At 41.1% G+C, this 72,089-nt stretch overlaps 1 long non-coding RNA gene across 1 annotated transcript; it reads right to left on the bottom strand.

The window, feature by feature from the left end:
- Positions 1-3,209: 3,209 nt before the first annotated feature.
- Positions 3,210-31,382, bottom strand: LOC120789254. Its single transcript, XR_005707363.1, has 3 exons — positions 31,008-31,382; positions 6,500-6,570; positions 3,210-3,574 (listed from the first exon to the last, which is right to left on the bottom strand). It is a non-coding gene; the product is annotated as an uncharacterized LOC120789254 (long non-coding RNA).
- Between the last annotated feature and the right edge of the window lie 40,707 nt (positions 31,383-72,089).

Here is a 72,089-nt window from a genome sequence, read left to right on the forward strand (position 1 = left end):
TTTTATTGTGAAACATTTGTATAAGAAGAATTTTGAACCTCATGGAGTAAGTACAATGCTAATGTATTAAACAAAAACCTGGAGTGTGGCATACAAGCCCTGTTGTGTAAATAATGTAGAACTAATAGTAAGGATTTAAAAATCCTTGAAATCCCAGTCTTGTATTCGAAGGCATAAGATATAACTATAAAGTAAATCTGCTTCTTTTTGGTCAGATTGCTCACAAATGGGTTTCATTTCTCGGAAGATTTAATGTAGTTTTACCCTGGAGCACAGCCTGTGTAAAATTTTTATTCCTTGCATTAATAGAACACATATAAACATATTTCAGAGCCTTGTCCAGATCTCATTTGTAATCTCCATTCCCAGTTCTTTTTTATACAGTCCACATTCACTTGCCCAATGTCTTTCAGTACATCATATATAAAGGAAACTGCATGTCTTTCTCATATACTTTCTCCTAGATACTAGTCCAGCTTGTCAGGTGTTGTGCTCTGAAAATTGATAGATAAATTCTCACAAAGTGCCTAATGTGGAGCTATGTAAAATAAGTCCCAAGTTCACAGTCCATTTTTCCTGAAAACACTGAAATGACATAAATTTACCATTAATATATAAATCCCCAACATTATATTTCCCTTCACTGATTGAAGGCTCCATCTATACTTGAAGATCAGTGAAAGAAGGACTTGCCGAAATCAGTAGTGTAAAGGATAGAACTCTAAGCTTAAATTGTTTCGCTGTTTGTCTCCAGATCTGTATAGTACAATGAATGTTGTGGTGTAATGAAGGTTGTAATTATAGGTTGATTTTTTGGAGTAGAATGGGAGCCATCACAACAGCACCAAGTGAATAAGATAGATAGTCCTCTCACTCCATGTCTAGCCAGCTGGCGCGTGCGATCATTTCATCTAGCCAATAGAAGACAGAGTGGATGTTTGCCATCCAATAATAGTGCATGAAATCCAGTAAAGCTAGCCCCTCACTTGTTTTACGCTTGCACAGATTTCCTTTCTTAATCCTATGGAATTTATAGTTCCAGATTAATTAAAGAAATAGGGAATCCATTTTTTTTTATAAAAAAGGTTTTTGTGAGTTATATAGGTAAATTTTGAAGGAGGTAAACTGCATTTACTCTACCTTTTAAGGAAATTGGGATTGTCTTCCAAAACTCTAATTTGGTTTTAAACTCATCTAATCCATAAGTATTTTGACAATGACACAGTTTTTGTAAATTTGCCTCTATACGCCACCATGATGGATTTGAAATGAAGCCATCAAGATGTGATTGAAGTGTAGATTTTCAGCTTTAATTTGAGGGGTTTAACAGAAATATTGCATTAACTGTTTAGGAATTACTGCCATTTTTGTACGTAGTCCGTCATTTTCAGAGTAATTGGACCATTGACTGACGGTCAGTTTCAAGGCCAGATGTAGCCTGTTCCTTTTTTAATTCATCAGAAATCAAGCAGATAAAAGGTCTCGAGAGGTGAAAAAACAAAAAAAACCTATCAGACAGATGGCAGAGACTTTAGGAGCGGCCAACTCAAAAATTTTGTACCTTCTTAAAAAGAAGGACTGCACTGGTGAGCTTAGCAACATCAAAAGGCCTGGAAGACCAAGGAAGACAACTGAAGTGGTTGAATGCAAGAGAGAAAAAACCCCTTCACAACATCTAGCCAGGTCAAGAAAAATTTCGAAAAGGCAGGTGTTTCATTGTCAAAGTCTACAATCAAGAGACACCTTCATGAATGAAAATACAGAGGATTTACCGCAAGGGGCAAACCTTGACTGATTTCTGATAGGTAGACATGAGTTCTTTCATGATTTGATACGAAATCACCAGACTGTCATTTTTCCATTTCTGCTCTGCTTGTCTGCATTTTCTCTTTATTTCTCTCGTGTTGTTATTTAGCATGCTGTGAGTTGATTTGACTTTCCGGATTTTTACAGGTGCTATGGTGTCAAGTACAGCTTTGTAGGTATTGTTGAAGTTGTTTAGTAATTCTTCTGTAGACATATCTGATTTTTGGTTATGCTGTGTGTAGATGCTGTGGTAAGGGCCTTATGAAATTTATCAGCAGAGATTGAATTGAGGACAAACATAAGGAGCCACTGTTGGAGCAGGAGGTGGAAGTAGGGCCTTAAAAAAATAATAGCTTTATGGTCAGACAACATAAGCAAGCCTCAAAGAGGTCTACACTATCAGGAATAACACCAGAGGTGAGATGTGAGTGGGTTATTCAACTGACTGAGTAAGATTTAAAAAATGCAAAATGTTTATAGAATCCCTAGTAAAAGAGGAATCAGAGGTGTAGCGGATATGAATGTTAAAATCACCTAAATTCAAGACTCAAAACAAGGCATTATTAAAGCTAAAAGATCAGAGAATTCCTGAATCGAACCAAATCGTACGTGAGGCAGCAAAGTCGACAGAGATCAGATAATTAACATTTACTGTATGGTTGCGTTTTCAGTGGGGGGCTCTGTTACTGGAAGTGACAGGAATAGTCCTCGCATGTGATACAGGCTGACATAAAAATTGGAGACAATTACTAATGTTTGTAGAAAGCATTTTGGAACCTAAACTACTTGGGTGCAAACCATCGGCGAAGTAGAAGGCATCCCACAGCCAGAAAAAAATCCAAGTTCTGAGCATATCCAAAGCTGTTTAGGTATGTCCATTTACACAGCCAAGAGTCCAGAGTGTACAAGCCGCTGACAATCTCTGAACCACGCCAGCAGACATACTGTTAAGGCTCTTATCAGAGAGGGAAAGGGGAAGAATGGGGGTGATTGTGTGTGTGTGTGTAAGATAGATAGAGAGAGCGAGAGACAGAGAGAGAGACCAACTGCTGATCATAATATGTTTTGTTTTGCAGTTTTGATATTTTTTTCCTTCTGAGCTATATTTCCTTTTGTAGAATAAAGTCTTTGTCTCTGTTTCATGGACACTTTATCTTGTCTTGCCCTCTTTCTGCGAGAGTTCATGTCCTGCAGTTAGTTCTATCATCAGATCAAAACTTTGGCCTCCCTGGGTTGGAGAAGGGTAGGGCCTGGCTTGGCCAATGTATATTATGAAACATTTATTGTAAGAGGTGAGAAGTTTTATTCAAATCCACCATGTTATCTCTTAGCAGAATTCAGACCTGTCTTCACTACTGTCACTACAAACCACGTGAAAAGGTTCACTCCGCTTATTGGTCAGATATGTATGGGGCGGGAGCAAAAAAGTAAATACAGGAAGAAGGTCCTGTGTTCTGGAGTAGTGCATATTTCTGTGAGAGAAACATTGCTATGCAATTTAACATGGAGCAATGGCAACTGCTACTACTACTACTACGCAAGCTGCTACAGTTTGTGTGCTCTGCCGCATCCCAGAATATAAAACACTCGTGGCTACAGGAGCCGTTTAGCTCAAACTTGCAGAGTCCACCTGGTATTGGATTGGTTCGAGGTTGGATCATGTTCCCACCACAAACAAACAGCTCCAGAGTTCATTTGGGACCAGACCAAGACCACCTGCTCTCCAGGGCCTTCGTGCGGTTGTTTTGGTCCACATCCGAGTCCACACCTGCCCAGACAAAAAGGGGAAAAATGAGCCGGAGTCCGATTTAACTAAAAAGTGCAAATGTTAAAAACCCCCTTAGTGAAGCCATTTGTGGCACCTTGTTTCACCCAGTTTGTGTACGAACCCACTCACTGCAGTAACTTGTTTCCCTTGACTTGATTCTATCAAGTGGGATAGCGGTTTATGCTCTGACTGTCTCTCCTGTCACATCCGTGGTGTCAGATCACTTTCTTATTGAATTTGAAGCAACACTAGCCTGTCCTTGTCATGTTGGCAATGATGCATTTACCACTTGTCACAATGGCCTGTCCCCTGTTAAAGGCTTTTCTTTGGTAACTTTTTCTTTTCCTGAATCGATAGAGGGTGTGATATGCTGTCCAGATAGTACAGCCCCTTTTGGCAATTTTGCGATTTGTGATATTGAGACATATGAATAAAACTGTCTTGACTTGACTTGTACCGATTATTTTTTGCATTTAATCCATACGGGGTCTACCCTGGTTCGTACTGTACTGGAAAACAGCCATATGCTTGCACTCTCAAAACACACTGACAAAGATGCTAACCTCCTGCCTACTTGGCTTTTATACGCTACCCAACTAGTGATCAGTGAGCAGTGATCAAAATGGAAGCATTACTGCCTTAAACTGTGTTTGAAAAGTCACTCAATTACTGGGTGTCAGATTTAGACCGACAGACATGTTTTCCCCCGGGGGCTTACGTTATCTGTTTGCCTTTTTTTGCTGAGACCATTCAGTAGAAACCAAACCCGTATACTCAACCTGATTCGACTGCTGCTGATACCTGCATAGGTTCACACACACACACACACACACACACACACACACACACACACACACACACACACACACACACACACACACACACACACACACACACATAAACAATATTTATGTAATGAGCCATCCTTTTTCCATAACTTTTTTCTCTACATTATGACTCAGCAAATATAATTGCTGGAGACAATACCGTTACCACACAATCAACTGTTCAACTACTTTTGATAGAAACTAGCACTCCACAAGATGAAATTAAAAACAAACAAACATGTACACAATACGTTTTATTCAGGAGGTTTAAACCTTTTATCAGTCATTATTTTGTACTAGTATTTTTGCAAGATCAATATCAATCAAGTTTACACTGGTATGTACTGCTTTCAGGAAAGAGCCATGTGCTCACACTTATGAGTCCAACACTGACAAAAGCTCTAACCTTCACCTATTTACTTGGTTTTTATATGTTGACAAATTAGCTACCAGCCATATAAATTAAAGAATTAAATAGTGTTAAAAACTCACTTGAGTACTTTGTGACAAAGTTTGGCTTGCTTAAGGAGTGCAAAACCCCCAAAACAACAGAGCATCCTGAATATGCAACAAGCATGTTACAATTGGCCTTGAATGCTAGCAAAGTCTTTCTCATCTCAGAAGTAGCTCAGACAACATTCTGGCTGCCCTCAGATAAACAGGTGGCAGGGTACAAACAGTATCCTGATTCAATGGAAATATTCTGAACTAAAAGGGGTTCTAACCTTTGGGAACCAACAAACATGCTGCAATTTCCCTTGATTGCTAGCAAAGCCCTTCTCATCTGATATATCACTCAATATTATTGATTACTCTCTTTAGTTAATTATTCTAATGAGCAGCTAAATAGCATGCACATGTTGAAAGAAAACCCCCAAAACAACTTCAAACCACTAGGGGAAAATACAGCTAAGACTGATTCAGCCCATACAATGGTGTCCAGTTATCACTTTAGGTTTTAGCAACAAGGCAAGCATGTGTCAGACAAACCCACAAGAAATTAGCTCAACTGCTACGTGAACTTCATTTGAATCATACCAATGCAAATAACTACTCATACAGTATGATGCACATTTCATCTCGAACAAATCTATTATATACTAAAATTTAGTATATAATATAGAATAGACTGTTTAGAATTCGTATATAGTATGAATTTGGGATACACCGACAGTCTATCGTACAGTAACACACCTTCAGCACCAGATATCCCTGCAGGAGGAGGGTTATCAGATGAGCTTACCGAGATAACCTTGACACAGTCGCGCCTTTCCAGAGTCAATAACTCATGCTGAGATAACAGTTGCTGTGGGGAGATGGGTAACAGTGGATAAAGTGCAATAGGTTTCTTTAGTTGGAGCTAGTTTGAGATGAAATTGGGTAAGAAAGATATATCAATCCACACTACAGATGGGAATCAAACCCCTGCAGCCAGCCAACACCACCTGGATACAAAGAACACACAGCATGCAGCTCAGGCCAGGAATGTAATTTAGATGTGTGGCTGGTAGACAGTGAGGGCTGCATCCGTTCTCCTGATCAGGAAAACCACTTATTGTGATGCTAAATGGTAACAGTTGGTAGCAAATCTATCTATGCAAACAGGAAAACTTAACTTTCATCAGGTCAGTGTTCACAAAGAATAAACCTACCGGTAAATCAGGGAATCGTCCAGATTCTAACTTGAGCCATTGATTTTGTGTAGCTATGTGTCACAATGTTTAACAAAATCTATTTCAAAAATTCTATCCATGGAATCACATTCACTAAAAATAACATACAACACAGAAACCCCAACAGTGTTTCACACGACAAATTTAATTGTACATCAGTAAGATAGGCTATCCAGATATCTCCCCTACTAAAATCATTACTGGGGATAAAAATATAAAATCACAGCATCTAAAGGAATAACAAGGAGTAAAATGGCAATACACCAAGTTAGATTAATGAAGTGCTGCCAGGGCTAAGGAATGGTTGATTGTTGCTTGGTATTTCAAATTTGTAACACATCAACAAACTGGTATCCCTGAATCTGAATACCCAAGAATATGACACGGAAATGGGTAGATCTCATGCAGCCAAAAACCTTACTCACTCTGGATTTGTCTGCAAGAAACCCCAAAAGTATTTTTTACGGCGGTGGGGGTTCACTCCTCACTGGCAAACCTGGGAACGTATGAGGGAGACAGAACAGCAGATCAATACAAACACAACATAGGAGGTTCATTTAACAAGTAAATACAAACTTGTCCATCTGTAGACCATAACAAAATGATTCCATGTCTCTAAACCAGAGTTAGAATTCTTAGGAGTCTGCCTTTGTACACAAGATAAAAGAATTCTGCTCATCCAATTTACAGGAAAAGATGCCTTTACATATTCCACATGATGTAATTCAACAACATTGCAGGCAATTTTAATAACAGGGCAGTGTATCCTTTGAGTCTTGGTTTGGAAATGTAAAACCTGTAATTCACAACTGCCCTGAGGGGCAGTAGCTAGCCTAGTCAGGTAGCAGAATGAGATGAAGATGTTGCCACATTAAAAAATTTCCTTGGACAAGCCGCACAAAAGTGAGATTTAACAAAACATTAACTTCCCCAGCACCAATATAAAACAGCAAACAGCTGCTTCTCTAAGCTTTTCATTGGGAGTCACCTGGGGTTCACAGCATGTATATGATAAATAAAACAGGACCCATAATAGATCGCTTGGGGACCCCACCAATAGAGGAGCGTGAGAAGAGGAGGTATCTCCAAACATAACAGTTGGACAGGCAAGTGTCAAAGGCTGAGCTGAGGTCAGGGAGATTTTAGTTGGAATACAGCAGGAAGCAGTAAGTCAGTTAGTTCTTGACCAGAGCAGTCTCAGTGCTGTGAAGAGAGCAGAACCCAGAAAATCTTTGAAATGTTTAGAGAGAGAAAGCAATTGTGTGGAGACATCTTTTTCAGAAATCACGTATAGAAATTGCAGGTTAGAGAGGGGCCAAATGACTTAAAATCAGAGGGACAGTGTCTTTAAGAGCAAACGATCAGACAGTTTTTGGGGTGAACACGGGTGAGTCTGTGATCTGTCTTTGTGCTATATCTGCTTCTCTGGTAGCCAGTTTATAGCACCTCCAGAGTCAGTAGCGGGAGCTGTAGCGTGTAAGAGCTGAAACTGGCAGCAATGATCTGTTCCTCTCTGAAAACCCAGGGGGACGCGTATCGCTCAGCAGTTTTAATTAGGACCCAAGTGACTGCCTTTTCTCAAGTTCTCTGTAAACTCTTAATGGGCAGGCTGACTGTGGGGAAGTGATTCAATTATGTTTTACTGTCAGGTTCAGACTTTGTTGATACATGGTTGGTGAGATTTGGTCAGAAAATCATTTGAGGAAAGTAAAAACTTTTGTCCAATTTTTTAACATTATGGGATATGGGACTTGAGAAGAGGCTGGTGAGTACAGCGAAGAGAAAAGTGTTTATATAACCTTCAGAGCAAGAGTCATGCAGCAAGTCATACAATATTCAGTCACAGCTTGTTTGGACTTTTTTCGCAGTTGCTTGGGATGGGATGGCCACGGAAGGTTACATAACCACTGGGAATCAAATAAAGATTTGATCAGGGGCCCATTTTTTAAAAGGGACTTTCAGACAGGAATCACAACACTGTCCTCCAGAGAAAAACAACGGCATGAGTCACTTGTTGAAATGCCCATAAATGATAGCCGGCAGAAGAAGCAGAAAGAACCAGTGGGAGTGTTGCTCTGTCATTAGCTTAGCTGGAAAAAAGTAGAACACAACAGAGGTTGATGCACGCACAATGTGCCAACACACACACACACACACACACACACACACACACACACACACACACACACACACACACACACACACACACACACACACACACACACACACACACACACTTCCATATAATCAGTATGCAAGCAGTAGTTTAATTTGGCCAACATGGTGAGAGACAGTGTGAAAATGTTCATTTTAAAAGTCAACACACAATGTTCACAAAGGTCAACGTCAGGTTAATGTTCCGTACGAACACAAAGAGTGGACGAGCAACTTCTGTCTCCAGCTAACTGATGGGAAGTTAAACTTGAATCTTGTACAAGAAGGCCTAGAAGACAGAGGAAACTAGAGAACATAAACAAACTGTTGTGGCTTTACAGAGGGCCTGAAAACCAGGACGACACGGTAGCTTTTAAAAAAGAAAACGGTGCAATCCAGTGATCCCACTTCAGGCGTGTGAGACCCAGTCAGGCACCTTCTGCAAGTGAGCCGTGGCTCTTTGCCACATGCGCACAGTCACACTGAAACAGTGGTGCACAAGCACAAGCTCCCTTACTGAATTCTTTTGCTCAATAGTTTGTATCATTAATTTGTATCTTTCCATTGTTTTAAAAAAAATATTCACTTGTCATATTTTAATTGACATCAGTACTTGAAGGTTACACTGCCACTTCACTTCTTTTACCTGTTATATTTGCACTACATTGTTACTCTGAACTTTACACATATTTACTTTATGTTACAAAAGTCAAGAGATTCAGGATTGAATTAGTTTTCATCATTTATCATGGTAACACATGGTATGCAACATATGAATAACACTGTTAATGCAGCGTATGCAGTTCATACGCAGTTCACGCGGTTTATGTCATGGTTTACGGTTTCATTACGTCACTGTAGTCAAAGCAAGGCGCACAGACAGTCGTGTCAAGGAAAATCATGTTTTCACCTTCGTATGGGAGTAACATGCTCACTGGAATGGTCTAACTTAGTATGGTGTACTCACCCTCGCCACTTTGTCTCCTCCACATCTTTTGCATCCAGTCTGGCAGCATCCTGTTATGATGCAGGGATTTTCTCTTCTGCACACATTAGTATGACCCTGTCCCTGATGTCAAATCCATGATCTGCCAACACCAGGTCTCCAGGCAATAGTTTATTAAGAAGGCCGCTGTTCTCAGTCACATGCCTGTCTCTGACACAACCTCCCCACCCTTTGGAAATGAAAGTGATAGCTCCCTGTGGTGTAATGCCGATGAGATACTTTAGGGTGTGCTTGTGTTTGTAGTGGGAAAATATCTGTGCTCTAGCTTTCAGATTTGATGGTCTCTCAATGTTTTTTCAAAGCCGTCCACAATAACCGCATCACTATTTCCAAAAGCCTCCACAAAATGATGAGGCATGCTGCCTTGCGGGTAATGTCTCTCTGGCCAGTGCAGCAAAGTCCTGAGGTGTGTAAACATTGTGCCTATGGTGTCTCTGAAAGTGGTGGAAACAGTTTTTCGGTCTATGCAGAAGAGGCGTGCAACGTGCTGGATTGGCAGATTCAGCCTCAGGCGCATCACAGCTAAGAGGAGCAGCTGAGAAAGTTTTTGTCGTGTCTATGGAGGCATGGAAGAAGCTGCACCAGCAACACCATCATAAAGGCAAGATATGGAAGCCCAGTGTAGTACTTGACTTTCACGTCATCATCTTTCAAGAAATGCTCCTCCATCTTCCTCTGGGAGAGCTCTTCCTTCAGTATCCTGTTCTCCTCCAACAAGCGGTTAATGTCTGCATGCTCGTGGCTACAAAAACTGCATTCCTGCTGTTCTCCAGAGTTGTTCTTTGGTGCAGCTTCTTCCACCTGGGACTTCTGTGCAGCTACATCTTGTGGTGCAGCTTCATCCATCTCTGATCTCAGGCCAGCTAAATCCGGTGGTGTTGCAAGTGCAATGGTCCCTGTGAGATCTTGCTGTCTCTTTGTCCTCGGGCTAAACCGCACAGTCTGCATTGCTTTGACGTCTGTGTGCCCGAGGTGTAACGATGGTACGCAGTCAGGATGACACTCAAACACATAACAGTTAAATGGATTTGATCAAAACTTTCCTTTGTGAAAATGCTGTGAATAGATGAACATGTATGGGGAAATGTAGCTGAAGGTGTTGTTCATCTTATAGCTGCTTCCGATGCCATCTTTGTTAAATTCACAACCTGATTTCCATTGTATTGCTTCAAAGCTGGAAAGCTGAAAGGTCGCACTCCATTTGCGATATGTTCTCCACGCCAGTCATGAGAACAGTTATGGCAGTTGATAACACAGCAAAAGTTCACCATTCACCATGTTTTTAATATAATATAGGGATAATAAAAACGTTACAGAGATGACTACCTCCACCACTACCGTAGCTGCTGTGTCCTAAAATCCCACAATGCCTTGCGTTGCTCACTTTGGCTGACATCATGATCCCATTCTCTATATGAACAAATGTGAGCCCCAAAGCTCCCAAGTGGTCTCTCTTTCTTCAGCATTCTTTCGAGTATGGGCTGCAGTGTGGCATGTTTTACAAGTGTCAAGGGCAGCAAGTACAGTATGTGCGAGAGCTGGTAGCAGCAGAAGCTGAGTCTGCAGGTTAAGTTACTAAAAACCCTGTTTGCGATTGGAATATCATCTATGTTGTATGTCCCGACTGTGTGGAAGACAGTATGATATAATTCCCAGGGTTTCTGACTCTCTGAGTTTGGTTTTCAGGCCCTGTCTCACTCTCACACTGCCCAAACAAATCTCACACTAAATAAGAGGAAGCCCCGAAACCCATCCTTGATGAAAAATATAGTTATGTACAAACTGTACAAACCGAATGCTACACTTTTCTCCTCAATTCGGCATTGATATTCGTCCATAAACATTAAAGAGCATAAAAGCCACAGTTTGAATGAGACACACGCGCACACGCGCTCACACGCACACACACACACACACACACACACACACACACAATTTCCTCTACAATTTTGCATCTATTACAGATTGAAATGCCCATAAATCATGTCACCACTTTAGTGTTGCTACCCTTCCATGGAGCAAGATAGCTTTGTAGAAAGACGACATCCCTTGTCTTAATCTGGTTTACAAAGCCCGGATTGGTCAACCATTTCTTCAACCAGGAAACCAAATTATTCCAGGAATATATGAACATACTGAAAAGTTTAAAACCAAAATTAAGATTAAGGTATTCCTTAACAATTTAAGGAGGTAATTCCATCAGCACTTAATTTACTGCCATGTTTCAATATAACAGAGGACTCCTATGCTAACTTTAGTCCCTCCTAAATTAACCATCTTGTTGATAGTGCTGGAGGCTCAATGAGAATGACACTTGACTCTAATGCCCCTCTAAAAAAGAAGATAATAGAACAAAGGAGGTTCGCTTCATGGTCTAACTCCCAAATCCGCATATTAAAGCAAATTACACGAAAACTTGAAAGGATATGGTGTTCTACCAAAATGGAAGAATCCTGCTTAGCCTGGCATGATAGTCTTAAAACATATAGGAAGGCCCTCTGTAATGCCAGAGCAGCCTATTACTCATCTTTATTAGAGGAAAAAAAAAACAACCCTAGGTTTCTTTTCAGCACTGTAGCCAGGCTGACAGAGAGTCATAGCTTCATTGATCCATGTGTTCCCATAGCTCTCGGTAGTGACGACTTCATGAGCTTCTTTAATGATGAAATTCTAACTATTAGAGACAAAATTCACCACCTCCTGCCCTCAACCGGCACCGACCTGTCTACAAACACAGGCACCTTAGAAACAGCTGTACAACCTGATGTATATATCGCCAACTAACTTCAACAATGTCTTCATCTAAACCATTAACCTGCCTCTTAGACCCCATCCGAACTAGGCTGCTTAAGGAAGTTTTATCCTTAGTTAGCACCTCTTTACTAGATATAATCAATCTGTCTTTATTAACGGGCTATGTACCGCAGTCCTTTAAAGTAGATGTCATTAAACCAATTCTTTAAAAAGCCTACTCTTGATCCAGATGTTTTAGCCAACTATAGACCCATATATAACCTTCCCTTTCTCCCTAAGATCCTTGACAAAGCTGTCGCCAAACAGTTGTGGGACTTTTTGCATGATAATAGTTTATTAGCATAGTTTATTTATCATAGCACAGAGACAGCACTGGTGAAAGTGACAAATTACCTTCTTACCTACATCGGACAAAGTACTTGTCTCTGTACTTGTCTTGTTAACTCTTGCATTTCGATACTACTGACCATCATATCCTATCATGCATCATATGTCCATGCTTTTGTTACCTCTAGGCTGGATTATTGTAATTTCTTACTATCAGGCTGTCCCAACAAATCTTTAAATACTCTCCTGCTGATACACAATGCTCCAGCCCCAGTACTGACAGGAACTAGGAAAAGAGAACATGTTTCACCTGTGTTAGCTTCCCTGCACTGGCTCCCTGGAAAATTCAGAATAGAATTTAAAATCCTCCTCCTCGCCCACAAAGCCCTTAATCAGGCACCATCATATCTTAAAGAGCTCATAGTACCTATTACCCCAGTAGAACACTGCGCTCCCAGAACTAAGGCTTACTTGTGGTTCTTAGAGTCTCCACAAGTAGAATGAGAGGCAGAGCCTTCAGTTATCAGGCTCCTCTCCTGTGGAACCATCTTCCAGTTTGGGTCTGGGAGGCAGACGCCCTCTCCACGTTTAGGAGTAGCCTTAAAACCTTCCTTTTTGATAAAGCTTACAGTTAGGGCTGGCTCAGGCTTGTCTTGAACCACCCCCTAGTTATGCTGCTATAGGCCTAGCCTGCTGGGGGACCTCCCATGATCCTCCTCTTCCTCTCCATCTGTACACATTCATAACCCATCAATGCTCATTACTAACTTGACTTCTTCTCTCTCTCTCTCTCGTAGTTTTCTGTTTTCTCGTCTCTCTCCTCTCTCCTCCTGTGGCCCTCTGCAGGTATTTCTGCCCCTGGTGCTGCAGAGTCTGGGTCTGTGACTGCAAACCACCTACTGCCCACATGATTCTGCTCAACACAACAACCACACAACAACCAGTGTTTCAATAGTTATTAGAAGTCTTCTTCTTCTTATTATTATTATTATATGTAGTCTCTTTATTATTATTATTCTTATTTGTTCTGTTATTTTTATACACCTTTATGTGGAACCCGCGTTGTACGGTGTTGTCTTTCCTCCTGCTCTCTCTCTCTTTATCTCTCTATCAACCCAGCCAATGGTAGCAGACAGCCGCCCACCATGATCCAGGTTCTGCTCAAGGTTTCTACCCGTTAAAAGGGAGTTTTTCCTTGCCACTGTCAAGTGCTTGCTCATGGGGGAATGTTGGGTCTCTGTAAATATAACTACAAAGGGTACAGTCTAGACCTTCTGGATATGAAAAGTCTCCTCTCCTATAGAGAGATAGGTATGACAGAGAGTTGAGTACCTTAATCTATTTACTGGAACTTGAGTTTGTGTTCAGCTTTCACCTCTTCACAGGCTAATCCCAGGCTGAATAGCTGTCTAAATCCCTCTAATTGCCATGGATGCTAAACAAAAAGGAAGTTTGTCCCAGTGGCACTTTTACTAAAACTTAGACTCAAGTCAACACATCCCATCTGATGCTGGGTATAAAATACATCTGATAAATCCCTAAACAGCTGTAAGCAAGCACTGCATCCACAGACTGCTCTCACCAGCATTAGATTTTGATTTGTCTTGTCAATAAATGGCTAGTTTGGAAAAAATAAATTTTGAAATGTGTATCTTATTAAGATAAGGATCAAGTGAAAAGAGCTGCAACTGTTGGCATTTCGTTTAGCACCCTCCAAGGTTGGTCCATCTTTCCATCCATCCAACTCTTTGGTCCACCGCCCTATATTTCAACCACTACATGGTCAAATCAGTAGGACATTTGCTGTTATCATGTCCCTACATGACGAATGCTTATGTTTTCTGACGAGGTGTCTAACACTCAATTCCCACGATGTTTGTTGTTGTTTTGTTGTGGTATTCATGCTGTCCTCCAGCACCACTATCAGGCCACTTGTTCCTCACATATACAGTACCTAAATCTGCTATTGACTTGAATTTCACCTGGTATCTGTGCTCTCAAGTGGATGAAGCCTTTCCATTTTTAACACTCCATGACATTTCCTCTCACGCCACGCTCAGTGGGGAATTTAGCCCCACTCTGTTTTCTTTTATTTTGTTTGTAATTAGGGGGAACCAACCCTTTAACAGTACAGTCTAGTTGCACATACAGACATGCACAATAAATGGACAAAGCAAAGTCTTATACCGAAACAGAGCTACATGATCTACAGTAGAATAGACAGTGCACTACTCTGTGCGTATTTAACATTCAGCACTTAGAAATATGCACCCTCAGTACAGCAGCCTATATTAAAATGAAATAATTAAATCCAGATGAAATTTCAAAACAAAAAGCCCATTTCGCATTTCATTTCATTATCATTATGGCAGTGTTATACTTTAAAGAACACCCACAAATACAAAACAGGTTGCAGCTGTTTGATTAGCTTATGAAAAGAACAGAAGTCTTCCAGTAGGAAACACCTCTCTTTGACGAGCTGTAGGTAGTGCTGGTAGGCAGGCCTCTGCATAACCTTGTGTAACCAGGTGGTGAGAGCAAAAATATTTTACTGTACTAATGGAAAATGAAACCACTGTAATGAAAATTCCCTGTGACAGTAGTCTGGTTGTAGGTGCTGATCTTGTGCAGCAGGGGGTGTAGTTTGAACCGTCTTGGAGAGGTAGCAGTAGTCTCACTGGGAGTTCAGAGGGCAGCGGGAAAATACAGGAAGTACAAGAGAACGCGCAGGGGGATGAAAATGATCCTATGCTATTTAAGAATAACTTAGCACAGTACAGTGACATGTTGGTTCAGTGTCGTCTGAGAGACTTAAAGAAATCTGTATTTTGTGTGATTACTGTGCTTAGGAGTACAAATGGTTGGGGAGTGAAGGCATTGCACGTGCGTGCGTAATGTACTGTTTTGTATTTTATTTGCCTGACATCCATTACAAGAGGGCACACTGTTTTCTCTGTAAAAGCGAGAAGCTCCCACGTTTGACAATTTGCACATTTACTGCAAAGAGGTTTGGCAGGGCAGTGTGGTGACTGTTTATCTGTTTTGTCCAGTAGGTGCCACTGCCGTACTTAGTGCCCTATTTTCCTTTTGTCATATTTTCTGCCGTGTTTTCTGCTCATGAAATAAAAAGAAGGGAACAAAGACCCCACATAAATAGCACTTGAAGTTGTGTGCATGTTTTATACTTTCTACGTGGCATCTTTGCAGTTTGATGTAGTGTACGAGGGTGACTGCAGCAGAGGTTGTGTTGGTGGAACAGTGCAGTATAGAGATTGGACGCATATCAATCAACCACAATATAAAAACAGTTACCGCTTTTAATGTTGTGGCTGAATGGTGTACATATATAGTATATGCATATACCATATACTGTCTCTCTCCCTCATTAAAAAGCCTCATACTATCAGATGCCTTGTGTGGCTGAATCCTTTTGTGACAGACCCAGAAAGCTTTGCACATGTTTTTGCTGCATAAATTGTAGGGTGTGCTCTGATACTGAAAAGAATTCAGGCTGCGCCGGATCAGTGTTTGACAATTTGTTTCATGGTTTGCCATTTGCGTTCTGTCTCAGTAAGCTATTCTGAAAGCACGGCGCATTGCTTTCCTTGCCTGCGACAGGAAAAGTATTTCATATTTAACCCAACAACAAGACAGCACTCTGGAGGAGGAGCAGAGCAAATGTATCAATAATGAGGAAGAAGCCTTTATTCTAATGTGATGGCTCTGTGTGAGTGTCTGTTCAATATTGATGACGAGAAATAAAGAGCGGCCCTGTTGCAGAAAGACATCTCATGAATGTTTCTCACTGTGTTAATACTGCACTGCTTATTTCTTCATGAGACACAGCAGCATGGTACATAGTGCAGAGTGATGAAATCCTGATGAAACCCAGGGGTGCACACAGCATGCCAGTTATCACTGCATCAAACAAGGACATCCAGAGGTACATTGGGAGGAAATAAAAAAGCTCATTTCTGGCCACTATATAGATACCTTTGGGCCTGTACCGGTGTGGACAGATTAACTGTGTATATGACAGCTCTTAACTGCCTCAGGTATAAATCACTTCACAACCACAACACTGACTGGTGCGGTAGGTCTAAGTCAAAGAAAAGTGCAAAGTGTTCAGCAGTGAGCCGGAGGTGGAAATGATCACTTTGGTGATACATTGTTCAGTTCAAAAAGTTGCAATCAGTCACTATATATTACAAGTTGATAGCCAGCTTTTTCTTTAGTTTTTGATTTGTTTTTTGTAGTATTAATGTTTTTAATTTGGCTCCTGCAGCTGGCTTTCTTTCCTTTCTTGCTTGCCTCACATTAATCTTGTTAGGGTTCCAAGAATCAAAGGTGCAGGAACCTCCTCTGGGTTGGTGTGTGTTATTATTGTATGAGAGCTGGCAACCTATCGTTGCTCTGTCCAGTCTTTTTGTCCTGTTTTTTTGTTGTTTTTTTTAGCATCTAATTAGTCCAACACATTTAGCGCATCAAACATTGAACTTTGCTGCTCATTCAGGACCTGCATGCCAGTACTTGTAGTGTTTCTTTCTTCTTTCTTTCTTTCTTGTTTCTCTAGTGGCTCTTGGAGTATCCTGGTAATAAGCTACTTATGAGCTAATATCATACTGCCTTTAGAGAATATTCTGCTATTATACTTTAAGAGCATGAGCATGAAGCCTGCAGTAAGGCACTGCTAATGGGCTGATATGAGCTGACATTTCCTGTGCTCGCCAGCTTCTGAAATTTTGCGGGCCTGGTACCCCGTCTAAATATTTTGCTATCCCAGACAGACCCTGATATCATTGTATTATCAGAGACATGGTTAAAGAAAGGTATTAAGGAATGTGAGGTGGCCATTGATGACTCTAATTGAATAGACAGAAGTAGTACGGGTGGCGGGGTAGCAGTTTATGGAAAATCACGCTTCCCAGTCACTATACTGAATGCTGCTTCTATTCCAAATGGTTTTGAATTTATTGGCTCGTATAATAACTGTAGGGTAAAATGACACCTTAACTCTGGTAGGAATTAATAGACTCCCCTCAGCCAATCCCTCTGCAATTAACAAGCTGTCAATATTGTAGTTCTGAGATTCTAGCTATGGGTGATTTTCATCCTTCCTGGCATGGACATGCGTCTCGGGTGATCCGATCACAAGTGGACAGCTCTAAGTACGTTAGCTCACACCTTGCGTCTCAACATGAATCCTGAGTGACCGCTTGTGATCGGATCTCACCTCCGTGCTCTATATGCAAATAAACACATACTTCATTTCCATTTGCAAAGACCAAATAAGTTGCTGTTTTTAACCATTTGGCGGCATTAATGCACTTCCTGTGCCTTGTCTACCTGAAATTAAAAGAAGAAGAAGAAGAAGAAATCGAAACAGTCTACACTAGATCTTTACCTTGGCGTGCTCCAGGCAAACCAAATCACCTAAGATGCTTGACCCATTTGTAATATATCTCTATGGGCTTTTTGAAATATTTAGACATTGTGGACAAAGCCAGTTTGCACACCTTGTACAACTTGTATTTGTTTGCGAATGAGTATATACATCCGCTCAAGCAGAGGAAGTCGGTTGAGTAGGCGGACCTTCAATGTGGCCCCGGACACATTTTCATACACACTGCTAAAAGAATGTGGCCATATGCAGCCCAGACCACCTCCGAATGTAGTCTGAGTGATTGGATCTCAATGCGTCCTCAGTGCGTCTTGGGTGCAGTCACATCTGTACTTAGAGCTGTCCACTTGTGATCGGATCCACCTCCGTGCTCTATATGCAAATAAACACATACATCATTTCTATTTGCAAAGACCAAATAAGTTGCTGTTTTTAACCATTTGGCGGCAGTAATGCACTTCCTGTGCCTTGTCTACCTGAAATTAAAAGAAGAAGAAGAAATCGAAACAGTCTACACTAGATCTTTACCTTGGCGTGCTCCAGGCAAACCAAATCACCTAAGATGCTTGACCCATTTGTAATATATCTCTATGGGCTTTTTGAAATATTTAGACATTGTGGACAAAGCCAGTTTGCACACCTTGTACAACTTGTATTTGTTTGCGAATGAGTATATACATCCGCTCAAGCAGAGGAAGTCGGTTGAGTAGGCGGACCTTCAATGTGGCCCCGGACACATTTTCATACACACTGCTAAAAGAATGTGGCCATATGCAGCCCAGACCACCTCCGAATGTAGTCTGAGTGATTGGATCTCAATGCGTCCTCAGTGCGTCTTGGGTGCAGTCACATGTGAACTTGAGATGACCGCTTGTGATCGGATCTCACCTCCGTGCTCTATATGCAAATAAACACATACTTCATTTCCATTTGCAAAGACCAAATAAGTTGCTGTTTTTAACCATTTGGCGGCATTAATGCACTTCCTGTGCCTTGTCTACCTGAAATTAAAAGAAGAAGAAGAAGAAATCGAAACAGTCTACACTAGATCTTTACCTTGGCGTGCTCCAGGCAAACCAAATCACCTAAGATGCTTGACCCATTTGTAATATATCTCTATGGGCTTTTTGAAATATTTAGACATTGTGGACAAAGCCAGTTTGCACACCTTGTACAACTTGTATTTGTTTGCGAATGAGTATATACATCCGCTCAAGCAGAGGAAGTCGGTTGAGTAGGCGGACCTTCAATGTGGCCCCGGACACATTTTCATACACACTGCTAAAAGAATGTGGCCATATGCAGCCCAGACCACCTCCGAATGTAGTCTGAGTGATTGGATCTCAATGCGTCCTCAGTGCGTCTTGGGTGCTGTCACATCTGTACTTAGAGCTGTCCACTTGTGATCGGATCACCCGGGACACCTTTTATTGGCAGGTATGAACACGGCCTGTGTTTGAAAGCTGAAATGGCCAAATCTGAATTCCTGCCAGTTACCAAGGGTGTGCCTCAGTGATCCATTGTGGGCCCTGTCCTGTTCACCATTTCTATAAATGAAATTGTTTCTTTGACACCTGATTGTAAAATTCATCTTTACGCAGACAATACTGTTTGAAACTGTGTTTCTGACTCTGTCCAATCTGCCATTTATTACAATTAAAACTCTCATTTAAAACCTTAAATTAGTTCTCAGAGAAAATAAAACAAAGTTCACATTGTTTTCCAGATCCAGAGCTACAGATTATAATAATTTCCATAATCCTTTTCAGTGGGAAGAGGATTGTTGAAGCAGTTTTCCTCTCAGTCCTATGTTATGGGGATGTCATATATCAACATGCTGCTGCCTCCACTCTGAGGCCCCTAGTCTCCATTTACCACTCTGCCCTCAGGTTTATGACTGGAGATAATTATAACACTCCCCATTGCATTCTTTATGAAGGAGATGGTTGGACTTCCCTGTCTGAGAGTCGTCAGAAACCTTGGCATCTACAGAGCCATTAGTGGAAAAGGGCCTTCTTATATCTCATCCCTGCTGCTTTGGCACTTTGACGATACTTAAAACAGTCCGGTGATTGGTTGATCCTTCAGGAACCCTGAACCAGAGCTGATCTAGGAAAGACTGCCTTTGCTGTTGTGCAGCAATTTCATGGAATAATCTGCAATGTCAGTTAAAAATCAAAACATTTGTACTTCTCAGTAACTCCAAGAACATTATCAATAATTGTTAGTCTTCCTGCTTGTGACTGTTTTCACTGAGACTGCATGTTTTATATTGTCTAATTTCTGTTTTCTGTTTGATTAATGTGTTTGTCCTTCTTAACTCCATGTAATTTCTTTGAACTGTTAACTGGGCATTGCTCAGCCAACCTACCCTGTATTAATAAATAAAGATGTTCTATTGAAAGTCTCCAGGGAGCACGTTTATATGAAGCTGAAGATACATTCAGACTGTAGGTACCTTAAATACAACACAAGGGTATTTTGAATTAAATTTTAAGTAGTACATCTAAATGGAAGCCATTTTAACACAACTAAGTACACTAAAATATATTGTGATTGGGTTAAAGTTTATCTTAAAATTGTAACAAAATAACATATTTAGTATGTTCTTAGTATAATACAATTAAAATGTGATGCATACTTTGAAAAAAAGCACAACTTAAGTACATTTATTTTTCCCCTGGTTGATGTTTCCCTAAATCCAACCAAACCTCAACCATAGAGCCATTTCTGTCATGGATTTAATTTTCAGCAATGATTTTAAAATGTTTTATAAAGGCAGTTAAATGGCATCAGATCAGAAACCAAGTAGTTTTACCTTAAACTAACACTTGGGGAAAAACACTTATTTGTTTCTTTCCAAGAGTGATTTGAGAACATGGATATCAGATTCTTGTCAGTGCATAAAGTATGGAGCTGATTGGTCTAGCTTAGCATATATACTGGAAGCAAGGGGAAACAGCTAGACTGGCTCTGTTCAAAGTTCAAAACTATACCCACCAACACCTCTAAAGCACAAACACAAACAGAAGTGTAAAAATTAAAATAAATTGTCCTTTTAGGCGGAGTTATATGCTAGGACTATTTCTTGATGAACAACACTTTATCCATCCGCTCAGCATTGCTTTCCATTGCTGGAGGCAGCTCTTGGTGAGTAAAAGGAGGAAGTTTGGTGCTGAACTTGAAACATTTCTACTAGACTGGTAAGTAAACAGCTGATAATGCTGACGGTGGCTATGTAGCAATAGCAAAAAAAACCCTTTTAAGTATGGGCTTTGGCTGGGCCACTCAAGGACAGTCAGAGACTTGTCCCGAACCCACCCCAGCATTGTCTTGGCTGGGTGCTGAAAGGTGAATCGTCACCCCAGTCTCACGCCCCACACACTCTGGAGCAAGTCTTCTTCAAGGACCTCTCTGCATTTGGCTGCATTAATCCTTCCCTCAATTCTGACTGCTGAAAGCAAATGGTTTTATATCCTTGCCTTGATCTACATCAATCAGTCGCACCAATAAAACCAGTTACCAGTTTGAATGTTGTGGCTGAATGTTGTATATACAGTGGGGTCCAAAAGTCTGAGACCACTTTCCCTTTCACTTGAATGGGTTAAAATGTGCGATTTATATTTTAGGAGCATGTGGTTAACACAGTAACCCATAACCAAACAATCAATCAATAAACAATAAAAAATGGGACAGTTAACTATATTGTACCCAGACAATGCAGCACTACCCTCATATTTCTCTGCCTTTCATGCACTTCTGTATTATTAAGCATCACGTCGGACATATCAGAGCTTTCAGAAATCTACAACTCGGATGTTGATGTGAACTCTATTTACAAGTCAGAAACTGGTAATTATTGTAAATCCCATATGACATGAACACAGCATTAATCAAGGCGTCTAGGCTCTATTTCTGTCTCATTTCTTAAAAATAAAAATTGTTTGTATTCTTCTCTGTCAGTATGCATACTTAAGAACCCTGTGATTAAGCTAAACAAATCATAGTGTTCTACACAGTGGTATTATCCCTTTTCTATATGTTTCTGTTTTAAAATGTGACTTTATCATTTTTCAGGTAAAGGCTACTTTAGCCTGAGGGCACAAGGGCAAGGGAGGTTTTAAATAAGTTCCGCGGATACAGTGTAGTTAAAGTGTGTCAGAATAGATTACTCAGTGTTCTTTAAATGTCAACCACATAATCCTCTGAGAATACCATAAATCTGTAACATCACAAATCTCACCTGGGGAAATACAGTGACGACAATCTGCATGTTGATGTACCAGTAGAATGGGAGAGATAATATGTTTTCTTTTGTTTGTTTTTTTTTTTTTTGTTGGTTTAGTTTGTGTGTGTGTGTGTGTGCGTGCGTGATTTGAGTGGCCTATCTCTATATCTGTATGATAAGTTGTATGTTTTTCTTTGAATAATTTGCATTTACATCTAAAACAAAGGGTTGTTCTAAAAGGTATAGTTCGCTCATGTTGGTGTTGAAGAGGCACAAGCAAGAAGAAAAATGGAAAAGGAAAATGTACGTAATGTCTTTGGGTAGGGCTCAACACATTCTAACGTTAAGACTAAAAGGGTGAATGTAAATTGGCCTGTTTGAAAATATGGAATCATTTGATGTGAAAAGTTTTAGTAAGGACTATATACAGTTCATGTATTTGGTTTGCCTAGAAGAATCCAGTTACAAAATACGTTTATTAGAATACTGAAATAAATGCTGAATGTTATATAATAATCAAATAATAACAGTAATCAGTTAAACCTATGAGGTTTTCATTGAAACTGACAGCAACCATGACCCCGTAAATAATACAGGTGACAGGTGTTTGTATTCAGCATTAAAACGTCTCAAAGTTTTTTCCCAAATCTGCCGTCAGTGGACACAAATTAACATTCTTTGTTTTAAAATCTTTTTTTGCATCTAATATTTGTGACTTAATTCCATCCTACAACCCCCTGAGGGGAGTACCCCTGTTGAAATGTTTTCATATTACCCCTTGTTGCTGTCCTTGATCTTCATCTCCTTTGTGTTCTCTCCTGCTGTAAAGACCCTTGTCAAGGTCCTATCTTTCAATAGCTAACTAAAGATAAACATGTTCTGTGTCTGTAAGTCCTTCGAGAAAAACGTCAGTGGTTGTGTAGAGTCCTGGTTGAAATTATTGGAACCCCTAAATTTTAATTACAGAGTTTAGAAAATCTTCAGAAATAAGGGCAAATAAAACAATTTTGTATAATCAGATTATTCAATAAAATGTCCAAGGTTACTGATCAAAAGAAAATTAAAAAACAAGACTTGCATAATAGTGAAATAATACAAACACAAAATGTACCCAGACATAATTATTGGCAGCCTTCATTACTATTTGGTTGCTGAACCTTTGGCAACAATGACAGCCTCTAAAAGTTGGCCAGTTTACAACAGTCCATCTTTTCCTTTTCAACTATTCTTTTGTGCTGCTGGATGTTTGCTTTGGGTCGTTGTCCTGATGAAAGACCCAAGACCTTCGCCTCAAACCTAGTTTTCTGACACATTTGACTCTAAAATGCCTCGGTAATCCTCTGATTTGACACATTCAATGCCTCCAGCAGCAGAGGCAGCAGAGCAGCCCCACAGCATCTAAAACCATCATTCACTGGTTAATTCAGGTCATGTGAACATGTGAATCTTATTTTTTTTATTTTGTTTGAGGAAATAATTTAAATCATCAAAAGGTGCCAATAATTGTGTCAAGCGTACATTTTACGTCTGTATTTTTTATTTTGGTACATTAGTTTTTTTTCAGGAACTTTGGACATTTTATTAAATAATCGGATTTTACAAAATTTGTTAATTTGCCTTTAATTCTGAACATATACTAAAGTCTGTACTTAAAATTCAGGGCTGCCAATAATTTCAACTAGGACTGTACTGAACTGCAATGGAAACATACATCGATCAGCCAAAACATTAAAACCAGTTACTGGTTAAGATCTTTATATGCAAAATAACAAGTAATTACAGTTGACAAATGTGTTTTGGAGTAAAAACTATAGTATTTTCCATGGAATTGTGGTGGAGTAGAAGTCTTAACTGCTGTAGCAGAAAATGAAAATACTCAAATTACTACCTCAAATTTGTAAGTAACTAAAGTACTTGAGTAACTGTACTTATGTTCCATGGCTGGGATTTTCACAAACCGAAACACAGAGGATAGCACCGTGCCTGTTAAGAGAGACTGAAATCAGTGATCAACAACACTGCAGTGCCACAGCTGCCGGTGTGGCGCCGTTAACTAACGTTGCGACTGTTCGCGTGCATGGTGAGGGAGCTTTTAGAGCTTTTCATCCATTTCATACTCGCCATGGAAGGGACAATTGTTCCCAGGGCAGTGCCCCAATTGCCTGGGAGGAGGCGCCGAATCTAAGACCAAAGCCAGAAACAGGAGTCTCCCTTACATTGCATGCAAGGCTGTAACATGACTGGCTGCAGTCTAGCTCTGCAGATGGACAGTAATACGTATCTGTGTGTTTCTTTAGGTAGTTATACCATAAATCTCTCTCTCCAGAGGTGGTTATACACCATATACATATGTATACATACCACCACACCTCTGGTTACCACCCAACAAGTCATTTTTACACTAAATATGTTTAGAAGGAAATGTAATTGTTGTGTTGATTATGTTCACTGGTCATGATCATTTGTAGTCAAAAAGCCATCGTTCCACACAGACACTGTGGTTCGGAGGTGGATGGGATGGCTGGCTGGACACACAAAGTGCCCGACCAGAGGTCACATCCTGCAGCCAGCGTGGTGTTAGGTTCAGACTACTAAAACAGTTGGTCACGGTTACTGATCTATGGTGGTTTTGGTAAAATAGAGAAAAAGGAAACACAATGTGTCTCATGCTTCAAGTCAGCATTGGTTTTAAAAAAAATATTTAACGAAGATTACCATTACCAGGCTTAAGTTTTCAAAACAAAACCTTAAACGGGGCGTCTGGTGACGTAATGGTTAAGGTGCACAGCACATAACCACGAGTTCCACGGATTGGGCCTTTGTTGCATGCCATAGCCCTCTTTCTCTACCCTTGCTTCAACTGTCAAATGAAGGCAAAAATGCCAAAAAAAAAAAGTAGCTATGAGTGGATTTTGTAGGGAAACAAATTAAATATTTTGACACTGAAGATTTTAAAGATATCCTGTGTGAACATTTTTGGACTTTGTAGATATATTTGCTGCTGCAATTTAGTAGTATATAAACACAATTTCTTGGAGACAGAGTTGCTATCAAAAAGGCAGGAAGTCATAGCTTGCTGGTGTCTTTCAAAACTGAAATGAATTAATCGTGTTTTCTAATCTGCCACCACTATAACAAAGGTTTGGTTAAGTTTAGACAACAAGAACTACTTGGTTAAGGTTGAGGAAACATCATGGTTTTGGTTAAAATTACCCTCGTGGTTCCAATAACACAGTAAATATGTAGTAAAGGTTAAGCAACAATCATGGTCATGCCTTTAAAAAAAACACCGTCATTGTTTGTTGGTTGGAGACGAACAGCGGTTACTCCCGTTAAAGGCCAAAGCTTTGCTGACCCGTCGACCCTGACCCTCTCCCTATGCAGACTTTAATTTGGAGGCCTTTTTTGCTTCACAGACACTGGAGTGCAAGCAAGCAAAACATTGCAGCAGCCAGAGTGTTGTGCCAGGGCTGCACATCGTGACCCAGGGGCTCTTCCAGGTCGTCTGCAGGCCAAATTGGACGTCCACGCAGCTTTTTTTTTCCAGTGCCAATTCAAATCTTCTGCCCTTTACTGTATACGGGTTGGCTGTACTACATCCAACAATGCACAGTATACCGTCAAAAAAAGTTCAACATCTGCAGTATAAAGACTGACCCTCACCATGTTATATTCGATTCCACCAGCAGGGTCAGAAGCACAGCTTTGTGAAAGCACCGACTTCACCTAATAGACATCCAGTTGTCAGTTTATTAACAGGGGGATTTATTGCAGGACCGTTGTGTTCGACTGCATTAGTTTTAGCCAGGTGTCCCTAATAAACTGACAACTGAGTGTATATTCCATACTGGATCTGCAGCTATTTGCAGATATCGAAGACATGTGCAGATCTCATTTCTAAAAGAACGTAGGTTTTCTCCTGACTTTTGTTTCACTTTGGGACATGTGAAAACGTGCTCCTGAGCTCCCTCCACCCCTGCCCTGCCCTGCCCTCCTCTCAGCTCTGATTGATGGTGTCTCGGACTCCACACATTGATTTTCAGCTGAGAGTACATTTACTGTCCATGATCTCTGAGAGGCAGTTTGAATCCAGTGTTCACAGAGGGAAACAGCTTGGCAGGGGATGTTCCACCATCTCATCAGCAGGTGGCAATACATGCCCACTGCTTAATGCCTCCACTGGAGACCTCCCCTCACAGCCTGGTGATTTATAGAGCAACTCCTTTTCACATGCTAAGCACCTCTGCACCTGCCGTTGTTTGATTCTACATCCCTTTTGACAAGCCTCTTCATCTGAAATAGCTTTTTATTTCATTTTTATTTATTTAGTTGAATATTCAAGAGAGAATACACAACAGATTGTGTTAAGTGAGTCCCATTTCTTTTCTTAAATGAATAGTTTGACGCTTTGGAAAACACCCTTTTCAGTCCATCTCAGGTCCGTCTGTTAAGTATGGAGCTGGGCGGAGGACGTTTCCTGTTAACCTCACGGTGACAAAAAGACTGCAGGAAGTCACAGCGCTGCTCACCAAGAAATAGTTGCAGCACATACTTCCTTGTAAAACCGCACCTTTTATTCACATATATTTCTGTTTGTTTACAGATTAAGCAAATGATGGGCAGTATAGTGTGTTAGTTAGTGAGCTCCTGAGGCGTTCGTGGGTGCATTTTTGAATTTTGAACAGCCCAGCTGCTTGCCGCTGAGCACACAGACATTGACACCAAGCTTCTCAGCAGGACGGCAAATAAGTATTTTCCTCAACATGTTGTGCTACTCTTTTAAAAGTCGTTTTTTTTAATGAAATGGCTCAATCATTTGCTTAATCAATTAATTGAGAAAAGGATTGAAAGATTTGTTTAAAATAGCCAGTGCTGCATTCTGGGTCTTGGTTATATTAGTGTGCGGTGTCTTGTGAGCTCATGTAGGCTGGCTATAGTTGTATGTGTGACGAGGATAAAAAATAACAACAATAATTAGCCACCACTTTTCAAATGAGTGTGTGTGCTTTAGAATCCGAGCAGACAGGCTGTTATTTCGTCTCCTTCTTATCATCTGCCGCACTGACAGCCTCTCGCTTATCTCTGTCTGCGATCTCCTCAGCTCAGCCACACACAAGCTGCTCTCCACGGCACCTCGGGCTCCAAAGCCCTACGGCAGCTGTGATACAGGGAGCCGTGCTGCAAGCCATTCTGGAACGGCTCGGCCTGGAGCTAGGCGGTGGCGTTCTTCTGCCGGCGAAACGCTGAGCGGCAGTGTGGCTCTCCCGCCGACTTCCCCCCTCCCCGAGTGACCGCGGGGCGATGGGGACTGAAGGAGCGCGCTGATGAGCCACAGTGAACAAACAGCAGGCAGTGAGGCATGCTGCGGCACTGTCTGACACGCAGCAGATGTACTCACTGTGGAAACAACATTCACATTCAATCTCAGGCTAAAGGACAGTCATGTTGGGGTCTGAGAACAGTCATCTCGCAATCTCTGCTCTGTTGTTGTACACATTACACCCAGCAGTAGCATATGTACTGTACGGATGATATGATAATGATACACTATATATGCTTTGGTTTCTATTCCCACGTTGCCCAATCAAACTGAAAATGGGAGCATTCATAGCACACCTTAAAACTGCGTAATTACACATGTAGCGATGAAGGGAAACATACTTTGTTTATCATTATCTCTATACCGCAGACTAAAAGGTAATTAGTGGCCTCCTCTGTGTGTTTCTGTGCCGACAAAGGTTTGGTAACAGGTGGCAAGGTCTGAATGCCGAAAACTACAGCTTCCTGGTTTTTAGCTGCTGCTGTCTGTTTGTAGAACTGCAGCATGTATTGTTGACCAAACAGCCTCAGCACAAGGTCCATGTAGTAGCCGTTTGGGACCTTTCAATCATATCTCAGCAGATGGACTTGTCCAGTTGTCTTAGAATTGTAGATGATCAAATTTCCATTTCTTAGAGCACTTCTTGTCCTATTGACTTGAAGCTGAGTATGAAAGATGTTGCTTTGAGGAGTCCATCTACTGATAAAGAACCTGTGATGCGATTGAAACGGCTACTAAAAGGGACCTTGTGCTGAGACTGTTTTGTCAGCTGCTGTTGCCAAGGAGCCTCAAATGTGTATGTACTGTATATTATATTCAGAGAACGTATGAAGAAATAAAATCTGAAACTCATATCTGATGTTGTCTTTTTTTTTTTTTTACATTTTAGAGTTTTTTGTATCAATGATTTCACAGAAAGAAATCCTTACTGATGTTGTTGAAAATAACTAGCAAAAGAAGACCCAGCAGGCCATTTAACAACATGAAGACGGTTCCCAAAGATCTGAATGGAGGATTCTGATTTATTCAGTTCAGTTATTTGGCAATGTTTTGAAGGTCTTTTATACTTTTATTTGGAAGGTCACCGCGGAGAGATGACGGGGGATGAGGGTAGATGGGAAATGACATGCAACAAACGCCCCTGGCTGGACACAGCTCACAGATGTGGAGGACCACGGTCTGTGGCTTAATCCCTAGGTCACCTGGAAGCCCCACTGGCCATCATTTCTACCGGTAATGATGGCATTGTACTGCCCATAGTCATTTCTGAGATCTGGGAAAACTGTAACATCACTTCACATCACATCAAAGAGCTACAATATGGTGTTGTCCCCAACATGAGCAGTCAGACCGTCAGACAGGGAGCACTGACACTCTCCTATTTATTTACAGACATTTATGGTGTGTTGACAATCAGCGGCTGTACAGACGGGACAACTCATAAAATCTGTCCTAAAACATGCCGGTTAATGACACCTCTGAGTAGCCTTCCTGAAATAAAGCTCTGTATAGTCTGCTTAAAACCGGACGTGACAGCTGGTGTGAAAAACCTAAACAGCAAAGGACAGGTTAAGGCTGACAATATTCCTGCCCTGCCAGAAGCACTCACTACAGCACCAAGTGTGGATTAATCTGCCGCTGAAAATAGTCCCCAACAAAGGCTCTATTTCCTCCTGTTTGAGTAACTTTATTAAAAGCTGAAACTACTGAGCAGCTGTTTTAGTAAATTACTCATTAAAGTCTATATTTGTGATCTGTTTTTTTCCCCCAAGGATTTGCATTTGTAGGAACCAGGGGGGTTGCAGCCGAGAGCCACAGGCAGGGGGGGGAGGTGAGAGAGTATCGAGAGACAGACTAACACATTCTTGGTTTTGGTCTTTTAATAGAAATTGTTGACAGTAACGAAAATATCGAACAACACTAATCCCTTATCCTTTAAAACCTCTCTGACTGACTGAGTGCAGGTCCCTCAGTGCAGGTACCACCAAGTGGCTGCTTGAAAATATTCAGTGTGAAAAAGACTCATTTCGGACTCAGCGCGGTGAGGACAGGAAAGGTGTGTACGTACATCATGATAATAGAGTCAGGCTATTTTGCCTTGCATGAATGAAATTACTGAAAAATTCCACATAATTAGGATTATGGAAAATCTTTTCTCCCCGCATGATCCCCTTTTCACGATGAACATTTGGTTGTTCGGTGTGAGGGTCAGTAGAGGTCACGTTTCATCTCTTCGGCCCGGGTAGTGATGAGGTGCTGGGCGGTAATGAAGTGGAGTTCCCTGATGTGACAGGGAGAGCCCAAAGATTGGATCTTGGAAGGTTTTTGACTGACAGGCCAGCGAGGAAGAGATCCTTCGGGCGGGCGTCCCTCCACCGTCCTGTGGTCTGCCGGTGGGTCCGGTCATGCCACCGTTGCCCTCATATGAGGTCATGACGGTGTGGAGTCACGTGGAGTTCCTGGCGAGGCAGCAACTGCTTCACAGGCTGATGGCTTTGGTGGACATTGTGGGGCGGAATCCAGATCAATATTTAACATCAACACATTAACATGCTGGACAGTGTTAGTATAGACCCTGCCTCATCTCCCTGTTGTAAATCTGTTGTCTTTCTGCCGGAACATAGAAGCTTTCTCACCCGCTTTAAAAGCGGTGAATTTCCTTTTCTCTTTTTTTTGTCATAGTCTTCTCCTCTTCACCATCCTCTCATTCCTCCTTTCCAGCTTACTGCAGCATTATTTGTTAGCATGTACTGGACATTTGGTTGATTATTGCTAGAATCACAGGTGGCATTACCCTCAGGCTTTTTCTTACGTTTCTGATTGATATTACTTAAAATGACTCTGTCTCTGTAACAAAACCACCTTTACTTTTCCTTTTCTTTCAACTTAGCTTTCACAGTGTCAATAAATTATTCACTTGGATCCTGTAGGTGTCTTTCTTCCTGTCTGTCTCCCCCCTCCTTTTTTTTCTGTTTTCCTCAGCTGAGCTCTGCCGCTAACAGCGCCTCAACAACAATCATTCTTAAAGAAGAAACAATTACAAACATCATTCAATATGGTTCTTCTCTGAAATATATCAATGCCAAATCAATCAATCCTCCAGCACATCTAAAACACACAACTGGCCAGCACCCAGTCAGAATAACAAGCAAAAGTTCAGACGGTTTTGGTCTCATTCACACAGAAACCTTCAGAAGCGGACACACACACAGCTCCAGAGCTGACATGTGGTTTGAGAAAAAAAAAAAAAAAAAAAATGCACGCACTCAAGCCTCCCAGGACCATTAAAAAGAGATTCGGGTCTTCATTTTAACTAAAGGAGGGAAACTGTTAAATACAGAGGCCAGGACCGGGATGGAGCCACGTCGGTCCCTCAGTGCTGTAGCCCCTTCGGCTCGTCTAGGGCGTCTCCTAGGGACGCATGCCTTCACATGCCCTCACCCTCTTGGTGGAATTATAGAAGAACAAAACTCTCCTCACCCATTGGTGGAACACAACAAATAAAACGCATTTAGTAGCGATTGTCTCTAATTTATAGCTATATAAGACAATACTTCCAGTTTGAAGCGCTCCAGCAATTTCAACACTGATCCCTAGTTGATGTATGATCGTATTTCCCACATCAATCCGTATACTGTCTCTGTCAGTGTCCAGGTTTGGCTCCGATAAAGGGCGGCACCCACAAAACTTACACCAATGGCACTGAACAAAAATTTGCAGAATTTAAAAAGGTTTCTTCTTACCTTGGTATGAATTTAGTCGCATCAGTGCTGCGATCTCCCCCATCGTCAGTGGCTGCAGGCGCTCCCGCTGGGATTGTCGCCCTCGTGGCTGGCTCGCCAGATACTGTCATGGACTTTCTTCCACCTTATTTAATTCTTCAACAGATGGTATCAAACATTCACTTCTAGGTTTGTCGGAACCAAATCAGAAACACAATTTAATAGGAAATCACGCAGTTTTATTCTTCAGATAACAGAGAGTACACATTTAAGAATCTGGTATGCGAAGGCTCTGCAGAATTTGTTTTAACCCTCTCACCCCTGCTCCTCCTGAGGGATGCAAGCTACACAGGATTGTCGGACTGGTGTGACTCCAAGACATTGTTTAGCCACCACTGTAGCGTTAGCTAGGAGAACAGCTGCACACTGGGACAATAGCGGACTTGTCCCTATTATCTATTAGCTAACCTTGAGAGATTCGCTTCCTCTGCTGGTCCAGATGGTCTCTCTCTTCTCCACCACTCTGTCCACACGTATGATTGAAGCTACCAATCCATCTGACTATAGTAAATTGGCTCTACTGAAAATATACTGTTAAATACGTAAATCAACAACGTTTCCTCATTACGTTAATAGAAAAGATGCTCTGGTCACAAGTGTGTTTCCTACAAAAGGTATTTGCTGTTTCAGTATCGTTTTGTAGAAGGGTGAATTTTAAGCTGAAGGATCGTTTCTTTCAAAACCAAGTAAAATTAGGCACCAAAGGAGAATAGAAGGGAGACTATCACGGGGAAGGCAGCTGAAAAAAAACAACGTGTGAAGGCAGAGTACCAGTGACAAATACGCCAACAACTGTCTTATTGTAAATTACAATTACTGTACAATATGATTTAGATTATTACAATTTTCAGATGCTCGTAATTAACAATGTTTCTCAAGTAATAAGTTCTGATTAGTTTACTATAGTCTTTTGATCAGTTTTACTGATCAAGATAAACTTTAAGCAGCATAATAAAAGTTGAATGACTTGGACTGAGTTTTATTTAACATTCATTTCTGTATTAAGGGCAGTCAATCAGTTTGAGCGTGATAGCAGGGTCTAATCCTGAGCTTTCATTTTTAATACTCACGCTACCTAAATCCTATATCTGTGGATTGTCACTTTAGCTGTCCAAAGCTTTATTATGTAACTTCTATGTTGCATCAGTCTGGACGAGCACTCGTTGTAAACTACTTTAACTTAATTCTGCAAAATAAACATTTTTCCAGGGAGATATTATTTGATTGTCTTTTATTATGAAATGCAGGACTACAGTAATCCATTCTCAGTATAGGGCCAGAGTAAGATGGCTTTCCGCCTTTGGTTCACGCTCTGGGTTTAATGAAGACCTGAAAAAATGTGACAGAAATGATGTTGTGAAGCCTCACATGGTAATTACTGTATGGTGAGAAGAGAGGCTGAAATACGCAAAGATTTTTGGGCTGTTATACGATCGGCCAATATTGATTATTGCAGATCATGTGTAAATAATAAAATATATTTAAATATATATTTAAATTTAAAATATAAAATATTCAAAATATTTATGTTCTGTATAAACTAACCCTAATACTGCCTGGTTGGTTTAAAATCTCCTCTCAGAACAACTGTAAGTATCTATTGGGCTCTAACTGGGATTAAAATGAATGAAAGAAACCAGTAAAGACAAAATGCTGCCCAAATGTGTCACAAAACAAACAATATAAAAAAACAAACTTAAATATCAGAGGATTTGAACATTACTTATTGGCACAATATTCAGAAAATATACAAACATTGCTATTATTGTGAATCAAACATGGCTGTAAAGTCCATCCACCGAGTGTAGCTACAATAGCCGAGGCAGTATGGAGAGGCCCGTTTATTGTTTCTTTGCCAGCCAGAGTCCACACAGCCAGTTCTCCGTCTGTGTGGTCCAGCAGTGCCCTGACCATATGGTGGAGCAGCAGAGGGATAATTAGCCCTCTTATGTGTTTTTCTTTCTGTCAGAGTGATCGTTCTGACTGATACTGTTTGACTGATTGTTGATGGTGGAATGTTTCCTGTTTCCGTGTTGCAGAGACAATAAGAGAAATGAAGAGAAGATTCTTCCCTTTCAACAAACATCAACGGCAGAGTGGTGATTGGGAGAACCGGGACTTTTCCCAGTGGGCAATCCCAGAAACTGGGCCAATGTGAGAAAAAAAAAAAAAAAAAAAACATCAGAGAGAGACAGAGAAAGAGAGCGAGAGCCAGACAGAGCCGGAGGGGGGGGGATAGACGTGGCTGTGTGGTGGTGATCAGCCCAGCCAAGCAGACTGCGTGGCCCACTGTGGCTCTGTGTGGCCGTCATCTCCCTCACGTCTGTCGCCTTCTCCAGCTGACTACAGTCAGTTCGTCCAGTCGCTTATGAATAACAAAGTCTGAAAAACCTGGAGCTGTGGCTGGAAAGCTCCGAGAAAAGAAGTTTAAATCCAGAAAAATCCAAATGCTCGAAATAGTTGGACTCTGTTGAATTCTCCAGGCAACATAGCGGCAGAGTGAACTCAGGAACACAGCTCCCAGTGAGTCCAGTACAAGCACCAGTCACGTTCCTTACAGCAGCAGTAGGCAGATGACAGCAGGAAGCTAGTCTGAGTTTATTTAACAGGATAGCGCTGTGTAGCTTTGTTTTCTGCTCTAGTTTAATCAGAAGTTCTAATACACTAATTAAAGTACTGTGTGATCACAGACCTACGGGACTTTACTACAGAAAAATCCAATGAAGGAAGAAAAACCACTCAGATTTAAATATGTCTGGGGCTGTTTTTACTGCTGTAGTGTCCAGTTCAAATTCTAACCTCACGCTCTCTAAAGCTACTCACTTGTAGCTACAGAGAGAGCAAAGTGAAAAATATTTTAATACAATGCACATCGGAGAGCAGTAAATAGCATCTGCCTCAATGTTGAGTTGTTGTTGATACTTGTTAGTGTGTCCACTCAGTTTTACTGCACGGTCACGTTTCAGACTGTAGCTACCGTGTTGTTGTAGTCATGGACTGTAACAAGAAAAGGTTTTCCCTCGCAAGATACAGTAATAAAATCATCATAGACGCTGTTAATGTACATCTGTACTCATGCTCAGTGTGAAGGGTTTCCCATACCCTTACAAATTTCTTTAATGAGCCACTATTTGAGTGGTTTCATTGAAAAAGCAGCTACTCGTGAGTCCGGTAGCACTGATAGGGAAAAAAAGGTGGTTGGGCGAGACCTAACATCCCATGTCCATCTTTGATAGAGGGCTTGGAAATAAATACTGGCCCATGCTGAGTTAGTGCTTGGGCACTGACTGGGCACAGGAGGCAGGGTTTTTTTCCCTCGCCACTGAATGTGTCCTTGGGATTTCTAATGTGGCGCGCAACTGGTAGAGGCATGGGTGGAGTTGAGCAGGAGGAACAAACACTTTTTCTCCTGCAGTGAGGAACTGAATCCTCTGTGACCTTGGGCCCTCTTGTTATGATGGGACATTGTTTAACATTTAGAACTTTCTTCCAACAGATGTTTGGTCTGCTTCGCAGAAAAACAGTATGAAAAGTATGAAAACATGAAAGTAGCAGCGTGCTACAATGAGCAGTGTCCATTCGTTTCTCGTGTGTCCCTGGCCTGGTGGTGTCTCCGACCCCATTACTGCCAGCTTGATTGTTGCTGCAATCCTCTACTGGCCAGTGCCAACCGTTGGCAGGACAGTGACCCAAGAGATGGTGAGCAGGCTTGACTCCTTGTTTTCAGGCAAACAGATACAGAGTGATATGATATGTTCCCACAGCTGTAGTCACCACGGCTCGTAGCCATGATCTGGGACCTGGCAGATGCGACCGCATCTACACTCCTTCACATTAGACATCTGGCATGCAGTATGTCACATACAAATACATTGGGAGGTTTTTGTAAACTTGCTATTTAGAATATACGCCACGATGTATTGTGTCTGCTTTATTGGATTTCTACTTTTATCAGAAATGAACTTCTTCGACAACACGTGCTAAAATGCATTGACAGTAACCAATATATGCAGTGGTACCACTTTCTAATGAGGTGCCTTCAATAAAGGGCTTTATGTAAATAAGTTACAGATCAGTTATAATTTGTTACTAAGAAACGTTTGGGTTAACATCGCGAAAAATGTCTGGCCGATTTAATAATGATTAAAAAAAAAGTTACCCAAAAAAATATAGCATCTGCAGGTTGAAGTGTTAGTAAGTAATATTTAATTCTGCGGTTCATTAGCTGTGGTAGGGAACACTGGGAGACACTTCCCCCCTCACTGCTCTTGAACGTAGCCCTTGCCGGTGCACTAGCTCCTCCTTTCCTATCAGTCAGGTCTAGGGATATTTAGACACCTGTAACCTTTTAAAAATACTGTTCAGCATTTCAACCCACTTTGTTCGTAGTTCCTTGTTCTTTTTATTTACTGGAGCTGAGTGCCGTCTACTGGGGAGGCTAGCCACACTGGGTGAGGTCCCTTCATGGTTTGCTGTGATCCACCTGTCTGCTGTGTGAGTGTGTTTAAGTTGCTGTGTCTTTAGGTTGCGGCCCTCAACAATCCTTAGCGTAGTATGCTGCCCCATTCATGGGCCTCAGCCCACTTAGGTTTAGTTTTGCTAGCTGGATGCAATACTGGCGGCCACTTTTAATGCGCTCAATCAGTGTGTTTTTGACGTCATCTGCCATGGCTGATGACGTTGGCTCCATGGATTCATTGCTAAGAACGACACCACACACCACACTCTGTGGCCTGGGCCCTTCCTTTTTCAGGCTACAGCTGAATCCAAATTTGATGGAACTCCAGTCATATTTCCTTACTGTTTTGCGTCGTTTGCTGCTAGCAGGTGCCTTGGAGAACTGGCACTGCTGAAGTAGCCTCCAGCGCTCAGTTCACTGTCGTCCACTTCAGTTTCTATCCGCACCTCCCTTCCTAATTAGTTGCTGTTTGGGGCCATGATTCAAACCATTCATCATTAGTGGGATTGCTTAATCATGGAATGCTGTGTTTCCATCCTTTTTTAGGTGCCGCTTCTCCTCCTACAGCTCTTTAAAACATATTTTCAAAGATTCCACATTAGGCCAGGCCTGATTGCTGGTGACCCTCTGCTGGCCATTGCCAAGAGACAATGAGCAGGCCTGATTTCATCTGGTTTATTTTACTGTATGTCTGTCATTGATATCTCAAAATTTCCAAAAGGACTTCCATTAAATGGGATGATATCCCCCCTTTGGCCAGGACACAGTTGATGAGGTTTTAGCAATGATGTGGATGCTGGATTTCTGCATTTGTTTTTATGAACGTAGAAGTGATAGAGAGCTAATTACTTACTCTGGGGACATGTTTGCAGGTCAAAGAATCTATTGAACTAAAAATGAAAATAACAGAAATGATGGCTTTAGGTGAACAGAAAGCTGGAAAATAATACAGCAATATTTTGCTACTACTTTTTTGTAAGTACTTTGTGGGTTTGTAGAAGCCACAAATCCATAATTTATTGGATTATAGATCAAAAAGGGGTATAGATACAAAATGTCCAATCCTTTGATCTGATGTATGTGGAAGAAAATGTTGTTTTCTAGCACATGAAGGACTGTGTTAATGGAATGAATGGAAACAGACAGTCTGACTACAGAGTTTTCGGAAACCCCAGCCTTTTAATGAGCAGTGATGTGGAGCAGCCAGTGGCTGAGAGGGTCTGAGCAGACCAACGCACCCGCCTGCTACAAGCCACCAGTGCACATTTTCACTGTGGACGGGGAGGGGAGGAGGGCAGACTAAAGACATCAAATAAATGTTTGATAAAGGTTTTACCAGCCTGCTGAAGCAAAGGAAAAATAGATCAAAAGTAGACTGGGAGGCAGAGCCTTCAGTTATCAGGCTCCTCTACTGTGGAACCTTCTTCCAGTCTGGGTCCAGGAGGCAGACTCCCTCTCTATGTTTAAGAGTAGGCTTAAAACCTTCCTTTTTGATAAAGCTTTTAGTTAGGGCTGGCTCAGGCTTGGCTTGAACCACCCCCTAGTTATGCTGATATAGGCCCAGACTGCCGGGTGACTCCTCTTCCTCTCCATCTGCACACATTCATATCCCATCAATGCTCGTTACTAACTTCTTCTCTCTCTCCGTAGTTTTGTCCTTTCTCATCTCTGTCCTCTCTCCTCCTGTCGCTTTCTGCAGGTAATTCTGCCCCTGGTTCTGCAGAGTCTGGATCTGTGACTGTAAACAACCTACTGCCCCACGATCCTGCTCAACACCCACTGCTTCAATTGTTATGATTATCATTACTATTATTATGTTTAGTTTTATTCACCCTGTTATTGTAATTATTAATTAGTTATTATTATAATTAATTAATTAATATGATTAATTTTATTATTAGTCTCATTATTGTTACACATCTTTATGATGTACCTGTACTGTGCTATGTTCTCTTTCCTCCCTCCTGCGCTCCCAACCTTCTCTCTCTCTCTCTCTCTTTCTCCCTCAACCCAGCCGGTCAGGGCAGACCCCCCACCCCACCCCCACCATGATCTGGGTTCTGTTCAAGGTTTCTACCTGTTAAAAGGGAGTTTTTCTTGCCATTGTCACCAAGTACTTGATCAAGGGGGAATGTTGTGTCTCTGTAAATATAACTTTAAATGACAATACATGATATCTCAAATCAAACATCTCGGCAATGTTCAAGGTCACCTAAACATGGTATGTCCCAAGTTTGGTTATGCTTGGATGAAAGATGTAGTATATCTAGCAAAATATTCAAAATGGCAGAAAATTTTGAGCGACGCAAATGGGCGCGGTCTATATTAATCTGTCAGATCATCCACTGAATCCATAGACACCAGAATTTTTCTTCTACACTTCACAGTTGCTGATTTATTAGCCAAGACATTGTGCAATATTTGTTAGCTCATTTCTCACTACATGGTGGCACTATGGCTACCACGTTTGAGTATGTAAAGCGCTGGAGTGGGGATACGCTGTTCCCGTCTCAGTCTTGCAGCCCCTATATTATATTTTTTAAAAATCATAAAAAATCATATCAAATCAATCGCTATAGATGGCTGCACCAAAAGTAAAAGCAGCTATCTCCTAATAGCATTGGCAGCAATCACACAATTATTTTCTGACCACTGCGTTGTTTGACAGAATGAACAAAAACACGGATTAATGAGAGCAGCTGTGCCGTGAGATCGGCTACACTGACATTTAAAAGGAGGGGTCACAGAGAATGTCAGAGGCGAGAGAATCCACAGGAATCAGTGAGGTTAGCTCTGACTGGAAGGGAGTCGAAGAACAGTTAGGAGTAGCCGCAGTGAGCGGAAGAGCTGCAAGTGACAGGCTGCACAGCCCCTTGGCAAGCTAACCGACTGTACTGCTGCCTGCTGTTGTGTGGTAAAACATGGGCACTGTGTGCAGAATGCCATGATGGAAAAACACAGATTAGTGCCTGGCTTTCATTAATAAAACAATGTGAGTTTGTTTGGCTTCACTGTAAACAGATACAGCAGCTGCTCAGTTGTTGTAGTTCTGACAAGTAGCTGCACAAAGAGTCTCTGCTGTGATATTAAACCACACTTACTATTACCACCAGAAACCATGATGTCCTTAAATCAAGTACGACTGACATCTTAAGGATTACACAAGTGGAACTACATCACTAAGGTTTGCTCGTGGTTCCTAGAGTCTCCAATAGAATGTAGAGTAGAAAGGGGGGCAGAGCCTTCAGTTTTCAGGCTCCTCTACTGTGGAACCTTCTTCCAGTCTGGGTCCAGGAGGCAGACACCCTCTCCACGTTTAGTAGTAGGCTAAAACCTTCCTTTCTGATAAAGCTTACAGTTAGGACTGGCTCTGCTGAGCCCTGGACCACCACCTGGCTATGCTGCTATAAACCAGGGGACTAACCATGATGCTCTGAGCACTTCACCTCCCTTCTTCTCTCACTCTCTCTCCTCATACATTTATATCACACTATTGCACGTCATTAACTTTGTCTTCTCTCTCTCCCTGTTCTCATTCTGCAGGTATCTCTGACTCTGGAGAGATACTCTTTATAATAATAATAATTATTATTATTATTATTATTGGTGCTGCTATCACATTGCTGTTATTAATAACACTATTACACCTGTAAGTATCAAAATGATTATTGCCATTATGACGACCAGTCTGACGGTACTTGAATACAACAGTATGCAAAGCTCTTCCTGGTCTCTCTCTCCCCCCCCCCCCCTCTTTCTCCTCCTCTCCTTCTTTTCTCTCCTCTCAACCCGACCGGTCCCACCCCGAGTCCAGTTTTTCCTCTCCACTGTCGCCAAATGTTTGCTCACGGCGGAGCGGTTGGGTTTCTTTCTGTAACGTTGCGAGGTCCTGACCTTAATCCCTAAAGAGCCTTGAGATAATGTATGTTATGGTTTGGCTCTATATAAATAAGACTGAATTGAACTGAACTGAATAACAGCAGCTGAAGTGGTGGTGAAATTACACTGACATTGGCCATAATTCTTGCTGTCAAGAACTGGCTTCTTCGATTGCAACGCATTGGGTCATACAGAGGGCTTAACGTGCTGTTCACCTGAACCATGACCTGTTCAACCTGTGGGTGAGAGAGCAGTGACTGGTATGGGTGAGGGAGTGACTTAGAGCCCCTGAAGAAGAAAAAACTTTTGTTTCACGTGTAGTCCGTCACATGTTTTTTGTTATTTTATGGACAGACGGTAGCTAGCTAGCTAGCTAAAGTGTTGTTTTAACTAGACAGTGGTGAGCATTTGAGTAAAAGTACTGGGCTACAAGTTGGAAAATAAAATTTTAATCAGATAAAATCATTTCCTTTTAATATTGGACTAAGACAGGAGCTATTCCCAGTGCACAGGGTTATCTGTGTTGCCGTCCTCTCTAGTACACGGAGATAAAGAGGAGTTGGAGTGTTCTGCTAGATCCAGGCCTGTGGACTCTTGCATAAGGATGGAGCTGGATGAGGGAGTCAACTTTATTTTTTAAACTCGTTAGATTTAATCTGCAGGGTTTCTCAAGCATCACCTCTGGCCGCCCTCTGTGCAGTCATATGCTTTCAGTCCGGAGCAGCCTTAGATCTCTAAAACACTTTAATTAGAAAACTAATTGGTGAATCTAACGGCTTTTTTCTTTCAGAAAAATATCACATTGGTCTTGGCTCAGATGATCACTGCGTAGCAATGGCAGCCACGAAAAAAGGAAAGGTTACAGCTCCTTGATGATGATATCTTAAGTTTAGTAGTGAGTTTTCTGTGAGCACGGCATCTGTAACTAATGTTGACAGTTTTGCCATGGGGAACTAAACATGCTTTCAGTGGTGAGTGCTTTGTTGCTGAGGCCTGACACCCCGTCTCGTTAATTCCGCAGCAGATGCAGGGATATGGCTGCACACTCTGAGCCAGGAAGAAGCTAGCAGCTCTCTGTCATTCCCTATGGTGATGCTGTGTTTGAGGATGCGCTTCCTTCAGCACACCTCCGCTGCACTGTCAGCCATCTCCTCCTGATAGCCCCACCGCATCTGACATTTTATTCATCTGCGGAACGTAGGGCGAGTCGGAGAAAAGCTGCTCGCAAACATGACGTGTTCTCCTCGGATTGCGTTAAGACCTGGTATTTGGCACTCATCAGCCCAGAAAGCTACACATCGGTATTATTACCACACTGACTATGCAGAGCTGCTTCCAGAGCTCATTCCTCACACGGGCTCGTCGTAACTATAGTAACTGATTCATATTCTGACATCCTTAGAGCCAGGCAGTTTGATCAAGAACCCAGCTCTGTAATGTGCTGATAGCGTCAGTCTTTCCACTCCCATTGTAATGTTTGTTTTTTGCATAGGAATAACACAAAAATATAGCTGCAAAAAAGAAGAAAAAGGAAAAAAAAGAGCTCTAAATTTGAGAAACACGTAATATTTGGAAATTCAAGCCGTACTTTGAATGGCCCTTACACAGTAGTGCCAGGAGCTATCTGGATCTGTAAACTTATCCAACTTGCGAGGATTGGATGTTGCATACCTTGCAGGACACAAGAGTAAAGGGCACACTAATTGAATTTGCAGGTATCGAGAGGAAGTAAAGCAATTTATCCTTCTCACGTCCTTCCAAATGATTAGCTGTAGGCCAAATAATTTATGAAATGAGGAAGCGTTTTACTTCATCTTGTGATAACTGTGTTAATGCGTGTGTATTATTTTTACAGTAGATAAAAAAAATCTACCAACTCTTGTGCCCTGTATGTTGCTTTTGTCCAAAGCGACTTACAAGTGAGGGACAACACTAAAGCGTCGGTACAGCAGGAGACCTTGAAGTAAGAGCTAAGTACTAAATCTGACCATTAAGTGCAAGGAGAACATTTAACGAAGTGCACGGAAAGTGCACAGTAAGTGCTAGTTCGGCGGGTCGGGGAGGAGGTGCCTCTGTCTTCAAGAGATTCTTGAAGACAGAGAGGGACGCCCCTGCTCTGATAACATTTGATAGCTCCTTCCACCATCGGGGAACCACAGATGAGAACAGCCTGGAGTAACACAGTGGCCGAGAAGGAGCATAAACCCGTATGACTGAGTTCAGGTATAGGGGGCAGACCCAGAAGTCACTCTGTGGTATGTACCACTGCAGACCCCGTATGAGTCAAACAAGACTTGGCCAGTCATCAGTAATTCACTAAGGTCAGTAAAGACTAAAAATGTGACAAATATGTACTTTCTGTATCATTTTATGTTTGAAAATTTCGCAGCTTGGGAAAGCATGAAAATCCATGCACTTTATGGATAAAGAATGATTATTTTATGATATATAGAAAACTGTTTCTCTATTAAGTAAGTCCCAAAAGTTTCCCAGACCATAATAGCTATTCTCACTGCATAAAGAGGGTAAAGTCCCTAAATGCCACTGATAAAACTGTGTTATTTGAGCTGATTAGACCTCTTCACAGGACTGTGTTGGCACTTACATACTGGGCTTGTGTTATGTTGTTGTAGTTTGGTAAAAGTTCTCAAAAATGTAACCGTGTGTAATACTCTTTGATGTGTGTGTGTGTGTGTGTGTCTTTTGAAATGGCTTTTGAATTGCCATTACAGTGAACAGATGAAAACGATTCCTTAAAGATGTTAAGAGTGGAGGATATGCACATGATGTCAATGTACATGTAGTCACCAAAGTCACCTCCACCTGAACGGCACTGAGGAAAGAACATCTGCAACCTTCCTTCATATGAAAAAGAAAGCATAGAAAACATGGCTGAGGTAGCAGCGACCATCGAAGACTGAAGAGAGAAGTAATGCGCAGGTGGATAACAGTAACGCAGGGTTTTCTCAGTGACACATCAATGTTTTTTTTCTCTTTTTAAAGCACCAGTGTGTAGGATTTGGGAAGATGTATTGGCAGAAATGAAACATAATATTCATAATTATGTTTTCAGAAGCGTATAATCACCTGAAACTAAGAATCGTTGCGTTTTCGAAAGCTTAGAATAAGCCCTTCATATCTACATAGCCAGCGGGTGCTCCTCCAAGGAGCCGCCATGTTGCACCACCATGTTTCTACAGTAGCCCAGACCACTGAATCCTACACACTGGAACTTTAACTGCCCACACAAAACCACAACATCCTTCGAGGTCCTTGTGATTTTGATTATATTGGTATCGCATTAGTATATAATAGCACTGTCATTATAAATGTCATTATAATGTTTTTTTTGTTTCTGGCTCCATTCTGGGTAAAACTCTAGAGACTGTTGTGTGTGAAAATCCCAGGAGATCAGCAGTTTGAGAAACACTCAAACCAGCCAATCTGGTACCAACAATCATGTCACAGTCGCACTGACTGAGATCATATTTTTTCTCCTCATTCTGACGTTTGATGTGAACATTAACTGAAGCTTCTGACCTGTATCCGCAGGATGTTATTCACTGCACTGCTGCCACATGATTGGCTGAATGGATAACTGCATGAATAAGCAGGTGTAATAAAACTTTAGAAACCTAAAGGCACGATCCATGTATGTAGAAAGGCAGGTAGTGCCAGAATTAGAACCTGCCAGGACTCTCACATCGACTGACTGGTACATACAGAAAAGTAATACATCCATAATATTAACATTATACATAAATAGGGGAAGTAATTTTACATAATGACTCAGACTAAGTTATTAAACCTTCTGATTCTGCTGAAGTTTTACTGCCATCAGTAATGTTTTTAAAGGGTTGTTAACATATTGGTGTACGACATGCAAACTATCAGTCATTTAGTTTTTATTTGTAAATTTTCAAAAAAGAAATAACAGTCTCAATTCTACAAATGAAAATTTAATACATAAGCAATAAAACACAACCCAGCTCAACTCAGCACACTCAGGAGTTTGGCTGCTACAGCTTCACTTGATCTGGTTTGACCAGTAGCTTATTATTAACTTTAATCAGGTAAGACCTCATTTCCAAGGGAGACCTGTGTATACGTAAAATATGACAAGATACGGAAGAACAATAATACCCGTTACAATATAAAACATGATGCAAAACAGATCATGAAATACAATAGAAAGCAAATAAAATAATGAGTAGGATAAAGTAGCTAAATAAATAAGTAAAAATAGACATAACTCAGCTAAAGCAAGTGTATTTTAAAACAGCGAGATTCAAAATCTTGTTTCTAACATGCACCAAGGGTACCTGCAATACTGTGGATTGTTAAAGTGTGTCGAAAATCTTTCCCGGAGGTAAGAGCAGGGAAACTGAGAGCAGTCTTTTCTCGTTTCCAGTTGACCTGGACCGTGCAGTGTGAGCAATTCCTGGGATTCTGGGGCTGCTAATGTCAGCTAATGATGTTAAGGTTCAAATGAGTTCAAGGTTCAAGGCAGAATTCATTGCCATTCTATCCATATACAATATTCGATTTACAGGGGAACGAAATTGCGTTCCCTCAGTGCTATTGTTCACACAGTAAGAACAGATGCAATAAAGAAAGTCAAAAAACAAGTACAAGACAGTAAAGCTCAAGTAGCATTAATCTGGGTAAATGGGTAAAGTGCACAAGTAAAGCTGTGCACCATTTCTTTGAAAAAAGAAGTAAAAAGTTCTAATAATGTAGGTGGGGTTCTGTGAGTTCTTAATGTGAGAGGGGTGGAGGGGGGTGTGGGTTTTTTGGTTTTTTAAAATCTTTATATGAGTCTGAAATGGTCGGCAAGGGGGACCGAAGACAGCCGGTGGGAAAAAGCTGTTAGACAGTCTAGTCATTCTGGCCCGGATGTTGCTCTACCTCCTTCCAGATGGCAGTGGGTTGAACAGTGCAGTGGAGGAGTGAGAGGAATCTTTGATAATGTTGATGGCCCTGCTGGTGCAGTCTTTGTTAATGTCTGTCAATGTCTTTGCAGTCAATGATGTCCTCTGCTGTTCTCACCACCTGCTGCAGGGTCTTAGAGTCAGAGGTGTTGCAGTTGCCACACCAAGCAGTAATGCAACTTGTCGGGACACTTTCTATAGTGCCCCATTAAAATGTGGTGATAGCAGGTGGGGGGAGCCGGATTTCCTCCTGCAGCGCAGACGGTGGAGATGCTGTTGAGCTTTCTAGGCGGAGGCGGTGGTGGTTAGTGACCAGCTCACACTAGGTCACTTGTGATATGAACTGCCAGAAATTTGGCGCTGTACTGTAGAGCCAGTGATAAGAAGGTGGCCATCAGGAATCAGGGAAGACAGACTGTGGCCACACTCTGATGTGTTTCCGAACTGGTTTGGTCCATCTGAAGAGGGGTGCGTATGCTTGTAATAACATCACAGAGATGTGGTCAGAATGTTCCTTTGTGTGGACAGGGTTCTGCTATGTAGCTGCCGATGTTGTTTGTGTAAACCAGCTCAAGTGTATTTGCTCCTCTGGTGGCAAAGTTAACATGTTAACCACTGGGAGGGGGTCACTCTGCCTCTTTCATACTAACACCAGGAGGAATATAGCTAGCCACAATGATCCTGGTGCTGAATTCCCTGGGTAGGTAGAGGGAGCAACAGTTAATTATCATAAACTCCACCAGTAAGGATGACAACATAAAACAACATAATGTTAGCAAACTTTCGATAGATATAGCTGTGTAGCTGACATTGTTGAGTCTGCTCACTGAGCTCAAGGAGTGTTACAAAGTGTAATTCTGTCTTTACGCAGGAGGTGTTACAGCTGCATTTTTCAATTGTCTGGCTCAGATGTGTCCGATGGAGCAGATACCCTTCTATTTTAATCAATACAGCTGTCTACACAGGCTGCGTAATGGCTCGTTTTTCACTTGTGTAACTTTTCTTTTTAATCTGAACCAATACACTTCTGTATAAGGACGATGACTGTGGCATGTCATTTATCAGTGAGCAGATGGGCCAGTTTGAGTGAAAAAAGTCCAGGGTCATTTGGAAGATGAATGCAGTTTTCGGATGTTTTTTTTATGGTGTCTGTCATGTAATATACAGTGTGTATGAAGATAACATACATACTCCCATAAACTCCATCCTACCACTCTCAGTCACATTTTCGGAACAGGTATAAAATAAAAAGCTGGACCAACTGATATGGGCTCCATATATTCAGTTAATGCACAAATTCCTCTTTAATGTAACTGTGCCAAATAATGATAGCAGCTTGAATTTAATATGGATGTCCATATGTTCTGTCCTGTGGCACCTGTTTTGCTGTAAAATCAGGTGTGTTTATCTGGAGATGTGTAATGGATGTGCTCAGGTAGCACTCATAGGGTAATCAAGCAATCAAAAGCTTCGTCCAGATCATTGGCATATTACTTTGAAATCCATTATCATTTGCCCAAACAGGTTGCACGGGTATGTTTGACTCATTTTTGCCTGTTTTGTTTTGTGCAGAACACAGGTGCTGAGTCTAACCAGCAGTTATGCAGCTGACTGATCCATCACTGAACCCCATGTAGGCCCCAGCCTTTTCTCAACATGGACTCTATTTCCCAATCTCATTTCTGCGTCGTTCCAACCAGCTTGTAAATGTTGGAAATTAACACAGTGCATCTTCTTATCTAACTGTGTCTCTCTTAAACACATCCATAAGACAAATGGAGAATCCAAAAGCCCCCAGCAGTACTGTAAATCTAACAACATACCCCAAACAAAATCACATTTTATTGTACTTTAAGAGGCTGTTGAAAGGTCAATACGGCACTGCAAGCAAATGTCAGTATACCCACTGAGACTGAAGGTGTGATATACTATCCAGGCCTGACGGAGGAGGTTGGGAGGCATGGTTGGAAAAAATATAGTTGGAAAACATGCAGCACACATACTAAGAAAGAGAACAGCAGCCCCTAGAGATTATCATGTTCATTGCAAAAGGCGTCAGAGCAAGAATATAATGAGGATGTATCTGTTCTTAGAGCCTTACTGGTCATGGGATTAAAAATGTGAAGTTGGTCCTCAGGGCGGCAGAAGATGAAATGTTTTGGGGTCATTAAAACCATCCCCTCTGAAGCATGAGTCCGCTCAGCAAATTCTAGAGTAAACCGTATAATGGACTCTGACATTGTGTACCAATAGAAAGTTGGAGTTAGACAAAATTTTACCATAAGTATTCCTCCCGTGAGGGCACTGAATATCAACAGCACATCTAACGGCAAGCTGGCACCAAAGTATTGGATGGATGGACAGAGCAAGAGACCAACACTCCCATTTTCAGGCCCCACCTCTAGTGGGGCCAAAATGCACTCCCTGCACCTCACTTACACTCACCACATCTGGCCCCACTGCAGTGAACTCATTGTTTTTGGTTATAATTGAAATCATACATTTGAAAACCACTAGAACTAAACAGCCTATCGCAATGTTGAAGGGTGTGTATTCCACGTCAGCTCGAGGGCTTCGGTCCAAAATCCCAAATATTTGCCTGGGACTGTAAATTCATGATTAAGTGTTTATAGTCTTCACTTGTCTTCATCCACAAACCTAATTAAAGGCACATTTTAGAGTCAGAGCACATCAACTCGATCCACATCAATTATGTGAGGCTGCAGTGAGCAGTGAAAAACAAGGTGCTGACTTGTTGTACACACAGAGAGTGTCAATGAAACACTGTTCCCCTCCTCAAAATAAGGCTTTATTGACTGGGGAGCAGTGAGTGCATTCAGACAAGGGACACAACATTTCTGTGGCTCTCAGCTGAACGAGCATGACAATACACAAACTTTACATGCAACGCTGGCACGTTCATACTGTTCACTCAGTCAATGGCATTCAGTTCAGCTGCTCTGTCCTTGTCACTCGCACTAGATGGTAGACATCAGTTCTTCGCTTGCACGGCAAAGTTTGTCTGCAGCACACTGAGTCCCTGCAAGTCAGAATGTAACAAGCGGCAGTGAGGGAACACTGGGGACGAGGGACTGAATGTTTGAGCAGTTCTCTGCATTTAATAACAGGGAGGAGCAGGCTGATAGCCTGTCTGTCTGTCTCTGTTTCCCTGTACATTGGATGTGGTAGATAATCAGTTGGTGTGAGCAGGCAGGCAGCTCAGCCGGCTCTCACTGTGAATCCTAATGTGCATCAGTGTCACTGTCTGCCAGGCCTGCCAACCACTTTACACTGCTATAGAGTTCAATAACACTGTCTGAATCTTCTATCAGTCCATTTGTTTTGTGGACTGCCCAGGCAGTCAGAAACTTCATCTGGTGTCCTTTGGGCTGGGAAATATTCATGAATGTATCTAGCTCCAGGGGGGGCCCTGAGGCAAAAGTGTCTGTTAACTTCCTGTTCCTACTTTTCTGTGTAATGTTTAGAAATGTCTGTGCTGGAATATTGCCTGCTCCTAGATTTGCTATGTGGTAATTTAATTAAACACATCAATTTAAGAATATGCAAAACGTAAGTTTTAAAGCTACATTTTAATGATGGGGTGCCCACCCCAGATTCATGCTGACTCATGTGGACTAATGTCTACAGGTTAATTTGTGGGGGGGCTGCATGGTGTGTTTGCGTGTCTGTGTGTGTGTGAGTGTGCCTTTGTGCCTTCTAATACTACGGAGTGCGTCATTCGGCTAGTGATACCCAAGAGTCTTTCTGTGTTAGGCTAGCATTTCTTTATGGGTCGTTTTTTATGTCATAAACCACGTGCTGCCCCCAATCCAACGGCTAGTACCGGCCTCCTCCCCCATGGTTCTTCTCATCTTGGCTCTCGTACACTGGTCTAAGTACAAGTCCCACTGCTGTTTGTGTTAGTTTGAACACAAAAACAGTGTCTAGCTCTAAAGCAAGATGTATGCTTTTGCTTCCCCTATTGAAAATGTGGGGACATCAATAACAAAGATATTGTATTGTAGTGAGTACACCCCTCCTTCTGTTGCATTCCACTGAGAGGTCCCCGGACCAACCAAATGGCCTTCTCCCCTCCTGATACTCTCAGGATCTGCCAGATGAACCTCTCATCTCTCAACAAATGTGTCAGAACCCAAATTAGCCAAGCTAGGCACCACCATTCTCCAACCCAGGCAGGCTGATGTTTTGACGTGCTGTCAAAATTAACAGGGGAGATGAACTCGCTTTACAACCTGGCTGTGCATTCCAGGCAGAAGACAGTCAAGATAAGTGTCCACAGAACAGAGAATTTATTCAACAAACTGAAATATACTTCTAAAAGAAAAATTATGAAAACTGAACAGGTAATTATATCAAAATATTTTATAATTACACACAGATACACAAACACCCCCATTCATCCCTTCTCCCTCTCTGATAAGAGCCTTAACAGACCCTGTCATCATTCCTAGATGCATACCACTGACATAACACTGGTATTTTCTCTTTGTTTAAGCACATGTCTGAATTAACATGACTATAGCTGTCCAACTATTTAGTATCCTAGTTAATATGACTCAGCAAATGTTTTCATTTGGGTTGTTTTTAATGTGATGTAAGTATGGAGCGGTGGATGAGTTATATTGTGTAATACCTAGAAAATGAGACACAGTCTACTATATTTAACCATGTTCGCCATCTTAGTAAGTTGTGCTTTTTCAGAATATTAAAATGATGGTATCCTTGTGGCTTCTTATCTAGAGTTTTTAATGTTTGTTTGTAGAGGGATTCTATTGGCTTTAGTGTGATTTTGTTGACATGTCCCCAACTTGTCAGAAAGTACTTGATGTATGGGAGGATCTTTGTATTTGTGAATGTTTTAGCTGCATTAGTGGTCATACAGTTTCTTGTGAATTTGAAATTGGCCAGATGAAATCTAACATTCCTCCAACTGTTTTTACATGTGATGTGTAAGACAGATTTGAATCCACAGTAATGCAAAGGTATTTAAACTTAGACACAATCTGTATTTCTTTTCCAGAGACTGTGATGTCTGGATCCAATTTTGAGGTTGGTCTTTTTTTTGAAGAACATGCTGACTGTTTTTGTAACGTTAGGATGAAAGCACGATTGAACATTCGATGGTAACTTGTACCATCACAGCAGATAGTCACAGCAGTTTCATTTTTGTTTTTGCCGTGTATGTAGACAACTATATCTTCAGCGTACATCTGGACATTAATGTCTGAGCAAAGTGATGGTATGTCATCTATGTACAGGCTAAACAAGAGTGGGCCTAGCACAGACCCATGTGAGACACTAGCGGGAGACTTGATAAAAGCTGTCGGTGGTATACATATACTCACACATTGGGTTCTGTCTGCCATGTATGATTTCATAAATTTAAGTGCATTACGGGAGTAGTTAAACCTGAACAGTTTAGCTATAAGGACGTTATTGCTAACAGTTTCAAAGGCTTTCTGTAGATCCAGAAATACAGCGCCAACAACACCATCCTTGTCTATCATTTATTTAACGTTTTCTACAAAGTGACAGTTGGCCATCTCTGTGGAGTGTTTTGCTCTAAAGCAATCTGTACAAGGTCTAGGGAGAAGGGGCTGTTGTTGAGATGGAAAACAAGCTGTTCAGATACCCATTTCTCAGGAATCTTAGAGCTAAAGGACAATATTGTGGAGTCAGTCCGGGGTTCAGATGAACATCTCCCGGCAGCAGCAGCAGAAGGAGTGACCTGCCCAGATCCAGGGGCAAAGTCTGTGCCATCTTTCAGCAGGAAGGAGAAAATAACAATGTAACTATGTCCACAAAAATTGATACTTGATTTTTTTGGATAGTGGGTCTATTAGATCTTCAATGTAGCATTGGGCATTGCAGCCGGGTTTTATGCTCGGGCCCTCCGCAGCGTTGCAGGTGGATACCACGGGAATAAACAAGGATAGGCCACAGAGGAAGTATGTACAAACTTTGCGCCTTTGTGTTTGTTTTTGCTGTATTGTTTTGTTTGTGGATTAAAAGTTTGTTTAAAAGAGATATATTCGATTAATTCGTAGATTGGAATTAACATAGTTGAGAGGCTAAATTTTGGTGTTAAGTCGAGCCTGTCAAAACACTCACTCCTCCTGTTGTCATCTTGTTTTTGCAGATAGGCAGATTTGCAGTTCGGGCGTGAAAGGCCGATTTTCCGCCCAGAATACGTGGTTGATAAAAAGCTCTGTCCTTTTGTTCTGCCCAGTGGTGGATCCAGAATGTGGGTAATGATTGGACCTGGAAAAATCTGGCTGAGCCCAATTTTTTTCAAACTTAGATACTTACTACTAAAAATTATATGTGTTGAAAAACCGGCAGACCACTAGTGAATTTTAGTACGCCTTGTAATCATGTCAGAATACCATATAGACATATCAATGAGCCAGTAGCCTTGTTTCCATCAATGTAAGTAGCAAACATTTACTCATATGACTGATCAGCTGTTTCCACTGTAACACTGTTTTTTGTTTTGTTTTCTCAATGTTACATCTTTATGAGCATGATTCTGATGTTTTCTTTTGACATCAACCCTGGACAAGTTACAGTCTAAATGGTTTTAACTTCCAGATCTGGCTATTAGGTCTTCCCTACTGTTGCGATTGTTTTGTGTCACCTTAAAAAATGTTCTATTGGAACAGAGATGGTGCCTGCAAGATCCCCCTCAGCTGCAACAGCACTCATGATGGTGCTAAACAGTTGTCCCCCTCCCCCATAATGGTTTTGGCATCAAGCACCTGCTTTTCCTATCTTGATTTTCATTTTGACAGACCTTGTACTGGACTTGGACTTGTTTTGCCATAGTTAGGTTACTGTTGGTCCACCAGGCCACTCGTTTTTAAGCTAATATCATTAGCTAGCACTAACTCGCTGCTGTTCGTTTCCGGTAAAAACAACCAATTTGGTGCACTCTCGGCACACTCTGGTAGATTTCAGTTGGCAACACTATTCAAACAGTTCAAACACCCAATCTCAGCACACAAAGAATTTTTATTGGTAAATAACGAGAGACAGATTGTTGCCTCCAATCAGTACAAAAATGATACCCCTTGCCCTCAATTATGTATTACAACAGTATGAAATGAAAGTGAGTATGAAATCAGCAGGAATATCACACAAATTGACAGAGATAAAGAGATAAGGAATGCAAACTAAGTCATTTTAGTAACAGCAGGTTTATTGCAAAAAAAAAAGAAAAAAAAAGAAGCTATTTGTTTGGCTGGGCCTGGGCAAGAAGCCCACTAAAGTGATTGCAGTTCATCCTGAGGGGAACATTAATGTCTGAACCACATTAATAATAACCACGGCAATAGTTGTTAAGGTATTTCAATCTGGATCAAAGTTGGACTGATCAACCCACATTGCCATCCATAGAGCGTGGCTGAAAATTGCAACTATATACACAGTTTATACACTGATCAGTCACAACATTAAAACCAGTTACGGATGTTAATGTTGTGGCTGAATGGAGTATGAGATAGATGAATACTCCATAGGCTTTTTTTTCCGGGCCAACATGCTGTCACACCGATTTGTTTAAAAGCTAGCTTGTGGTTCAGTGTAAATGTCAAATATTGCTATTTCTATGCACTGCTGTGCCATGTACCCACAGCATGACACTACAGAAACACCCCTCCACCTCCTATTTCAAGTCCATGTTTTAAATAATGGAGCAGTGACAGATATTGTACAGGTGGAGTATGTTATATGATGGTAAAGCCCATGAAACAGCAGGTGGACGGAAGATATCAGGATTTTGGTTCAACAGCAGTGATTAGCAGACTACCAATATATTGTGTCTCACATGCATTCACAGCATGAATGACTCTGCAGTATCTAGTAATCAGTGAGGGATTGCGTGGCAGTGCCAGTGGCCTGCTCTATACAGCCAGCCTATATTGTGCTTCATAGGGTTCCTGTAGCATGCAGCAGGATGTGGAGATGTGCAATGTTGTAACCACATCAGTGCAATCAATTACAAACTGATATATTCTTTCACTGTTGCGACCCCAGGGTAAAGTCTCTGCTTCAATTAGTGTTCTTGCTCTCTGTGTGTTTCTCTTCCTTACCAGTGGGAGGATTCAGCTTGGGTAATTATTTCCCACTGGGATGCCTGTTTATCATTTATAACAACAGCTTACATTCTCACACAGAGAGACATAATTTTTCTCACCACAAAGCCCAAAGCCTGTTCCACCAGGTAGATAATTAACATTTGATTTGTAAGGGTTGATGGTGCCCTATTTATCTTAAATGCTATTTTGTTCTGGCTAAGAATACAAGATGAACTGCCCTGTCAGTTTGGTGGCTGACACTGCTTAAGTGCTCTGAGAAATACAAAGTATGCATTGATCATCCACAACATTAGAACCAGTAGCTTCCCGCTCCAGCAAAAGACATCTAAAGACATGTAATGAGCAGACAGCTCATGGGCACTGTAGACAACAGTTGACTAATTATTTTAGAAGTTAGAAGTTGATGTGAAAAATGTCAGTGCTTGTATTTAAATGAAACATTCTTACACATTGTGGGCTAAATATGCGCATGCGCCGGCTTTTGCGTCTCCCTGTCGGAGGCTCTGTTTTGATTTGAATGTTTATCCAGTTTGAGGCCTTATCTCTTTGATTTACTTTAAGATCTGTTTTAACCATATCTTTTAACTGGATAAAGGATTTTAGTCATCGGACGAACATTTTAAGTTGTTTTAAGGACATATCTTCAGCAGTCGCGGAAGCGCGAGAGCACACGTCTCAGAACGCCACTCTTAGTGATCATGGGGTTACTTTTACCTGGTTTTAAGTTTTCCATTTTAACAATCGTGTCGTTGTGTGATTTATTCTTGAATTGAATTCAGGTATAATGGCTGTGTGTATGGACTGCAAACTTCGATACTCAATTAAGGGAGAATTCCTACCTCCTGAAGTCAGAACTTGGAAAAAGGGATCACTTGATCGACAGCTTTGTCTCCATAGCTGCTGCCCAGGCTAAGCACATTTCCTACATTCAGTCCTCCAGCCTTGCTGCCCCAGTGGCCCTCCACCCTGGTCTCACCGCTGGTCCTAGCCTCTGAAGCCACCCTTCCCTGGCTGGCCTCAATGCACACCGACAGTGGGCCGGCTCGCCCAGAGGTTCCTGCAGCTGAAGTGAGTGGCCATCCCTCCGAATGAGAGCTTGATGCGGGTGTACCCGGCACTACCACCACCGTTGCTGCACTGGACCTGGGTGTGAAAACGATGAGGCCGCCAGATGATGCAGAAGTCGGCACGGGAACTAGGCTCATGGCCCTGGTCAATAGCTCCACTCTGAAGCCGTTCCAGGCGTCCGGTCTGAGGTGATACATTGTGTCTTATTGACACAGTTACATGCTGTTTACCTGGTGCCACTGTCCCCGTCATTTTGGACAAACTTCTGAATTTACTGCCCATTACAAGAATAATATTGTAATACACCAATAATGATTTTCATTTTCCTTTTTAATGTTTTAAAGGACTGTGGAAAGTCTGTTTTAATTTTTGTGGCAGAGCTGGTGCGTGTAATTCTCACAAAATGGATTTTATTGTCAATTTGAACTTGTTCTGGGATCATGCTTTGCTCTTCAAAGAGAGACGGGATTCAGTCATACATGCGGGCTAGCTGAATGCTGTCAGCTAATATTCAGCACGTGGTCCAGTCCTCTCACCATGTATGACTGTTTGCAATCACGAACACTTGTGTCCCTGCTCACGTCACTTGCATGTCAACAAGCCCCTGTCTATTTTATTCCTCTGAGTCTACCGCCCCCCACAACCTAAGGGCATTTTTATCTCTGAATTCTCTGACCTGCTCTCTCTGCTTCTACCTAATTATGACCGAGTCTGTATTATTGATGATTTTAATATTCATAAATGTTGCGCTGGTGATGCTCTCGCCGGAGGCCTTTTTAACCTTTTAGAATCTTCTAATTTGTTTTACACTCCACAGGTCCTACCCATGATAAAGGCCACACTCTCGATCTTGTTCTATCATATGGTCTGAAGATCGATAGTGTAGAACTTATTAATTTCTACTCTCCTCTGCCTCCCAAAATTACATTGGCCCCCATTCACTCTCGCATCATTAACTCAACAACAGCTTGTAAATATTCATATGCATTTTCGAACCTCTCATCTGATTCGGCTCTCCTCCCTGATACTGACTTTCTGGTGAACTCCTTTAATGACCTCTGCCTGGCAACACTTCCCTAAAGAGAGAGGTACGCAAAGTGGAAACGTAAACGGAAGGCTCGTAACGAAGTCAATGTTCATTATGAGCATATGAAGGATTCAGTTAATGAATACAATGCTGCAGTTAATGAAGCACGAGCTACTTACTTTTCCACCTTGATATCTAACAATGCCCGAAATTCAAAAGTTCTGTTTAACACACTTGACCGGATTTTTGACTTGCATTCATCGCCTGAACTCTGAGCAGTTTAAATTATTTTTTAATGACAAAATTGAAAACGTCACAAGATCACAATTTACTTTTCTAAGAACCGTTAACTCACAGATCATTTCATGCTTGATCCTTCAGCTCTTTTACCCCAGTGTCTCTATCTGCACTCAGTGACACAGTTAACACATGAAGTCTTCGTGGTCCCTACACGACTACTGAAGGAGACTACTACTTGTGTAGTCAAACCTACTGCTCTAGTCAAACCTCTCCTTAAAATACCAACTCGGATCCCGCCACTCTGGAGAACTGCAGACCAGTCTCTAACAGAGGTTATATCAAGGCACGAGAGCGTACTCTGTATAGTAACGTACTCACTGACAGACTGGCGAAGTGGACAAGAATCACTGCTGTGGCCTTAAATTGGTTCTAGTCATACTTTACCTGATAGATGTTTCTCTGTGTCGATCGCTGGCTCAGTTTATTCTTCCACAACCTTTTTTCTATGGTGGGTTCAATTCTGGGTCCCATTTTATTTTCTATCCATATGCTCCCTCTTGTTGTCATCATCCGCAAATATAACGTCCAGTTTCACCATTACACCAATGACACACAGCTCTATCTCGCGCTATCTCCGACCCGTTGACCGGTCGAACAGAGCAAACCTCCACAATTGTCTTAATGAAGTGAAATACTGGATGTCAGACAACTTCCTCTAGCTAAATCATACAAAATCTAGGGTCCATTGTACTTGGCCCCCCTTAAAAAAAAACCTCAAATCATGGCAAACCTAGGTGAACTGGCAAACTATGTTAAGCCCACTGCCAAAAATTGTGGTGTAATTTTTGATCAAGACATGTGTTTAGAACCCCAGGTAAAGAAAGTTTTTCAGTCAAGTTTTTATCATTTGAGAAGTACAGCAAAGGTGAAGTCTTTTAATTCAGCCACAGACTCATCCATGCTTTTATTTCCTCCCGACTTCACTACTGCAACTCTCTATATACCTGACTCAGTCAGAAGTCAATCCTCTGCCTACAGTTAGTTTAAAATGCTGCAGCTCGACTCCTAATTCATTCCAAAAAATGTGTTCATATCACCCCTGTTTTAGCATCCTTTACCAGGCTGCCCATTTATTTTAGGGCTGATTTTAAAATTCTCTTAATGACTTTTAAGGCCAGACATGGGCTGGCCCCTCCCTATATTTCGGAACGTTTATCCCCCCATTGAGCCAGGACGCAGTCTGAGATCCTCTGGCAGTGCGTTGCTAGTCATTTCAAGGTCTAGGATGAAAACCAAAGGAGACAGGTCCTTTGCTGTCAGGGCCCCTAGACTTTGGAGCAACCTGCCAGAGGAGATCAGACTTGCAGAGTCAGTTCCCTGTTTTATTTCACTTCTTAAAAGACATTTTTATAAAAAAGCTTTATTGTGTGATGTTAATTTTTGATTTAATTTTTGTTTTACTTTGAATGTTGTGAAGCACTTTGTTACCTGTATTGAAAAGTGCTATACAAATAAAGTATGATTATTATTATCATTATTATTATTATTATTATTACTGTTATAAATAGTATCAATAGCATAGTTGAATTGCATCCATCAATTCATTTTCTGCCGCTTATCCAGAGTCGGGTTGCGGAGGCAGCAGGTAGTCCTGTAGGTAGTCTAAAAAGGTGAGCCCAGCCACCTTATGGAGGAAACTTATTTTGGCTGCTTGTATTCACAATCACAATGGTCTGGTCCTGCTAATGAGTATCTCGGAGCCTTGTCGAATTCACATGATCTCTAATATACACCGATCAGCAACTACATTAAAACGCGTAACTGGTTTCAATGATGTGGCTGATTGGTGTACAGTACCATATCGATGAGAGGAAAGAAAAATGTAATGTCCCCCTCCACTCAAAAATGTCTTTTACTCATTGCTCTACCACTTGGATGTTTGAGCCTCACCGTGTAGAATGATGTATGTGCTGAGTTTGACACAAGAAGGCTGTTTTCACATTCATCTGTCAGAGCAGAAAAGTTTCTCTGTGCTCATCTTGTATTGTAAGCTTCTGTTTGGTTACTTTATTTGGTTTGTTTTTAGTATAAATTCTTTTGGTTTCTAAAAGATACATCTTTTGGTAAGTAGGTGAAATTTAACCTTAAAGGACCATACCAGTGGTTTTGTCACCCCAGTAAATGCTATGTGCTTACAACTTAAAATACTGACAACCTTTTTTCAGTTCAAGCAAGTGGCGCAGTATTTTCTCAGGGCATTTACCTACCTACCTATCTTCCAGGGACCGAATCATCTCAGTTGATTTTAGTACGACATCAAAATCAACTGGCAGAGACTTGAATATTACTCAGCATATGTCTGCAATTGTATTTGTTAAACTTTTTTAATACTTTTAAAATTTCAGAGTGATCTGTGAATCTTTCCTGGTGTTGCATTCACATCCTGAAGTGAAGTCTCAGCAGAGCTTCAGATTCAGCTGCCACATAAAATTGCATTCATAAGAGGTTACACACATAAACAAACCCTTCCTCTACGTCCAGGTCAGATGTATGCTATCATTGGATGATCAGGACTGGAAGACCTGCATACTATTTAGTGAACAAAAAGTAGTTAGCAAAGAAACATCTCTGAAAACTAAGAAATGAAAATATTAGACAGCGAATATATTGATGAGGACCTCAGATGAGAAGATGGTGACATTTCAGGCCTGCAAACTCCAGTGGGATGAAAAAGACAGTTGGCAGTTCTGAGAATAGGGCTGAGCTTTGCACCGCTTTCAGTGTGTTGCTGCTGTCACTGGGTCAAACAAATTTCCTATTTAACTACTTAATTATATCTAGTAGTTTCATCGGACTGTGTCTTAGAGTGGGCAAAAAGCTGAAGAGACAGCTTCACTCAGAGGCACGGGTTACAGTGTAACCAGACATTCTCTATTGTATCGACGCTATCTCTCAACTCCATTACATATTCCATATTTGCAGGGTAACTCTTTAAGACACCCCATAGGGAGATAGTGCAGCTCACAAGCCCAGTTCGCATACAAAGAAGTCACATCAGACTATTTATAAATGTACACTAGGTAAATAAAGTAGCAACCAGATCAAAGTCTCGCCAGATTGAAGGGCCAAGCCTTGGAAACTTGGTAACATAGTGCCTTGCAGGGCTGGTTGGCTAGTTGGTGGCTGCATAACAGGGATTTTCTGGACCAAATGATTAACAGTGAATAATTTTCTCTGGAACTTGTTCACGACTGACGATAAAATGGAGCGTGACTCTTAAATACAGTAACTCTCACATGACATAATGGTGGATTAGCCACTACCTGCAGGAGCCTTAACAAAAGAACTTGATGAAAGTCAAGGAGAACCTGTAATGATTTAAACACCCTATAAACTCATGGAATTAAGCCATTTTTATCCTTCCCCTGGCTTCCCAGATTCTTTTACTTTGGTTGCTCTTCTTCTCTTTGAATGACTTTAGTTTATTCTCTTGTATTTTATTAAAATAAACCAACATTATTTTATAACAGGTTACCTTGTCCACCCTTGGGCTGGATTGTGACTGTAGCCAACACACTTTTTCATACCAATGTGACAAAAAGCATACAAAGTGAACTCATCAAACATGACATCTGTAGCAACAAGATTAACCCCACTCTTTAGCTTAGCTCAACTTTAGTAAAAGGTGCTCTCCGCAGCTTTAGAAGCAGGTCACGAGATTTCCATGAAATTTCCTTCAGGGAACCCAGATGTCCACTCCCAATGTCCCGCCTGTCAGACACTGCGTTGACTGTTGCTGATAAGTCTGTGAGGCTTTAGTGTTGTGCCACTCCCTAGTGGATTTTTCAAACTCCGAGGTCTAATGTCTATATGTCTATATTCCTGCTGACTTTACTGGGTGAATAGCCCATGGTTTATAGGATTATTACATTTAAACTGGGGATCTCAATAGAAACCTATTCCATACAAAACAAGCAAAGTCAATATGGAAGCCTCTAGTAAGCACAGGGTGTAGCTGTTCTAGGATGACATAAAAACTCATGCCATCTGATTTACTCCAGCAGCATTACTGCGTGTAGATCACAGCAAAACCTTAAACAAATGGAGTTTTACGGTTTAATGCTAAACTTACTGGCCACAGAAATCCCTCAGCCCTAGTTGTCATAAAATGATGTCACCCACTCATTTAATATTTGTAGCCTTTACACCCTTTTACAGTCATGTATTGATTGTATGCTGGTACTTACGATGTGTATTAAACCATCTCTGTTTTCCTGTAATTAGTGCCAGATACATTATTCTGTGCAGGAAATCCTCTCAGAAATTCATAGAATCATAAAATCCATAGAACTTTTTCTGTGTAAAAATGTATCCCAGAGTTTAACCAAATGCAATATGAGGCTTCAACAGTTGCGATTAGTCAAATCAAGTAGGTACCTTCCTAAGATAGTCTTTTTACTACAAAATTCATTCAACAGGAAAAGGGAATTTTGCACAAAAATGACCAAAACTTTGGAAGATACCCACTTGATTTGACCAAGTAAAGCTAAAGCCTTATTTTATTTTTAGTGGCTAATACCTATCTTGAACACTGGGGCCTGCATAGACGGACTAGTAACTGATGCGTCCACCGTAATACAGCATATATACACAGTCAAAACTTTCCCTCTTCTAGCTTTATGTGGTATATTTAATCCTCACTGGAGAAAGACCTTCAGATTTTCATGTAGGAATCCATTACAGCAGTCGGTAATTTTCTCCATGACACCAACAGTTTTGCCACTACAGCGTGACGGTCAAAACCTGTTTGCCCTTTCCATCTCACAACTCCTGACTGAAAGTTCTTGAATTGAGCTCAACACAAAGGTGACACCCCCTGTACAAATCGGTGAACTACAGTACATCACAGCGACCTCTGTTCAGGAAATTTCTCTTACAATTGTCTTCAGCTGAAATTTTATGGAAACAAAATAGGGTCAAAAGTATTGTAGCTGTGTGTCACCATATCTGAATGAGTGAAAACACAAAACACAAGTTCACACAGAACTCAATTGTATGTGTGAATCCCAAGTTTACAACCACAAATTAAATCTTCAAGTACAAATCGAATGTATGGGTACGAGTACTTTTGTCCCACATTTGACTACTTCTCCAGAATAGCCAATGGAGATGTTCCAATTAATGTATCACTTCACTATCCATTCTGAAATATCATGTTCGGCCTACAAGTAAAGCGTACAGTTCAACGTCTATTATCAACACTCAGCTTGAATGCAGTGTGGAGATAGTGTGACACACTCAGGTTAATTAGTGATACATTTGTGTCTGACACTGATCATATTTCATATTAAAGGCTAGAGATATGCACAGTATCTGTATATATCTAGACACTGGACCTCTGTCATCGCAACAACATTTTACACTATTAAGAGAACTCCAATAAACTTTATTTATATAGCAGTTTTCTTAAAAAGAGTTACAACATGCTTTACAGAAAAGAGAATTTAGACAGCAGGTAAATGCAATGAAACTGGAATAAAAACAACCACAGGGAATAAATGAATTTAGAAAGGATAAAATGGAAAGATGGATCAGTGACACGTTGAGGTGGGGAGAGTTACAATCAGGCCACAGAGGGAGACTATTTATTCTCAGTGTGTTTTTAAATGAACTTATTTTACTGATGATTATTGTTGTATTTCTTTAAAACATATAACAGTTTTGGGTAAGTGGCTGCTGTTATAGCATGTCACACAACTTAAATTGCCTTCTTAAATTTAAACTAAATCTAAACTTAAATTTGGTCACTGTTCAGGTCATTTTTGCACGAGTGGTGACTTCTGAACTTTAATATATCTTTAGACCTTAGCCGGTGTCTTGCTCATACTATCTTGTACATGGAAAAATAACAGCAGCGCTCAAATGGAGATGTTGTTTAATGACACAACACTCCTAGTTGCTGAGGTTGAAAATTTGCACTGCACTAGTCCACTCTGTTAATTATTTCAATGATGTTTTCAACATCAGTGCATTAAAAAAAAATGTAATAACCACAGTTAACATGGATCCCTGAGAACGATTTTTCATTTGGTTTATGACCCATCTCTCCGTTATATGTTAAGTTCAAGAAAATTGTTCAATACTGATATTTGATCATTGATATTTAACAAAACTATATCACTATTTTAAAAATAACTTTGTAACCTGGCACGTAACATCGAAAATAAGTTATTTGAGCTCTTACTGAGCAGGGTTTCCATAATTGACTCAAAGAACTAGAAAAGAACCTCCTAAAACATAGGCCCAATAATGGGCATGAATCCAGAAATCAAAGAATGATTCCTTTATTTGTGAGAGTATGACAAATGGTTTCTTTCCACACTGACAGGTGACGTTGGGCAGAGACCTTCTAAAATGACTCCAGACACGACTGGAGCAGACCCTGCAACGGCAGCCCCCTGGAACCTGATGATTTGGAGATTATCGGTGACAATGAGATGACCTCAATGAGTTCACCGGGTGGTCAGATACCCTTTCCCTAGAAGTCTGGCTACATTGTGCTCTTTTTTGGACTAGAGATTATGAGTCATAACTAAAATTAAAGCTGCTATGACTGACATTATTTTTCAGATTTTCAAAACTCATCAAAACTATTTCAAATGATCAACTTTGGCAAAACAAGACGAAACTTTAATTTGGGGAGACAGGTTTTGTTTATGGCAGTTTTATGACTAGAACTTCCCATTTTCAGATGATCTGTTCCACTCTCTGTGGCATCTTTTTTGTGTACTTGTTTTTTATTTGCTTCTTCAAGCACCTGGAGACTTGTATTATTATACAGCTTACAAACAATAAAGCTTACAACACACTACTAAATAGGTAAAGTCCCTGCCCAGACACAAGCCTCTTACTTCTAGCTGTTTCAGAAATCAGGTGAAGTGTGGGTAGGTTCATCCGGTGTGGCTTCTGCGCAGTGCATGGCTGAACACCAGCGGGGCTGTTCGTCTCGCTCTTAAGGGGGTCACGGCAAGCTGGTTTCCGGGGCAGCAGGAAAACAGCAGACTTGACTCAGTTTGGAAAAATAGGAGTGTAACCCGTTTTCTCCAGGATGAAATCTTTTTGTCCCACTGCAGGCAGTATGTGAAATCAGCTGATGCTGTGCAGCTGTCTCCTTCGGATCCGGAAATGTGTTTAGTGAATATACAAGTCTTTGTGAAAGGCATTATTATAGCGAAAGGCAGACAATCATAAAACTGTCCAGGCAACAGAGAAAGTCATCTCTAAATCACCTTAAGGCATTCCTCTTCCTCAAGTGGATTTATGATGTCCTGAATTTTCACCCCCAAATAGATGTTTGACTTTTAACCTTAGTGCAAATCTTCCCCCTGCACTCACACAATGGAAATTATTTGTGCAACTTCTTTTTCATTTGTTCACAAAATGTCATGCATGGCTACAGATCTCCTTAGTGTTTTGAAAATGTAATCTATTTGTTCAGATATACACATTCAAACATTTGAATTCATTTGATCAAAATGTTTTTGCACTTTCACACATTTGAATGTATTCATACAATGTGTTTTCACTCATTCAGATATGGTGACACACAGCTACAATACTTTTGACCCTATTTTGTTTCCATAAACTTTGGAATATATTTTTAAACAGAACAAGGACGGTGGATTTTGTCCTCCATCACTGTAGTTCAACTGGTGAGTCACAAGATGGCGCCTACCCAGCTGGATGCCTTTGTTTGTGCTCGTAACCCACTAGTCAGGTTTTTACATTTTACTTCTTCATGTTTTTCTTCACTCATGCACAGCCATCTTACGGCATCCTAAAATACAATGGAGGTAGTTCATTTAATGTCGTTAGAAAACATAACCTGTGCTTGGAGGGATTCAAGCCATGGCCTGTATTTCTAGTGGCTGAAATGGCTGGAGTGGAGCAAATGCCTGGTCCTCCCAGCGTGCCAAAAGCAACACTGGGGGACGAGAGCCTGAGTGAGGAATAGGACGAGAGCCAAGACTCGCGCCACACCAGCAAATTACTGGCACATGTCCTATCCATCGATTCATCCAGCAGGAGGCTTTCAGAGCCAGGATCAGATTCCAAACATACATCAGGAACAAAAATGCTGTCTGCCTCACTGAAGTGTGGCTCAAACCCACCGTCCAGGACCGTGCTGTGCAGCTGCCTGGATTCTCCATTTATGACATGGACAGAACAGCGAAAGAGCGGTGGCGGGGGTGTGTGTATGTCATGGTTAATGATAAAAAGTACAGTGCAGTCAGCACCCATCGGCTTATGGAGTTATGCACAACAGATCTGGAATACATTGTCATCAAATGTCGCCTGTTTTATTTACCAAGGGAATTTACCTCTGTTAACTTTTTGTCCAATTACATTCCTGTGCAGACTCTGCGTTGTCATCGTTACACGGGGACATTAACTCTACACTGTCAGGAAACCTGGACACAGCACTGGTGATTAATAGTGACTTCAGCAAGGCCAGATTGAGAAAGATCCTGCCAGAGTTGAATCAATATGTAAGCTGCAGTACTTGAGGGGAAAGGACACTGGATCACTGTTACAAACAAAGGAACAGTGTAATAGCAGCCACAAAGCACTACAAAGAGAGAACTGGAACTCATTTTGAACTGTCAGACATCAGACACCTATGGCAATGCATGTTGCAGACTACAGAGCCCAACCCCCACCATAAATATTGCTACTGACTCCTTGGCTAATGAACTTAACATCTTCTACTCACGCTTTGAGGTTACTTATAACAGCAATATCAACCAGCAAGACAGAGAGTGTGAAAGATGCTTAGCCAGGGAGACAAAAAGACTCACAGTTACAGAGCAGGAGGTGAGGAGGCTCAGGGAGATGAACGCCAGAAAAGCATGTGGCCAGGACAACATCCAAAGGTGTGCTAAATGACTGTGCCTATACCTCCATCCTCAACCGCTCCCTCACACAATGCACCATACGCACCTGCTTTCGAAATGTCAAGCCTCGCTGCCATACACAAAAGTCTCCTTCCTCTCTAAACGACTACTGCCCAGTGGCGCTCACACCCATTGCAATGAAGTGCTTTGAAAGACTCGTCAGATCCCACATGTGCTCCCTTGACCCCCTCAAGTTTGCATACCAGGCAAATAGATCTACAGACGACACACAAACATGGATAGTTGTGGATGATTCCTCCATACATATACTGTATCAATGGGTCCTGGACTTCTTAACAGAGCATCCACAGGTGGTCAGGATGGGAAAACACACCTCACCCACCCTAACCCTCAGCACCGGAGCCCCTCACTGTGTTCTCAGCCCCCTGCTTTACTCCCTCTACGCCATTGACTGCACAGCCATGTTCAGCTACAACACGCCGGTGACGTTTGCAGACGCGACAGTGGTGGCGGGCCTGATCACCAACTATGATGAGCGGGCTTGGAAGAGGTTGAAAACCTGACTGCTTGGTGTCAGACCAACAACCTCTCCCTCAACGCTGCAAAAACCCAGGAGATGGTCGTTTATGGCGGAAGCAGGAATTACAGCTCCCTGAAAATTGGTGGAGCTAAATTCGAGATGGTGATTAGTTTCAAATACCTCAGGGTCCACCTCACAGAAGACATATCCGGGACTGTTCCCATCAACAGCGTGGTGACAAAAGCACGTCAGAGATTGTTTCACCTGGCCAGATTCAGAGTCTCCTTTCGGGCGCTGAAGGCCTTCTACAGTTCAGCTGGGGATAGTCTACTGACAGGGAGCATCACTGCCTGGTTCGGCATCAACACAGCTGTGCTGTGGTGAGCCGAGAGGACCGACGGGGTTCGCTTACTGATTTCACAGACATTTACATCAGGAGATGCCGGACTCAGGCCAAGAGCATCACCAAGGACAGACACCACCCTGGTCACAGCCTCCATACAGTGCTCCCATCAGGGAAGTGGAAAAGATCCTGAGGTCAGACACCGAAAGACTCAGGAAAAGCTTTTCTCCCCCAGGCAGTCTTGAATGTAGACAACTACACCTTTGCACAATTGTGGACTTTTTTAAAATTCCAACATTTCTAATATTTGTTCAATTCCTGCTCCTTGATTTGTGACCACAGTTTCCTTTTGTTCATTTCTGTTTTTATTATCTATTATTACCTTTGATCTAAATATTAGTTCAGTTCTTTGAATTGTATTAGTATCTGTGTCCACTTTTGTTCATTTATGCTTTTATGTTGTTCATTTCCACTTTCATCTTTCTTTTTCATCATCCTTTTATCAGTCCTTTTTCTTCATGGTGGACCAAACTTATTTACAGAGTGTATTTGATGTGTCTGGGACAAACAAACTTTGAACTTGAACCTTTCATGTGAAGCAGCCACAGGAAACACAGCGTGTCAACTCAACAATCAAGTCAAGTCAGGTTTATTCATATAGCGTCAAATCATAACAGAAGAGAGAGAGAATCAAATTTAAAATACTCTAAGGAGAGGGAGAGGGGGGCATATCTTGCTGGCCAATATATATCAACATGCCACAACCTGTGGGAAAGTGAAAGACCTAAACACACACACACACACACACACACACACACACACACACACACACACACACACACACACACGTGCATAAAATATACTGTAAATATATATTTAATATATATATATATATATGTATCTCAATCAAATACTAATGATAATACTAATCAGACTAAATATAAGAATACCAATAATATTTGAAGCAATGGGTGTTGAGCAGGATCTTGGGGCAGTAGGTGGTCTGCAGTCAGAGATCCAGACTCTGCAGCACCAGGGGCAGAAAAACCTGCAGAAATCGACAGGAGGAGAGAGGAGAGAGACGAAAAAAGAGAAAACTATGAGAGAGAGAAGAAGCTGAGTTAGCAACGAGCATTGATGCCATATGACTGCGTACAGATGGAGAGGGAGAGGAGGAGAGAGGAGCTCGGTGCATCATGGGAAGTCCCCCGGCAGTCTAGGCCTATAGCAGCATAACTAGGGGATGTTTCAAGTCAAGCCTGAGCTAACCTTAACTAACAGCTGGCTAATCAGAGCTCCAGCTGTTGCTGTTTAGGTTGGACTTCATTTCATTTTAGGTGGCACACTGGTCACACACATTTAAACTAAAGAGAGACATCTGTAACTGTAAATGTGCAGAGCATGAGACTAGGGAACCGAGAGATGGGAAAGGACTTTGCAATTTCTATTTTAAAATTCAATCATTAATTCATTATTTAAAGACAGAATAGTTCAACAGAATTTTTAACTGGCAAATTGAACAATATTTTTACTGAACATAAGAGTTCCTTCTTGACCAAAGAAATAGTTTTAGCCCATGGTCCACTTAGTAGCTTTTTAAACTGCAACTCATGGTCCTCATCAGCAGATGTAATTTGGTCATTGTAAAGCAAATAAATATGGGAGCAGATCGGGAAAGCAAAATATGATAAAACATACTTTTAAAAGATGTGGAAATAGGAGTAGAAAATATCTGAGCAACCTCCATCTACTAATGACCACCATGAGTTGTGGTTGAAATCTAGTAAGGGGACCTTGAGTAAAGATTTGTTGTTGTTACCTTTTACTTTGAATTTATTAATGCATCATTCAGATAAAAAGCTTTTCATAATAACTTTTGAAATTTTATCAACGTATTAATTGATTACACTGAAATTGTAACTATTCAAGAAAAACACTCCATAATGAAACCTCCCAAAATCCATATAGTTGATAATTTCATTCCAACAGTAGCTTTAATGTATTTCCACATCACTGAGGATGAATATGTGGACAGCCTCAAAGAGACAATCCACATTCAATTCTTACTATTTTCAGAACCAAGAGAAAAGACAAGTGTGTAGAGACAGTCTGTTCTCATTTTGGAGAACATCAGATCTAAAAGGCACCCCTCTGTTCCTTGTAAACATCTGATCTTATTCTTCTTGTGTGTTATATTTCAGTCTTGGCAGAAATTATTACTGAATAATGCATCATTCTGACACTGCAGAAGTCACTGATTGCACACAGCAACAGGAAACAATGTTTCAAATATACAGACACATTGCAAGGTTCGGACTGGCTCTACCTCTGAGTTGTGAGTTTCCATATTAAAATTTGCTGTTTGCTGGGGTTTTTGAGCTAAATTTGCATTACCAGACATTCACAAATAGTGTTCAGGTCCTTATTTACCTCAACTGAAGATAGAATCTGCAATAGGATTATATTAGACTTTTATTCTTAGTATGTTGCATGTTTTATCATAATTAATATGAACCTTTTCCTGTTTTATGCTGTCACTTTTACTTTCTGTTAATGCAAGCTCAACAGTTCCTGTTTACCTGTCATCTTGATAAATTCAGTATAGCATAAATTTCCACTGCACTAATTTTAATCTACTGAACTCTAATGCTTTAGTTTCCCTTCTCTAACACATAAAAAAGAGAAAGTGAGGTTACTGTCAATTAAACCTAACTAACTATCTGCTTGAACATTAAGCTAAATTTACAATGTGGGCCATTATTGTACATGAAATGCCATCCCTGAAAGAGTAGTTTGAACAGTTAGACAAAGACCAAGGAGAAGCTTCACATTTGACATCATCCAATTTCATTTGAACGACACAAATGAATCGCGTGATTATGCTGTGATGTTGACATACAGCACAGTACACATTTCTTTAATATTCAATATTTAGTCTGAGTACTAATATTAAATGTCAAAAAGCTGTATGAAAATCCTGTTGATTTTCTGGGTGAATGATGATGGCAGCTTCTAAATCTCCATCATATATAAAATAAACAAACAGATGATTAAATTCATAAAGGCAACAATGTCTGGATATTATTTCTTCAGCGAATCACTCATTAATTTATTGTTTATACACCTGTATACTTAGCAATAACAAACTGAGACGAGGTGGTGAAAATATTACCTTTGTGTCTTTCAATGTGATTCCATAAATTCCAATTAAACCTATTATCAAAAGTGAAGGTTGTACATTGTCTGCCCTTTTTTTCATCAGCTCATAGTATTTCATTGAGCTAAGTTGCACTTTATGGTTTTGTTGCTGTCTGCTGTAACTTTACACACATGAATTACTCAGACTTTAAGAGTGGCCAATCCACTGAGGCAGCTCTGTTGTCTGGGACAGAAGCCCTAAGGGCAGCCAGAGCTCGGTCGTCGGTCCTCATACCTCAGTTCTTATCTTGCTGCGCTAATCAGCAGTCTCTAACACAGTGAACCACAGTGCTTCCTGCTATCTGTATTGTCCGATATGGGAATCTCAGGCAAATCGCTTTCTTGGTTTGAACCCTATCTTACTGGGTGATGCTTCAGTTTGACATGGCAAGGACACTACATCCCCTCGCCACAGGGGTGCCCCAAGGCTCAGTGCTGGGGCATCTCCTCTTTGCAAAATACACCACCTCCTTGGGTCCAACTATCCACTGGCATGGCTTCTCATATCCTTGCTACGCAGATGACACCCAACTATACCTGTCATTCCTGGAAGTCGACTCCTTATGCAAGACAGATGAAAGTGACAGCAGCATACTCAGTTATGCTTTGATTCCTTCATTTCTTTTGGACTCTGTTGCATTTTGGAGGAGTGCATCAGACAGATCCTCCCTGTCCTCTCTCTGGCCCTCTGGTTCCTACAGAAGACACAAGTCATAGATATATATTAGAAAAAAGGTTAAGTAATTTCTGAAAACAGCTGGCCACTAGTTTTTATTAAATATAACTCAAACAGGAGGAAATAGTGTATTTGTTAAGTACTATTATCAGAAATGTATGAATCCACATTTGGTGCGCTAATGAGTATTTGGCGCAGAGGGACTGTGTGTGGGACTGAGTCATAATAAACTACAGTGTGTGTGTTCATGGTGATGAAGGAACATGTCACCCAGTGCAACAGTGTGGCTCACTGATGTGTTTTAATAGTTTTGGGAAACAACGGAGCTCTATGGCACAGAGGAGTAAGATATATTAAGCTGTGGATACACACACACAGTACTGGTTAGTAGGAGGCATTCATTGTTGGTTTGGGTCTGTGCATGAGATTTGTTCATGATTATAACAATGTAGATTAAAACCCTTAAATCTAAAACTGTGAGCTAAATAGTTTGATGAATCCAACACTGTATAGAAAAAGGAGAATAACTGCAACAGCTTCCTTTAAGTGAACATTGATATTACTGTTTTTGTGTTAATGTGACTATAGTCCAGGTTTTGCAGATCTCCAAATAGCAACTCATTGGGACTCTATTAAGACACTGATGCAGCAACCCAAGCAGCACCAGAAGCTTTCCAGACTGCCCACCAACCACCGGTCTGATGTCTTCACTTAAACTTGAAGGATTACATGCTCCTGTAACAGAAGTAAAAGCCACTGGATCAATTAAAATACATGGTGGTCAGACTGAAAAGTTCTTCTCAGTCCCTGAGAAGTTGACATTTTAGAGCATGGTGATTTCCTTCCCACAGACAAATATTACAGTATATCTATACACAAAAACACTAACACATTTTCACTCTCTCTCTCTCTCATTCTCTGTCTCTCTTTCACACACACACACACACACACACACACACACACACACACACACACACACACACACACACACACACACACACACACACACACACACACACACACACACAGAGTCCTGACCCTCATACATGCCTGGAAGATTACTGGTTCAGTCTGCCCGTCATCCTGTTCAGCAGCAGGATGACTGTGGGCTGACCTTTAGTAGCGTACAGCCCAGAGCCGCTCTGTCCTGCCCTCAGGCCCTGTGATTCATTTAAACTACTGACCGCTTCTGTTGCAGGGGAAAGAGACACAACTTGAAATGGTGCTGTTCAGTCCCAAAATAAAGGGATGATACTTAAGATTTTTACTGCTGTTGACCAGTGGCATAACAATTTTTGGTTCCCTAAATTTACTTTCTGACAGGTTTACACCGTGTTGGAACCAAAACTCTCCACCTTAGGAGAATTCATGATGCTCACCCCTAATCAACTGTTCAACAATTGAGGACAGTGCTACAGGTAAGCCACTAGCAAGATGTTTTCTTAAGATCTCCACTGTAATAAGTGTTAGTATTCGTTGTTGTGAAAAGTGACTTTGCTCCAAGGTTCCCAGGTCTAACCAAGTTGTCCCGCCCAAAGGCAATTCTACAATCTGAGCACATTTGAGGCTGTAGCTCAGATCTTATATGGCAGGTTGAGAGTATGTTTTTCCAGGAGTTTATTTATTTTTATTATTTTATCATTTTATTTAATTATTATTTACTAAATCAAAACACCTTTTTGATACAATTTATGCCCTTTTTTTTCAACCAGTCAATGTATTTGCATTCTGTAATTGCATCTCTAAAGTAGTTTTATAGGTATCCTACGGACATGTCCAGTAGGATGCATGCTGGGCAATTTGGAAGAGAGTGTGTGGTAGTCGCTGACTTTTGAATATGGTCAGACAACAAATGTGTTTTGATTGATTAAAAGAAAGATGAATCCTCTCACCCCACATTTGTTTCACGTGTTTGCTGCCCTCAGTGGTCGATACACTTTTCGAATGGCACTCCAGGACCTGAAGTTGTAAAACAATCTTGCTGTTAACAGTGATCACAGGTGTTGCCAAATCAAGCAGGATTAAAACTGTAAAGACTCCTTTGGTAATATACTAAAGTGATTATCTTATCTGCTCAAAAGCTCACACCCTTCACACTGATAGCAGTTTTCCTACAGACTTAATTTCATCAGTATCAAAGTAATCCAGGTGACATCCATGGTTACAGTGTAAACAGGAACTGCTAGTAGCTAATCCAGCATGATGCAGATTCAAGATTCAATGGAAATAACTCAAAATAAATACAGGCTGAAAAAAACTGGGGCCAAGGTAAAGCTTATAGCCAACTCACTGGGTAAATCCCAGTTCCCTCATTTCATTGTTACTCGCTCCTCACTTGACCTGGAAATAGTTCTGGTCCACCATCATCACAGAGCACGATCCAATTTCCTTATTTCTTTTCAGAGGATCTCGGATCTCTGATCTCTGAGGGATCTTTGAGGACACTTGAGAGAGGATACACAAGACCAGTACACTCCTTTATTCGAAATCTGTTGGTGACTGGACACTGCAGCTCATCACCACAGTTTTATACCAAACTGGACAGACAAATAACTGGAGTGTATTACTCCAAAGGTTTAAGTTTTGTTTTCGGATTCACCATCTATTTAAAACTAGTGGATCAGTGTTAACTACAGGTCTGTTTAACAAACGAAACAATGTTCTTTATTATTGGAATGATTTTTCTCTTCCTGAGCTGTAATTTTTCCTTTTAATCCGTGTCATGGATATTGTCAGGGAGAGAAGGAGAGTCTGATGTCTTTCAGCAATATACACATTTCATTAGTGTTTAGTCATTTTCATTCAGTCACATGTGAGGCTGAAAATCCCTCTGCATTGGGTAAAAAGTACAGTTTGATGTGAGATACATGTACATCATTTCTACTTTTCCTAGAACATTTGGGCTGATAGAGGATGTACCCTCTGACACTGAAGATTACACTTCCTGTTTGCATCACCCATTGCATGATGGGAACTGTAGCGCTAAACTTCATAACATGCATGTCCCAAAGAGAACTAAGAAAAAGAAAAACAACACAAACGATAAAGTCCAACCTCAATAAATATGAGCTTTTTTATGGCTGACTCATCATTTCTTTTATCCCAATAACACTGACACTCTCCTGTAGAATTTAAAGAATTTAAAATTTAAAATGAAAATGAGTTGTAAATTGTCTCCCAGAACATGTATAGTACCACTGAAATGCCAAATGATGGCAAAACTGAGTGGCCAGACTTGTCCTGAATTGTTTTTTAAACGAGCGCCTTTAAATCTGAGGTGGGCAAAGGTTTATGTTCAAAATAGAAAGTGTGACCTTTTTTTCTAAATGACCAAAGGTCGATGGAAATATTTTCACTTTTCACGTAATAAATAGTATCTGAAGACCGATTTTACATCAAATCTTTTTGATGTGTTAGTTCTGAGTATGGACAATTGTGAATTAGCATCCAGGGACTGAGCTTTATGCTCAAGAGAGCACAGGAGCCATAATTACTCATAGCTGCACCCAATGTCTTCCCCTCAGTCAGTCATAATCATGGATTATATACATGGTACACTACATCAGTCACTGCAGATGAATCAGTGGAGCCTGCTTGCTGTGAGATAGATTGGGGCTCATGCATTGGTAGTCAGCCAAGCACAGGATGCCAAGTCGCTCGGCTTACTCGC

Source organism: Xiphias gladius, chromosome 4, assembly GCF_016859285.1.
Source record: "Xiphias gladius isolate SHS-SW01 ecotype Sanya breed wild chromosome 4, ASM1685928v1, whole genome shotgun sequence".
NCBI classification, from domain to species: domain Eukaryota; kingdom Metazoa; phylum Chordata; class Actinopteri; order Istiophoriformes; family Xiphiidae; genus Xiphias; species Xiphias gladius.